The 66,422-nt window shown below is 50.4% G+C and overlaps 25 protein-coding genes across 25 annotated transcripts in view; 11 read left to right on the top strand and 14 right to left on the bottom strand.

Annotated features, from left to right (window-relative positions):
• Z518_00025 (uncharacterized protein) overlaps positions 1-2,486 on the bottom strand; it is a gene marked incomplete at both ends in the record, with an annotated part of 2,530 nt that extends 44 nt beyond the window's left edge. The window contains 6 exons of the mRNA XM_013420629.1: positions 1-118; positions 269-575; positions 627-754; positions 805-975; positions 1,029-2,369; positions 2,463-2,486. The exon at positions 1-118 is cut by the window's left edge and continues 44 nt beyond it. Coding sequence (XP_013276083.1) covers positions 1-118; positions 269-575; positions 627-754; positions 805-975; positions 1,029-2,369; positions 2,463-2,486 — 2,089 coding nt within the window. The remainder of the gene's footprint in view (positions 119-268; positions 576-626; positions 755-804; positions 976-1,028; positions 2,370-2,462) is intronic.
• A 1,030-nt stretch (positions 2,487-3,516) lies between these two features.
• On the top strand, positions 3,517-5,262 carry Z518_00024 (uncharacterized protein; the record flags this gene model as incomplete). Its single annotated transcript, XM_013420628.1, has 1 exon — positions 3,517-5,262. The coding sequence occupies one exon, from the start codon at positions 3,517-3,519 to the stop codon at positions 5,260-5,262; it is 1,746 nt and encodes a 581-aa protein (XP_013276082.1).
• Positions 5,263-5,487: 225 nt separating this feature from the next.
• Positions 5,488-7,248, top strand: Z518_00023 (uncharacterized protein; the record flags this gene model as incomplete). Its single annotated transcript, XM_013420627.1, has 1 exon — positions 5,488-7,248. The coding sequence occupies one exon, from the start codon at positions 5,488-5,490 to the stop codon at positions 7,246-7,248; it is 1,761 nt and encodes a 586-aa protein (XP_013276081.1).
• A 1,122-nt stretch (positions 7,249-8,370) lies between these two features.
• Positions 8,371-9,331, bottom strand: Z518_00022 (uncharacterized protein; the record flags this gene model as incomplete). The annotated part of the gene is made up of 3 exons (XM_013420626.1): positions 8,371-8,676; positions 8,730-9,007; positions 9,070-9,331. 3 exons carry the CDS (start codon positions 9,329-9,331, stop codon positions 8,371-8,373), a joined length of 846 nt encoding a protein of 281 aa, XP_013276080.1.
• Positions 9,332-11,794: 2,463 nt separating this feature from the next.
• Positions 11,795-13,387, bottom strand: Z518_00021 (uncharacterized protein; the record flags this gene model as incomplete). Its single annotated transcript, XM_013420625.1, has 1 exon — positions 11,795-13,387. One exon carries the CDS (start codon positions 13,385-13,387, stop codon positions 11,795-11,797), a length of 1,593 nt encoding a protein of 530 aa, XP_013276079.1.
• Positions 13,388-14,376: 989 nt separating this feature from the next.
• On the top strand, positions 14,377-16,487 carry Z518_00020 (uncharacterized protein; the record flags this gene model as incomplete). Its single annotated transcript, XM_013420624.1, has 3 exons — positions 14,377-14,662; positions 14,729-15,192; positions 15,249-16,487. The coding sequence occupies 3 exons, from the start codon at positions 14,377-14,379 to the stop codon at positions 16,485-16,487; spliced, it is 1,989 nt and encodes a 662-aa protein (XP_013276078.1).
• A 2,453-nt stretch (positions 16,488-18,940) lies between these two features.
• Positions 18,941-20,962, bottom strand: Z518_00019 (hsp72-like protein; the record flags this gene model as incomplete). Its single annotated transcript, XM_013420623.1, has 1 exon — positions 18,941-20,962. One exon carries the CDS (start codon positions 20,960-20,962, stop codon positions 18,941-18,943), a length of 2,022 nt encoding a protein of 673 aa, XP_013276077.1.
• A 1,821-nt stretch (positions 20,963-22,783) lies between these two features.
• Z518_00018 (uncharacterized protein) lies at positions 22,784-23,806 on the bottom strand (the record flags this gene model as incomplete). Its single annotated transcript, XM_013420622.1, has 2 exons — positions 22,784-23,040; positions 23,104-23,806. The coding sequence occupies 2 exons, from the start codon at positions 23,804-23,806 to the stop codon at positions 22,784-22,786; spliced, it is 960 nt and encodes a 319-aa protein (XP_013276076.1).
• A 267-nt stretch (positions 23,807-24,073) lies between these two features.
• Z518_00017 (uncharacterized protein) lies at positions 24,074-24,584 on the top strand (the record flags this gene model as incomplete). The annotated part of the gene is made up of 3 exons (XM_013420621.1): positions 24,074-24,211; positions 24,273-24,294; positions 24,400-24,584. 3 exons carry the CDS (start codon positions 24,074-24,076, stop codon positions 24,582-24,584), a joined length of 345 nt encoding a protein of 114 aa, XP_013276075.1.
• A 1,717-nt stretch (positions 24,585-26,301) lies between these two features.
• Z518_00016 (uncharacterized protein) lies at positions 26,302-29,004 on the bottom strand (the record flags this gene model as incomplete). The annotated part of the gene is made up of 1 exon (XM_013420620.1): positions 26,302-29,004. One exon carries the CDS (start codon positions 29,002-29,004, stop codon positions 26,302-26,304), a length of 2,703 nt encoding a protein of 900 aa, XP_013276074.1.
• A 2,016-nt stretch (positions 29,005-31,020) lies between these two features.
• Z518_00015 (uncharacterized protein) lies at positions 31,021-32,520 on the bottom strand (the record flags this gene model as incomplete). Its single annotated transcript, XM_013420619.1, has 2 exons — positions 31,021-32,203; positions 32,312-32,520. 2 exons carry the CDS (start codon positions 32,518-32,520, stop codon positions 31,021-31,023), a joined length of 1,392 nt encoding a protein of 463 aa, XP_013276073.1.
• A 503-nt stretch (positions 32,521-33,023) lies between these two features.
• Positions 33,024-35,772, top strand: Z518_00014 (uncharacterized protein; the record flags this gene model as incomplete). The annotated part of the gene is made up of 3 exons (XM_013420618.1): positions 33,024-33,237; positions 33,288-34,192; positions 34,249-35,772. 3 exons carry the CDS (start codon positions 33,024-33,026, stop codon positions 35,770-35,772), a joined length of 2,643 nt encoding a protein of 880 aa, XP_013276072.1.
• A 518-nt stretch (positions 35,773-36,290) lies between these two features.
• On the top strand, positions 36,291-37,234 carry Z518_00013 (GTP-binding protein ypt1; the record flags this gene model as incomplete). The annotated part of the gene is made up of 5 exons (XM_013420617.1): positions 36,291-36,304; positions 36,384-36,582; positions 36,656-36,703; positions 36,753-36,980; positions 37,040-37,234. 5 exons carry the CDS (start codon positions 36,291-36,293, stop codon positions 37,232-37,234), a joined length of 684 nt encoding a protein of 227 aa, XP_013276071.1.
• A 1,011-nt stretch (positions 37,235-38,245) lies between these two features.
• Z518_00012 (uncharacterized protein) lies at positions 38,246-40,009 on the top strand (the record flags this gene model as incomplete). Its single annotated transcript, XM_013420616.1, has 3 exons — positions 38,246-38,495; positions 38,607-38,749; positions 39,098-40,009. 3 exons carry the CDS (start codon positions 38,246-38,248, stop codon positions 40,007-40,009), a joined length of 1,305 nt encoding a protein of 434 aa, XP_013276070.1.
• A 763-nt stretch (positions 40,010-40,772) lies between these two features.
• On the bottom strand, positions 40,773-42,738 carry Z518_00011 (ATP synthase subunit beta, mitochondrial; the record flags this gene model as incomplete). Its single annotated transcript, XM_013420615.1, has 7 exons — positions 40,773-41,464; positions 41,518-41,755; positions 41,813-42,129; positions 42,182-42,224; positions 42,279-42,364; positions 42,483-42,652; positions 42,728-42,738. 7 exons carry the CDS (start codon positions 42,736-42,738, stop codon positions 40,773-40,775), a joined length of 1,557 nt encoding a protein of 518 aa, XP_013276069.1.
• A 471-nt stretch (positions 42,739-43,209) lies between these two features.
• On the bottom strand, positions 43,210-44,074 carry Z518_00010 (cytochrome c oxidase polypeptide 5, mitochondrial; the record flags this gene model as incomplete). Its single annotated transcript, XM_013420614.1, has 3 exons — positions 43,210-43,323; positions 43,424-43,617; positions 43,753-44,074. The coding sequence occupies 3 exons, from the start codon at positions 44,072-44,074 to the stop codon at positions 43,210-43,212; spliced, it is 630 nt and encodes a 209-aa protein (XP_013276068.1).
• Positions 44,075-44,939: 865 nt separating this feature from the next.
• On the bottom strand, positions 44,940-45,638 carry Z518_00009 (uncharacterized protein; the record flags this gene model as incomplete). Its single annotated transcript, XM_013420613.1, has 5 exons — positions 44,940-45,083; positions 45,130-45,181; positions 45,242-45,490; positions 45,573-45,583; positions 45,636-45,638. The coding sequence occupies 5 exons, from the start codon at positions 45,636-45,638 to the stop codon at positions 44,940-44,942; spliced, it is 459 nt and encodes a 152-aa protein (XP_013276067.1).
• Positions 45,639-48,453: 2,815 nt separating this feature from the next.
• On the top strand, positions 48,454-48,999 carry Z518_00008 (uncharacterized protein; the record flags this gene model as incomplete). Its single annotated transcript, XM_013420612.1, has 2 exons — positions 48,454-48,590; positions 48,711-48,999. 2 exons carry the CDS (start codon positions 48,454-48,456, stop codon positions 48,997-48,999), a joined length of 426 nt encoding a protein of 141 aa, XP_013276066.1.
• A 2,322-nt stretch (positions 49,000-51,321) lies between these two features.
• Z518_00007 (uncharacterized protein) lies at positions 51,322-53,050 on the top strand (the record flags this gene model as incomplete). The annotated part of the gene is made up of 2 exons (XM_013420611.1): positions 51,322-51,399; positions 51,452-53,050. The coding sequence occupies 2 exons, from the start codon at positions 51,322-51,324 to the stop codon at positions 53,048-53,050; spliced, it is 1,677 nt and encodes a 558-aa protein (XP_013276065.1).
• A 271-nt stretch (positions 53,051-53,321) lies between these two features.
• On the bottom strand, positions 53,322-53,975 carry Z518_00006 (uncharacterized protein; the record flags this gene model as incomplete). The annotated part of the gene is made up of 2 exons (XM_013420610.1): positions 53,322-53,759; positions 53,871-53,975. 2 exons carry the CDS (start codon positions 53,973-53,975, stop codon positions 53,322-53,324), a joined length of 543 nt encoding a protein of 180 aa, XP_013276064.1.
• Positions 53,976-55,151: 1,176 nt separating this feature from the next.
• Z518_00005 (uncharacterized protein) lies at positions 55,152-55,717 on the bottom strand (the record flags this gene model as incomplete). The annotated part of the gene is made up of 2 exons (XM_013420609.1): positions 55,152-55,494; positions 55,578-55,717. The coding sequence occupies 2 exons, from the start codon at positions 55,715-55,717 to the stop codon at positions 55,152-55,154; spliced, it is 483 nt and encodes a 160-aa protein (XP_013276063.1).
• An 884-nt stretch (positions 55,718-56,601) lies between these two features.
• Z518_00004 (uncharacterized protein) lies at positions 56,602-57,046 on the top strand (the record flags this gene model as incomplete). The annotated part of the gene is made up of 2 exons (XM_013420608.1): positions 56,602-56,679; positions 56,735-57,046. The coding sequence occupies 2 exons, from the start codon at positions 56,602-56,604 to the stop codon at positions 57,044-57,046; spliced, it is 390 nt and encodes a 129-aa protein (XP_013276062.1).
• A 1,385-nt stretch (positions 57,047-58,431) lies between these two features.
• Positions 58,432-59,277, bottom strand: Z518_00003 (uncharacterized protein; the record flags this gene model as incomplete). Its single annotated transcript, XM_013420607.1, has 3 exons — positions 58,432-59,063; positions 59,120-59,189; positions 59,236-59,277. The coding sequence occupies 3 exons, from the start codon at positions 59,275-59,277 to the stop codon at positions 58,432-58,434; spliced, it is 744 nt and encodes a 247-aa protein (XP_013276061.1).
• A 2,398-nt stretch (positions 59,278-61,675) lies between these two features.
• Positions 61,676-63,031, bottom strand: Z518_00002 (uncharacterized protein; the record flags this gene model as incomplete). Its single annotated transcript, XM_013420606.1, has 1 exon — positions 61,676-63,031. The coding sequence occupies one exon, from the start codon at positions 63,029-63,031 to the stop codon at positions 61,676-61,678; it is 1,356 nt and encodes a 451-aa protein (XP_013276060.1).
• A 228-nt stretch (positions 63,032-63,259) lies between these two features.
• Positions 63,260-66,407, top strand: Z518_00001 (uncharacterized protein; the record flags this gene model as incomplete). Its single annotated transcript, XM_013420605.1, has 1 exon — positions 63,260-66,407. A coding segment is annotated over one exon (3,147 nt), but the record flags the coding sequence as incomplete, so codon positions are not given.
• Between the last annotated feature and the right edge of the window lie 15 nt (positions 66,408-66,422).

Genomic DNA, 66,422 nt, shown 5'->3' with positions numbered 1-66,422 from the left:
CCGCTCGATGGAGATCCACTGATCCGCCAGAATGGGCGCGATGTCTTCTCGACTTGCCGTCAGAGCCACTGTTGGACCGGCGAGATCTCGTGTGTCCATGAGAGTCCGCTCGTCGCCTCTGGAGAAATCGAAAGCTATGTTAGAAACAGCACTCAAGGTCACTATAGTAATACGACAACATCTTAGCCAATGAAAAGATGAACACGACGAGGAAAGCATTTTTTGCTAGCAATGCTTTCCATACACGAGTGAGAGAGAGATGACTTACCGATGACGGTTTGGTCGACGATGACGATTCGTCATGTAATTTGAGTGCATCAAGCCTCTCTTGATTGTCTTGTGCAGTAACTGACTCAGGAACTTCTTTAATGGGCGGTGCGCTCGGCGGTTTTGCAAGTCCGGCTTTCATTCTGTTCGCCTGCTCGGTAAGTTTCTCCCATTTGGCTTCGCGTGCTTTCTCTCGCTGTCCCGCCGTGTTTTGCAATTCGTTGTAATCATGGGAACATTCGTCAAACAATTGAGGATTGATTTCCATGAATAGCTTCATTGCGTTGTAGACCATGCCATGGATTGTTCTAGACCAGATCAGCAAGATGATGAAAAGTTAAAAAAAAAAAGATACACACCGGTTCCAATGTCCCTTTGAATTTTCGTAGAGCGGAGCAAACATGATCGGCAAGATTGTCTCGACGTTGTCACTGACGAGATTGCAAAAATATTCGTTGTTCCAGAAATAAAGTGCTCGTTCCGCCACCTAATAGCCTGTTAGCCGAGTCCGGTACGGATCATTCACACCCGGCGTACCTGAAAGTGGGGGCTGGCAACCGACTTGGCCAGCTGATTGAAGAGTGGCTCCTGAACTTTCGCGAACTCTTGAGGATCCATGACTTCAAAAATATCCTCCACCTCATTCAAGAACATGACTTCTTTCGTGCTGTTGACTTTGGGCCAATACCGAAGCAACCCGAGGACGACCTGCGCACTGATCAGCAATCACGCACTGGTTAGCAGGTCGTAAGTCTTCCTACCTCTTCGGTCAACGCCGCGTCCTTTTCCAGGAACTGGACGATGCAGTACGCTAGCTGAGGATGGTACATGCTCAAACTCTTGACTTTGTGGAGGGGAATGAGGACTCGGGTCAGGAAGAGTTTATGTTCCTCTTTTAGCGGGAGAGCAAAGCCGTTGATGATGGATCCTAAAATCTCGAGAAGTTCCGCGATGCCATTGAACCTCTCCGTCTCGTAGGTGAATTGGAAGAAGACGTTGTTGATGGATCTCCGAATGTATGACCGGAGATTCAAAAATTTGCCGTAGATCCGGTGCAGTGTCGTCTTGAGGAAATCTCTCTCTCTCGGATCTTCCGAGTCGAAAAGCTCGAGTAGTTGAAGGACGAAGTGATGATCAATGTACGCTTTGGCGATGTTGGTGTTGAAGTCTTGGCTTTCGATGAAGCGCAAGAAGAACTCGTAGACGACTTGGATATGAGGCCAGGCCACTTCAAGCACCGGCTCGTCCTCTTCCGGGTCAAAGGCCTCCCCTTGGGGGTTGACGGGGGGAGGAACCGGTCGAAACAAATTCTTGCTGAACATCTCCACGACTTTGGGGTACATCGGTTCCGTTATGACGGATCTATTATTCGCGACATAGTCCAAGAGTTCGTGTAAGGCGAGTCTCTTGATTTCTTTGGACTTCATATCCGCTGTCTGATCGTTGAAATCGAAGATGATGTTGCACTGATCAATTTTCTGCATGAAAAGCTCCTGCCTTCGATTAGGGGGGACTTCGTGGAAACCTGGTAACTTTTCGAGATCACGGGCTCTTTGATCCGACACGTCGAACCGAGATGAATGCTGTCTCTTCGGAGTTCGTACACCCTCAGGCACATCTTTGGGGGTAGACTGAAGCCGATCGAAAAGGAGTGATTTTTGGCCAGCTTTTGGAGGCGCAAGGTCCCCAGGCATCGTCTCCGTCGCGCCCGGTCCGGGAATGTGAGGAGCGCTTGGGCTTATTATGACACTGGGGGGGATATGGCCGCCCTGTCTGCCGGGGGTCCCAGGCCCGCCTGGTCCATGTGCAGAGCCTTGCGACATGAAGTGTTGGCCTGTAGCTCCCGGGCCGGGGCCATGGACACCATGATGTAGTGTGTTGCCATGGGTGCCCGCTCCACCATCGTTGTTTGTGCTCTTCCCCCGTATATCATTTACATTCGTGGATGAGGAACTCGGTGTGGCGGCATTGGAACTGTTGGGAGATCTGGAGTCACCCCCGAGGATTGCGGAGGAGGCAGAGAGGGGGGACGCGGTGCCGGGAGCCGGGTCTTTCTTTTTGGAAGACTTGTTGGAATCCTTTGCCCTCGACAGTTGCTCGTGCTAGAATCACAAGTGAGTTCGTGCCCGGCACCGGGGAGGGGAAGCAGCTTTTTGGTCTACGCCACCAAGGGCAAAGCGTCACACGAAACTTACCACTCTTTGCCTGAAGCCTTTCATCTTGCCGAGCTCCCCAGGAATCTCTCATTCAACGATTAGAACGTTTGTCGCAATCAATGCGCGCCTTGTGACCTCGTGTACCGCTGGTGTGCAACTATTTCATACGGGTCGGGCCCACAGAATCGACGGTCAGGAAGGGAAGGGTTTGATCTTCGGGATGGGATATGCAGTATGGAAATGCGTCGTGGCGTGTTTCCGTCACTCCCTCATTGTTGAGGGTCGGAGATGGGATAAGAGGTTTGAATGACAACAAGGCAGGCTGTCGACTGGTGGTTTAGCTAGGGTCGCGCAAGCTGCGGTGGGATGTGGATTTTCGAGTGCGGTGTCTGAAAGTCGGGGGTGCGGTGGAAAGGCACGATCACCAACAGCCTTCGGTTGAAAGGTGGATATAGCCTGGTGAATTCAGTGTGAATGGTGTAATGAACAGTCCATCCATTGAACAAACAATATCCAATCTGTGAGTGATTGAGTGACTGACTGCGTTGGATGGTGGATGGAATTGGTGCGCAGCGGGGGCTAACAAACTAGTATCAGGCGTCTGCGTCGCGAATAAGTGTGAGAGGTTCAGCCACAGACGGCAAGGATTCGGTGCCATTTAATCACGTGACTAGAATTTTCCCTTGAGGCGGGCAATCTGGTGTATGATTCCGTAGTTTTGGATGGTGGTTCCTACGTATTCTAGCCTCATTTCAATGGTACTACCTTTACTTCGTTGACGAATTCATAATTACTCTTGAAAATCCCAGGTTGCCGAAAGCCGGCCCAAGGTACGAGCGCCTGCGCCGATGCAATCGCCAAGACCAATATTAATCATGCCCTTGTCTACCAATCTTTTCCAAGTTTCGAACTAGAGGATCCTCTGATCATGTTCACGATCTCATCATCCGCCTCCAGAATCCAGGGTACACAAGTCGATCCCGAGTTTCCTCCCTTTCTCATCAGCCAAGGACCGCAGAAATATTCTTCCCGGCCACTTAATCCATATCCAAAAGGCAAAGGACCTACCCTCTTACCAGTTAACTTGTTCAACATGTCTGAATCCTCGAAAGGAACCCCTGCCGCACCCTGGTATCCTGTTCCAGCCGTGCCCGTTCTCTCTGTCGAGCACCCATGCATAGTCCAAAATCCGGGAAGAGCTCTCCGGATGATCGGCGGCTCCAGAGAAGTAGCCCAGGGTCTGGAGATGAATAGTGATAAACCGTTAGGACTGAGGTTCCGACCTGAGAATCCGGCAAGCAAGCCTGTGGTATCTTATAACATGAAAACTAACAATCTTCTCCTGAAATTCACCGTGCCAAAGAGAACTGGAAGGAAACGAAAGCGTGGTTCTGATGATCCATTTATTGAGCACTCTACGGATGCGGCTCCGAGAAAAGATGTCAGCCACCTTCTTCAAACGCTGAGAGACCATCCAGAAAATTGTCGCGTCGAGCCCTTGGGTGCCATCCACTCGACACACACATGGCGAACGATGCCTGATTTTGCGTATTCGACCCGAGGATCTTTCTTTCTCAATGAGTTGCAGGCCAAGATCTTTCCACAGCGATACCCGCTAATCAAACAGTGGGACTTTCCGCGCACTTATGGCCTGACAGATACGGAGACTGTTCCGCCTCCAGTACTCTCAACTCAAGGCCTCCCGGTCAATTATACGTACCGTCAGAACCCGGCCGTCAAGGCAGTGGTAGATCCTTTGACGGGAAAACAGACTTTGCGCAACACTCAGGCTCCCACGAAACTCTTCACATATCAAGTTCAGTACGGTGATAAGGAATGGCCGGTCAAACCAAATCCAAAATGTCTCCCGTTGTCCCAGCTCCCAGAGAGTCACCAGAAGATGTACCAACTCATGCGTGATCTTTTCGAAGAGCGGCCAATTTGGACTCGTCGAGCTCTGATGAACCAGTTTCCTGATGATGCCCCATTCTATCTGGCGCGGCCTCTTATCGCATATCTTGCATTTTCCATTCGCTCAGGCCCGTGGAGGGATACTCTGTGCCGATACGGAGTAGATCCCCGAACCGATCGCTCGTATCGCAAGTACCAGAGTGTTCTGATTCAATTACTACCGCGGGACCGAGACAGGACGGGTGCGCGACAGGAGTTCGCACGAAGATGGGCTCGCAGTAACGACAGGAGATCTCACATTTTCACTGGTAGGCAGAGGATGCCCTACGACGGACAGAGTTGGCAGCTCTGTGACTTGCAAGATCCCCTTCTCAAATCCCTGGTGGACACGCCAGACATTTACATCCGCAATGAGTGTGAAACAAGGTATTTCGGTTGGTACAGCAACGGGACAATGGCCAAGATTCGCGTGGCTCTCAAAGCAAAGGCAGATGCACTCACCAGCGGTGAAGCAATGGACGAAGCGGCATTGGAGAGGTTTTTGAAGTTACCTGACCAATGGGATGGATTAGGAATGAAAACATCCAACGAGCAACTCAGTGGTCCTGCAGCGGGATACATGCCAAAGGATGCTGGAAAAAAGGAGCTCGAATGGGCGAGCGCCTATCGAAGTTTGTGCCGGACGATGACGGGCACGTTGCCACAAGCTGGCGGGAGTGGCAAAGGGAGACTAAGCAAGACAAAACAGCGCACGAGGCCCAGCTTCATTGACAATGAGGACAGTCTGAATTTGGAAGAGCTTGATATAGCCGCAGGGTATGGTGAACCGGAGGAAGGTGATGACCCCCTGGATGAGCAAGAAGACGAAGATGATGAAAATGACGTCGAGCCATTCAACGGCATGGATTATCCAGCCAGCAATGTATAGCGGAGACCATGAAAACTAATCCAACAAGGTGAATGCTCATGCAACAATCAATTGGGCAGAACAAGCCTTGAACTCCTAGGAGATGTCCCGATTCTCCAGTCTCTTAGTCAGCCGTTCTTGGTATTAAATTTCGTGGCAATTTCTCTACCACCGACCACGCGGTGCAAAGAGGATTGTCTCGACCGATCAATCCATCCATCCATCCATACTTAACAGACTGCGAGTATGACCGTCATAGATTCGTCGGCCTCTTTCAAATCAATTCTGCCATCCACGCCCAAGGCCGGAATCCAGAGCTGCCGCAGCCAGAGCTACAAACGGATCCGATGGAGGAGCTACGACCCCAGCAAGAAATTGCAGAATTTCACTCCGGATCCATTCGTGCAGTGGCACCCTCCCAACTCTTCGCATGACAATTCAGATGAAGATGTCAAGAAGTTACGCAAACGCCAAACAATGGATGTTGACAGGGAGCCCAGATCGCTGGTGCCTTCACCCATCCAGTCTCTTCCTTCCAACGGAACCCGGGTCGATCCATTTCTCACTCTCCCCATCAAGGCCACCGAGTGCGTCCAAGACGCAATGGATTATTTTGTCACAATATGCAAAGGCTTCAACACGGAAAAATCTATTGTTCCGGGCCCCGTCAACCCTCACCTGTCGCTCTTACTCCCATTCGCGCTGAAACACGCGATTCTTTTCGAGTCCATGATTGCGGTGTGTCGAGCCTCTGTCCTGCTTTCATTGGGACGGTCTATTTTTGAGGATTCCGCCTGCGTCCAGCATCGGGGAAATGCCATCGCCGGACTGAATGCCACACTGCAGTCAAAAGAGTGCACCGACGATGCCGCTCTGCTGACCGTCACGATGCTCATGACCCTCGAATATCTAACCGGAAACCAACACGGCGTACTTATGCACTGCCAAGGCTTGGAAAAGATGCTTCAGCTCCGAGGACCACTCTCTGAGGACGAGGATCGGGAAACTGAATCGGACTGGATGAAATTTGTAAAGCTTGGTTTGACCGCATATAAGGCCCTGGGTTCCTTCGTGACGGGGCAACCACCCGATATTCCTCCTGACTCGCTCGGATATCTCAGTGAGACCTTTCAGGAGCTTACACTTGATCAGCCGCTTTCCTATCCTGAAATGCCATTTCCACCAGAACTATGCCTTGTTCTTTCTAGGCTCCCTTCTGGCCTTTCAGAACTGTGCCTCGCCTCTCGGATCTCCGTCCAAATGATCAACGTACTGTCATCAATTTCCGGTGCCACCACCATTTTGACCTCACTCAGTCTTCAGGATGGCATGTTCACGCCTCCGTCTCCGGACTCACCTAATTATGGGGAGGATCGTCGACAATCAATGATCCAAACGCTCTTATCGTCATTGCGGCGCATGTCCCTAACGTCCACAGTTCCCATCGAATATCACTTAACCTCTGGTTTACTTTCGTATCTATTTCAGCTACGAAGCCTTTCACCACTCAATCTTTTCTATGATCCTATACTTCGTAAATTTATCACCACCTTGCCCTTCCACACAAAGCCTTCAGCTCTTCAGGAGCAACACTGTCTGATTTGGGCCAGTCTTTCTGTGGCTGGCGCATTGGCACTACGCGTAGTGCCGATGCCTGATTCACACACGGTCATGGATCGGGTCTTGGATCTCTACCCAGTCGCACGGAAATGGCCTCAGCTCGAGAAGATCTTGCGCTCTTATTTCTGGACCGACGAAATGGGTGCACATTGGAAGTGTGTATGGGGAAAAGCCATGAGCCGGAGACAATTTATCCTCCGGCAAAGTCAAGGCAGTGTCGAGAGCCATGCCATGCTCGAGCTCGAGCAACCAGATTCCCATCCTGACCAGGTGCGTGAGCGGATACGTGTGCATATCAAAGGAGCTCCAAGGTCAATGATCGAAATGGCTCAAGGAATAGGGGTCTGCCCATTTCGTCCGCGGCCTCCTGCCGTCACTCCTGGATGATTGATCCAACAGCTTTATCCATTTCGCCGAGCCCTTTCGGCGTGCTAAATGCGACTGATTGTCACCATTCTTGAACGTTCAATAGAGGCTTCTGCGCACCAAAATCAGCCTGATCTCCCCTCTTCACACCGTCGGTTTTTTGTCATCCTCGTCCACCAGTGGACCCAATTAACGCTAGCGGCCTCCTCGTGGACGACAAGAGCCCTGCTCCTGGTCTGATTCTGGCGTAGCTCTGCTGCATGCTCTCGCGACTCAAATCCGAATGGCATGAGCGCCTTTTATATCCCTTGAATCGTGCACCTCCACCTTTGCATTATCCCTTATCCTGCCCGCAAAAAAGTTGTTGCTGTCTTTTCAACAGCTACGAAATCGTCGACGACTTGCGGTGAGAGCCGAAGATCCGAAGTCATGTTTTAGCCGAGAGGTGAAGATTTGGACTTGATAAGAATGAGTGCGAGAATAAGAGGGGGGTGTTTCAGATGTTTTTTCATGCGACTGCAAGTCACGCACGCGATGTGTCCAGCCGTTCCTACTTGTCGCTGTGGCAAGCGAACTTCGAACCGGATCTCTATTGCTCCAACCAAAGAAAAGGTACCGGACATCCAACGCCTTGGTTGAGGGTTGCAAGCAGAATGCCTGTGTCAGCCTCTATGTCGAGCCGCAGACGACAAAGTGGTCATGATATCAGCAGAGATGACAGCCAGCAAGCCAATGAGAGAAGACTGCAGTTTACGCCTCTTGGACCAGTTGAGCAGATCATCGTAATCGGTAGTGGGTTGAACCATGGCCCTGTCGCCGCCTTCTTCGTGCTTGACACGCAAAGTCCCGTCCAAATCGACCAGGTGCCTAGGCCAACCGAATAGCTTTCTCTGCTCCGTGGGTTGCCATTCGTTCTGTCACGGTATCCCGTCGTCACCTTCGCTGGTGTCCTGGTTGGTTCGGTGCTGTCTTGGTTCATGTCGTCCACACCACCAACATGATTGACGTCATGTTCGGGTGCATCTTCGCCGGGTGAGAGAGTTAGGGAAAGAGAACGAGATATTAAAGGTTACAGAGCACCCTTCGAAGAGCTAGATGTCAAAACCGTGTCTTCAACCCCCTTAGTCAGGGTCTCTTTCCCGCTCACTGGGTCAAGGCACTCCCGACGTAAACAACCTGCACCGCGACAAACGCCGCCGAAGCTGCAATAACTTGCGACCGTTCTGCCTTGGTGGTAGTCACTAGGAGTGCTGTAAAGCAAATAGAGAAGATTACAATCACAAGCAACCTCATGTTCGCGCTCCGGAGAAAATGCAAAACCACCACGGGGATCAACATTAGGATGGCAGCAGAGAAACTGGCAAGATTGTCGCCAATTTTTTCAAAGGATTCGACATTGCTGTACATCGTACATGCGGTTGAGCCTTCTTCAGGCAAGAACGGTCGCTTCTGACGTGGTTTTTAGAAGCAAAGGAGGAAATGATGGACGCCCACCAACTTACACTGATCATTGATCCTGGCAACCTCCGGAGCAGCCGATTTCCGTGTCGGGAGACAAGCTTTTCCAGTATGCTTTTCCTCGAGTTTCTGGCGTCCAAAGCCGAATGATCGTTATGTGGCCGACCACCTATCTCAGGAGGGTACCAAACGTCTGCACCTGGCCCTCTGAGTTGGCTATTGCCGCCCCTTGTGTGCTTCAACCATTTCAGAAGATCGGCAAGATTGTCCCATCCAGGGTTTGGTTGATTGTTGATGATGATCTGATTGACAACGGCCTGATCTGAAAGACGAACAGGTAAATTATTTCCTGTGGACGAATTTCTTTGAGAGCCTGATACTTACTGTACTCGCCCAGTTTTTGTCTAAGCTGCGTGGAGATGACATTCCTGGGCTCATCTGTGCTGTCGGCCCCCTTCACCGCTTTCGTCAAAGCCTCATCGAGCTCCGAGATCTCTGCTTGCAATAGCAGCAGGTTGTATATGTTCAAGGAGCGGAAACGCGGAAGTATTGCCATTGCAGGGTCCCATGCCATATATTCCGCAAGCCGCATATACCCTCGCTTACAGTAAGGCTGCTGTGAAGAGGTATTCGAGGAAGCAGTCATTCTGAACTGTACTCGGTCGTAGGGACTAGTTACTTCATTCAAGACCAGCTTGGAACAAGAGTATAGACTTGAGAGTTCTGGTGCAGGCTCCATCATGTACAAGATAAGAACTTCGGATGGAGTTTCGTTTCATCACGCGCCCGGGAGAGTGCCGGGCGCACAGAAAAAAAAAAAGAAACCATTTCCAAACTCGACTTTCGCATTTCATACGGCTATTCGGGCATCCAATGGATACCCAAAGCGCCAGCCCTACCACATGCAGGCGGCAAATTTGACCTTGAGCAGCCTGAGCCGGAAATATAACAAAGGTAGACTTCTAAATTCTTCGACCACAATCTGATCATAGCTTCCCCTCTGAGCCTCACACCATCCTGATGCTCTACATCATCTGGGCTGGCACTTAGCAATATAGCGTATCGGAATCCCAAGACGGCCGAATTAAGATGTCTGTTGGTTTCTCAGTCCTGTCACGTTTGTTTACCATGTCCCTTTACCCAAGAAGGGTGATGCCCACTGATTTTTCTCAACAGGTAAGGAGGTCCTTAGTTCCGAGGCCAACTTTCTGAAACAACTGGAAGAAAATGCCACCCGCCGAGGACATGCACGCGATTATTATACTAAGAACCGGTCCAATAGTAGGTAGGCCTGTGTGGATGAAAGCTCCCTAATAACACGACCTCACGGCAGTGCATGGGCAGAGCGGCGGACCGGATGGTAAATCCATATTTGGCACTATTCGAAACATCATCAAGCGTTTCTTCTAAAGGTCTTTGAGTAATGATGTGGAAGAAATCGGTAAGTGTTTCTTGAAGATTATCAACGGTTGGAAAGCTCAAAATGGTTGCCCGACTAAATCAGTCTCAGATGCAACGGGCCGTTTCGAACAAAAAGGGGAAGATCATATTCTGTTCCACGATAACGGGCTGAAATCGAATAGAAAGCAAGCTCACCCAGTGGATTGTTTCGTCAACAGGAGGACTGCTATGGTTTATTGTCACAACTTTCTATCGCAGAATCAATTATCACTCCGGCGACCAAAAGTGTCTAGTGTCTGTGCAGCGGTCTCGTGGCACAGAGTAACACCGTCAGGCATGAAGTACTCCTGTGCAGGTCGAGATATAGTCGGAGACCTCTTGTTTGTTCTCGTCGCCCCCCTCCAAGGCTGTTGAACAGTATCCAGTGATCTCGCCCAGGCGAACAAGGCGCGCGTTCGAGTGCCGTGGCCGTTGAAATATTCCGGCCCTTTCCCCCTATCAACGTCTGTAGCCTTGAGAATGTCGGATCCAGCTCTGTCCAAGTCGTCAGGGTTAAACACTTATGTCGCAAGAGAAGGATCGTGGCGGCCAGGACCTCGACTGAGTCCGCTTTCTTTTCATCCCCAGGCCCACGTCCTAGTGCCACGAGGGTCTCCGCGTAGAATCTGGTCGTACAAGCTGCAAGGAGACATCTCGATGATCGCGGCCAAATAATCCTGTCAGCGGAAGAAGACACGATAGACGTCTTCGGAATATGAGCCTGTTCGCACGGGCTGATCGAGTAGGTGGTAGACCTTGAGATTCTGATTCAGATCTTTCGCTGGAGGAGGGTGTGGCTATTCGCCGTTTGCTCTCTTTGGAGCTGTTGTTCCCTTGGACTCTCGCAACAAACTAGACGGCATCCATCACACTCGGGACCCGAGACATGGCCGCGCATGCAGAAAGGACGCGCCAGATCACAGCGAGTTGAGAGGGCATTTTGGGCCAGCGTCTACCGAGAGGTGCGGGTTCTCAATCATGACATCTGGTAGGAGTGGTCAGGAAGGCCCAATAGGGGAGAGGTCGGAAGCTGCCGCTCAAGCTCACAGTTCTCCAGCCTTTCGCAATGAAATGTTCTACCACTAGCATCTTGCGGCATCCTCCGCCTGGGCTGATTGAACTGGCTCGTCTGTACTTTGGCCTAGGTAAAGCCTTTGGACTCTGACTGGCTGGCTCATATGTCAAGGAGATGAGAGGCCTAAAATCTGTTGAGTGAATGGATGTATCTGGCATTGTATGTAGTTGATATCGTAACTATTGTGAAGGCGGCAAGAGTCTCCGAAATGCTTATCATACCGAGTCATTCCTCATCTTGGGAAATGGGGCAGCATTCTTCATGGGAATCAGGCTGTTGAGGGAACCAAAAACAAATCCTCAAGTTCCCCAACCCTCCAACGATCCAGATTGTAGACTCAGTGCCCCCTTCAACGTTTGTATGGTCTCCTCTCGTCGCAAATTCACTCCCTCGCAGTTCTTCTCTAGACCAGCTAAGCAAAATCATAAAAGTAAACGTATGGTGAGCATGGGCCATGCAATCTTGCTGGGCAGCTGACGTCTCTTTGTAACTCTATTCGTCGACACAAGCCACCGTGATTCCATTCTTAAACCAAACCAGCATATCTAAATTCGTAATTTCGGATGAGTTGTCGCAATTTGGGGTGTCATATCATCATTGGTTTGCGACCATTCTCTGAACTGCATCTCGAAGTCCTTGCTTAAAGGTTCGATAGTGAAACTCCTGCAACACCAGAGGAAGATTCGACAATAGATGCCAGCCGCGGGAGAAAACCTTGTTGCCATAGAGTATCAAAACCACGGCAGCCATCATCCAAACCAAGTAGACCAGCATGATGGCTAGGTGCAGTCGAAACCTGACCACCATCGGTGAGATAATGCCTGCCTTAAATCCGTAATATCTGGCAACAAGCCAATTGCGAATGGGTCGCCTTTTCTTCTTTGCTTGGACATTTTGAAGGTGCTTTTCTAATCCCTCGGCTATCTGCCATGCAACACGTCTGTTAATCTTCTCCCAGGTCGTCTCGCACGTAAATTTTCGGGCGGCAGCAGCCATGTCGGAACGGAGAACAGCATTGACGGACAAACGTTTGACCAAGCTGGCAAAGAGATCAAGATCGTGGGGAGGTACCAGGTATCCCGTCTGCTGGTCTTGCACAATATCCGATGGACCTCCTTGATCACGGGCAATGACAGGAAGACCACTGGCCATGGCTTCCAGGACCACCAGACCAAATGTTTCCGTGATGGAACAGTGCAGGAACACGTCACCCGAGGCGTAGGCGCGGGCAAGATTCACACCCGTCAAAAAGCCCGTGAAGACGACGTTGTCTTTGACCGGATCGAAAAGCTGACGCACCTCATCTTCCACCGCCGGATTGAGATTGCCCCCCACCACGAGGAGCTTAAAAGGAAAGGCCTCTTCAAGCAACTTGATGGCCACTTGGGCCAGGAATTCGAAGCCTTTCTCAGGTGCCAGTCGACATACGCACACCAAAATGATCTCTCCATTGGGGGCAAGCTCCTCGCGGTATGCGTGATCACGGCGGGAGGGATCAAATAGAGTAGTGTCCACCCCCCGACCGAGTTGGACCATGCGGCTTGATGGGGCACCCGCTTTTTCCAGATAGCGCCGAATTCCGGAAGAAGGATAAAAGATCGTATGGACCGTGCGATGGCTAAACAGAAACCCCTGCACGACCGCCAAGAGCCAGACAGAAAAACGAGCAACCGGACCCGGAAAGAGAATCTCACTGTACGCAGAGAGATCGGTCTGAAAATTCAGGAGGACGACCGGAGGCTCTTGGAGTTGGCGGATCTGCAAAAGCATTTGAAAGCCGGTGGAAGCTGGACTGGCCAGATAGACGACGTCGGGACTGAACGTGCGCTTGTACACATCATCGAGTTGGAAAGGATAGACCACGGTCAGATCAGGGTTGTAGGGCAGAGGATAGCCAGGCAGACGCAGTTCAGAGAGGCCGTTGCCGCTCGGTCGGAGTCTGCTCTCTTTGGAATGAGGAGCAACCACGGCGAGTTGGACGCCATTGCGACGGAGGTATTCTATGAGGCTGAGCGTGGTGCGACTGACCCCGTTGACCGGCCCTAGGGATTCGGTGGCGAGGAGAACGCGCCGACCCTTAAGGATAGAAGGGAACTCGTCTTGGTTTGGCTGCGCCGGCTCGATGGGCTTGGGGTCAGACGGTGCCGGCGGTGGTGCTGGCTGCCGTGGTATGGTTTCGACCGCCATGGTAGGGTAGGGTGAAGGCGACTGGATGAATAGATTTTCCGAACTCCGAGCTGCGAGTCGTCTTATCTTATCTCCATATCACGTGTGCTCAAAGGCGCGCCGCGAGGACACAGAGAGGGCGGTCGAGGGTTTGCGGAGGGAGGGGGAGCCGCACCGGTACCTACCCGGAGGAATAGCCAGTAGCAGTAATCGAGGTATCTCTGCTGGTATGTAAATGGACGAGGGGGCAAATTCAACCACCTATTTCTCGTCCCTCGAAATCAGGGTGTCCGGCCTGATTAATATACCTAGGTAGCGATGTATTACTGCCTAGATAGCCACCGTCCATTCTCACCGAATTTGGACGGTTTTTCTTTCTCCCTTTCTCTTCCAACCTTTCCAGCCACTCGTGACTCGTTCCTCAATTGTCCGATGGTCTTAATCTGTTGACCCGTTTGACCTTATTGACCCCTTGACCGCATTTGCCTGGCACTCTGAAGCTCGCAAGCGTCGCTGGCTAACTTAAAAGGCCGACTGGTGGCAACTTTGGCGACGACAAATCCAACGCGTTATATGTGCTGACGGCCACCACGTGGGTGGATGCGTTCCTGTTGGTGATATGTTTGCCATCTTCGCCCTCCTCCCTTGGGATTCCTTTTCAATCTTTTCGTCCTCCTTCTCGTCCAGCCCATCCTCGTCCTCAGCCACTCACAGAGCCGCCTTGACTGCGCGTGCTCTGATGCTCTGAATGCACATGATGTTCAACGCTCAATCCCTCCCTCTAAAACACACCATGTGAGCAAGCACGTTGAAATTTGCCCGTTTCCAGCCAATTCTCCCCTTTCGCCCTCTGCCCTGCTGAGCCTACCTCTTGACTCGCGCCTTGACGCCCCTCGTGCGCCTCACACCCTTCTTATCTACTGGACTGACCTTCCTTGTTGAAACTATGCCCTGTTTTCATACTTTGCGAATTTCTTTCATTCCTTCCTTTTCCCCTCGTCCCCGCCGTCATGGATTTCGTGCCTTCACTCGTTGGCACTTCTGATGGTAGCTCGTGTAACGATTCCACTGGACTCCTAACCCCGGACAGTAGTCCTCTCTTTCTTCCTGCGCATCCTAAAGACACGGTTGCGACTCGGTTGTCCTCCATCTTGGATGACCCCAAGCCGCGAGCTGGCCGACTCCAAGTCCCCGAATCACGCGTTGATACCCCATCCGTCACCTCTGAAAGCGCTTTCGGTGTGTCCGAGTCCATCCGTGTCAAGAAAATCTGCGTGATTGGTGCCGGCTATGTAGGTATGTGTAATCTGCATCCTAGACGGGACGATGGAGGAGGTTGGAACTGATCTGGGGGGATTGCAGGTGGCCCTACTGCGGCGGTGATAGCCTTGCACAATCCCGAGATCGACATCGAAGTCCTAGACCGAGACCAACGTCGGATTGAGAGGTGGAACTCGGCTCACCTCCCCATTCATGAGCCCGGTCTGAACAGTATTGTTCGGTTGACAAGAGACGGAGCGGTCAACACGAGACGGAGGGATCAAACGCCAGCCTCACCCGTCGCCCAGGGAGAAGATGCGGTCTCCAGACGTGATCCGAACCTGTTCTTCACCTCCGACACTCCAGCCAGCATCTCCAAGGCAGACATGATTTTCCTGGCGGTCAATACCCCCACCAAGACCTCGGGAGTGGGTGCGGGTCGAGCAACCAATATGACCGCTCTGGATGGTGCCGTCAAGGACGTTGCTCTATTTGCCAAACCCGGCACGATCATTGTGGAGAAGAGTACGGTGCCTTGTGGAACAGCACAGCGCATCCGAAAAACAGTATGGCTACCAGTCCAAGTGGTTTGGGATTGACGGGGTCTGACCTTTGTATACAGCTCGATGTCCTGCGACCCGGTGTACCCTTCGAGGTTCTTTCAAATCCGGAGTTCTTGTCCGAAGGCTCGGCCATCAAGAACCTCATGGAGCCAGATCGGGTGATTATTGGCTCTTCGGGAACGCCTTCAGGTCGTCTTGCGGCCGATGCTCTTACCAGCCTCTATGCTTCGTGGATCGCTCCTTCCCAAATCCTCCAAATCAATGCTTGGTCATCAGAACTCTCCAAACTCGTGGCAAATGCCATGTTGGCTCAGAGGATCAGCAGCATCAATTCTATCAGTGCCATCTGTGAGTCGACCGGTGCTAGTGTCGAGGAGGTTGCCAAATCAGTGGGCCTGGACGCTCGGATAGGTCCCCAGTTCTTGAAAGCCGGTCTTGGATTTGGCGGTTCTTGCTTCAGAAAAGATATCGCGAGTTTGACATATCTCGCAGAGTCTCTGGGGCTAGATGAAGTAGCCCATTACTGGGGTCAGGTTAATTCCATCAACGAGATGCAACGCCGTCGATTTGCCGGAAAAGTTCTGAAACGGTTCAATGAAAATTTGGTCGCCCGGAAAATTGCATTGCTCGGATTTGCATTCAAAAAGAATACCAGTGACGCTCGAGAATCTCCGGCGGTGGATGTCATCAGATCATTGCTCGATGAACAGCCCTCCGAAATCGCCATTTTTGACCCGTACTGTGTGGAGGAAGACATCCGACGCGAGATTCATTCTCTCCGCTCGTCAACAGCGGGTTCTGTTGGCGATACCAGCTTGGTAAAAATCTACGCCGATCCCTATCAAGCTTGCTCTGAAGCCAATGCCGTCCTGGTCATCACCGACTGTGACCAATTCCGAAATTCCGCTCCAAGACAACGAAATGGAAGCTCCAACGATCAGATCACCTCGATGGCCAAGCTGAGACATGCTGGCGAAGCCGGATCAGATTCTCAACCCGACGACTCCACAAAGCTCCACAAATCAGAAGATGAAGATTTCCTTGTCAGATTCTCCTCCTACGAACTGTCTGCTGCACCTGCCTGTGTGACGGACTGTCCCGACTGCAAATCGAATTCTCAAGGACCGATTTCCATCGAACCCGTGGAATGGGCGCGTATCGTCTACAGCATGAAGGAACCAAAATGGATCTTTGACGGAAGAGGCATTATCAATGTGACGGAAATGGAAAAACTTGGAAGCGTTCGAGTCGATACCGTGGGAAGATGGCGTCCGGAAGACGGTCAAAGTTGCTGGTAAACGGCGGATTGATTCAAGATTAGACCTGTCGAATTTGGATCTAACTTACACCGGCGCGCATGACCATTGCCTCACATCAACATTGCGCCGTATGACCGGGCGTTGAGCATTTGTCCACGGCTGGGCTTTGACATTTCCCCTTCAACGGCTTAACGGCGATGGTGACATGAGATCCGATTCCCTCAAACGTTTGATACCAGGAGGACCCGTGTCTTCTCTTACAGATTGCCTAGATACTCGTACCCTAGACTCCGTACGACGACACATTAGACAGCCTGGCCTCAGCCTCACAGTTAGAGTTGCAGTTGCAATTGGCAGCAATAGCGATAGCTATATAACAATCCACGATTCACCAGTCACGAGAACTCGTTTAATGTATTTGCGCATCTTGAATCTGGGAACTTGTTTCATTTGAGTGAACGTTCAGCCTTGTCAGGGCAAACATTTGTATCCGATTGGCTGCATTGTAGTATTTACCTTTCAGCCTGATTCTTTTCGTTTTTCGAAAGTTGTCCTGAAGCCATTTGCACTCATTAAGAATTTTATCGAGGGTGCGAAATCCGGCGAAATAGATTGCTATGTGGATACTCCTATGCCAACCAACAGACTTTCGTCCTAGGTTAGGTCCCGGCGAGCATTTCTGATGTATCTCCTGACCATTTCCCCCACAGAGGTATCCTAACGGAGCGAATGGGGTCGGAATCCACGCACCGATAACTTCCCAGTCATCAATAATACAACCATTCATTGAGAAGGCTTGGACTGTTCCTGTTGAAGGCCCTCATGAGCTCTAGCCAATATCAGCCCGTGAAAGAGCGTCTTGTGCCAGTACGTCCTGGGTTGACCTACATCCACTTTTGTGAGGCCGATACAAGGCCCAACCGCAGGTTTGGTGGATATCTTGTTCGGAACCACCACCAGGCCAAACCCTACCGGTTGACGATTAATAATGTCGGACCAATGCCCAGTGCTTTGGTAAGAGCGTGCTGTTAGCCAGTACCTCGAAGCTCCAACTTGATGTTATAGGGCGAACCCATGATGGCCGGAGGAGAAAGCTCACTTGATTGGTGGCCCACCATGTGAGAGAGCGGATTCTGGAGTCGTTGAAAAGCGAGGCAATTGCAGGTGATGGCACGGAGTGATTAAAATTGGTTTCTATCTTATAGCATCGTCAAGGAGCTCTCCCAAGGCGGCACTTGGGTAGTTTCGTGGGGGGCCATACCCAGGACCATCCACCCATACAGCGTTAAGATGGTCTTTGACATCTGTTGCCATCCGTGGCGATCTGGAAATATTTGAAATTCTCGCCGCGAAAAGCTGAGGATGCTGATCGTCTTACCATCGTTGAGTTTGGGCCGGGAAACCGAGCAGGAATGCAGCCATTATACATGCTGAAGGTACGTGCTCAAACTGTGTAAATCCAGTGTACAGGAAACCTGCAAAGCCACTAATGGCCAAATATCTCAGCTTTTCAAGCTCTCGTCCAGCTTGCATGGGAGCTTGGATAAATATTTCAATATCATGCGGCGTGTAACTCGCCTCTTCGAACGAATTCTGCACGACGAGCTGAACAAAGGGTTCCAAGTCAGCATGAATCAGCGATATCAAGCCACGGCCTCAAATGCGTTAAAACAAATTCCCGAACTCGTGAGGCGTATATCAATTCCTGTCGTGTGCATAGTTTATTGAACCAGAAAGGAAAGCCACCAGAGTGAAAGGCAGGATGTTGAAGACAATAGAATTTGAAGGAGTCCGGAGCACTAACGATAGAAAGGAACAAAGAGCACCAGATGATTTTACCAATGTTGACAAGCACGTCGAGTAAAGACTTTTTGCTGAAAGACGAACAGTCACTGCCTACCTTCGCCAGGGTTCCGGAAATCCTCTGTCTTATTCATCTTTTCTTCCAACTTCCCCTCCCCCCCCCCCCCCCCCCCAAAAAAGAATAAACTTTGAAGCCGCTCGCCCTTGACGGATACACAGCAAAGCGTCGTCAACCGGTTCAATCGAGGCGGTAGATCGACCACATGTGCTTCCGCGTTGTATGTAAAATCGAATATCTAGGTCCACTTGCAAGGCTCTAGGCCTGGGCACAGGATAGACGGGACTTGGCCTGGGAATTGTTACAAGGATCCATATGCGCGTCACGTCACGAAGAAAGTTGGGCGAAAACAGGTAAATGTTCGAGACGACAGCAAAGTATACTAGAAGAAAATTCGAACAAGGTTGATTGAACCATACATGTCATTCGAAAGTTATTCTAAGGCTTTTCACCTTTCTTCCCTGCTTGTACTTTGCGCAGAGAACCAATCACCATTCCATAACGCATTATCGGACTTTCTCAAAAACTGATGCCGAAGAATCTATGCCATGCAATAGGTATCATTTCCCATTCCCTAGATAACGCCCAACGCCGGTATGATTGACATAGGATCAAATGCTTTTGAAGACATTTAGTCAACCTCTTCGACAGTTGGGCCATCATCACCACCAGAGTGGCCTCCAGCACCTGGGAATCCACCGGGACCGCCAGGCATACCACCACCGGGCATACCGCCGGGCATGCCGCCAGCACCACCATCAGCACCATAGAACTTCATCATGATGGGGTTGGCAACTCCCTCCAGTTCCTTCTGTTGAGATTCGTACTCCTCCTTGGTGGCGGCTTGGTTCTCATCAAGCCAAGAGATGATCTTGTCGATCTCGGCCTTGAGTTTCTCCTTGTCCGAGGCATCAAGCTTCTCATCAACCTTGGAGTCAGAGAGAGTGTTCTTGAGAGAATATGCGTATGATTCGAGGCCGTTCTTGGAACCGATACGAGCAGCTTCGGCCTCATCTTCGGCCTTGTACTTCTCGGCCTCAGCCAACATGCGCTCGATCTCTTCCTTGGACAGACGGCCCTTGTCGTTGGTGATGACGATCTTGTTAGACTTGCCCGTACCCTTCTCAACGGCGGAGACGTTCATGATACCGTTGGCATCAACATCGAAGGTGACCTCAATCTGGGGAACACCACGGGGAGCAGGTGGAATACCGGAAAGTTCGAATTTGCCGAGCAAGTTGTTGTCCTTGGTACGAGCACGCTCACCCTCGTAGACTTGGATGAGCACACCTGGCTGGTTGTCGGAGAAGGTGGAGAAAGTCTCGGACTTCTTGGTCGGGACGGTAGTGTTGCGCTTGATGAGAGGAGTCATGACACCGCCGGCAGTCTCGATACCGAGAGACAATGGCGCAACATCGAGAAGCAAGATTTCGTTGGTAGACTTGGAACTGGTGTCACCGGAGAGGATAGCTGCCTGGACAGCAGCACCGTAGGCAACGGCCTCATCGGGGTTGATCGACTTGTTGGGTTCCTTGCCATTGAAGAAATCGGAAACGAGTTTCTGGATGCGAGGGATCCGCGTGGAGCCTCCGACCAGGACGATTTCGTGGACGGAGGACTTGTCGATCTTGGCATCGCGAAGGACACGTTCAACCGGCTCCATGGTAGAGCGGAAGAGGTCCTGGCAGAGTTCTTCGAAACGGGCACGAGTGATGGAGGTGTAGAAATCAATGCCCTCATAGAGCGAGTCGATCTCAATGGAAGTCTGAGCGGAAGAAGAAAGAGTGCGCTTGGCCCGCTCGCAAGCAGTTCGGAGACGTCGGAGAGCACGAGCATTGGAGGAGAGATCCTTCTTGTGCTTGCGCTTGAATTCGTTGACGAAGTGGTTGACGAGGCGGTTGTCAAAGTCCTCACCACCCAGGTGAGTATCACCAGCAGTGGACTTGACTTCGAAGATACCCTCTTCAATGGTCAAGAGCGACACATCGAAAGTACCACCACCAAGATCGAAGATCAAGACGTTGCGCTCACCCTCAGCCTTCTTGTCAAGACCGTAGGCAATGGCAGCCGCGGTGGGTTCGTTGATGATACGGAGGACATTGAGACCGGCAATGAGACCGGCATCCTTGGTGGCTTGACGCTGAGAGTCGTTGAAGTATGCAGGGACAGTGATGACAGCGTTGTTGACCGTACCTCCAAGATACGATTCAGCGGTTTCTCTCATCTTGGTCAACACCATGGATGAGATTTCTTCGGGAGTGAATTGTTTTATCTCGCCCTTGAACTCCACTTCAACGACGGGCTTGCCACCCTTGTCGACAACCTTGAATGGGAAGTGTTTCATATCAGCCTGAACTTCAGGATCATTGAACTTCCGGCCGATCAAGCGCTTGGCGTCAAAGACGGTGTTCTGGGGGTTCATGGCAACTTGGTTCTTCGCGGAGTCACCAATGAGACGCTCGGTGTCGGTAAAGGCGACGAAGGAGGGAGTGGTTCGGTTGCCCTGGTCGTTGGCAATGATCTCGATGCGGTCATCTCGGAAGATGCCGACGCATGAGTAGGTTGTACCTAGATCGATACCTATTGAGGGTCCGTTAGCTCGTCGTCGTTGACCCTCCGGTGGCAGGGTTGACTTACCGATCGCTGGAGCCATGATGAGAGGTTGTGAAGGGAAACACGGAGTATTATAAAAGAAAAACCCAAGTCAAAGTCCGACAAAGACTTTTCGATCGAGAAAAATGGTATTGATAAATATCTGATTTGTGTCTGGGAGAAAGGAGTGAGAGTTCGAGTGGGATATTTATCAGGCAATGACACAGGCTCGCCGTGAACGAAAAGTTGTAGGCTTGGCGACGTGCGGAATGTCAACGAAGCCCATCGAAGGTTCAAGTACACAGCTAGAAGCTCCCAGCCCCCACTTGCTATATCCAGCTTGTGCTGGCCTGTTCCAAGCACGTCTACATGCTACAAGTGGTTGCGGAGAATAGTAACTAGGATGGCCCATGCGGCTGCGCAAGTGATTAATGGTAGTTGTGAGCGCGGTTTGACCTGATCCTGAGCCGGAGCTATAGGTATAGCTAGAGGCTGCTAACAGCTAGTTGAACGCTGTCGCCCAAAAATTTAGGAGGGGCATAATTTACGTCATCCAACCCTAACCATCAACCCGTTGCCGTCATGGTTGCTAGGCGTTGCCATGCCATCAGTGGTGGACGAGGCTGAATTAGGCTGAGCAACTCCCAGCGTTGCCTGATATGTTGCCTGATATCTACCAAACACTGCTGGAAAGATGTATCTATTGTGAGCCTCTAGGTCTAAATAATTCCTATCTAACACACGCACACACAGACAAGCCCAAAAAAAAAAAAATTTCCCTCAAAATAGTGACAGCATTCAGTCACGGCAACGACATGCAAGCAATTTCTCCGCACTCTCACGGGCCGCATCCATTCCTCCTGAACATTATCCGTCCATACCTCCTGACCCAAGAAGCTAAAGCCCATACTGCGCCACTCGTTCGACTTTCCCGGGCATTAATCTCACTGGATTCGGCTCGATGTTTCCTCTCTTCGATAGCCACGCGTAGAACGCCACGGTAAAGGCATGCATCTTCGCATCTGATGGTAGGCGCATACCTTGGTATTCTATTGTCTCGCCGAGGCCGGACCATACGGCACCGTGGCCGGGTTCTGTTCTGAGAAAGGAGTGTCCCAGGTGCCGCTCGCGCGGGAGCGGATGACGGCCAGTCGGAAGAGCGGTAATAGTAGCGTATAGTTGTATGAGGGCCCCCCAGAGCAGTGGGAAGTGTTTAGGCAAAGCGGAGCCGACAGGGTGGGATGACGCAGAGAATGTTGGGCGACATAGAAAGGGCTACGGAAATGGTAGCGCTATTGATGGAGATTTCTGCCGATGCGAGATCCTCCGACTGGCTCTGTCCTGACTTTGGATAAAGGAGGCAAGAAGATTCCGCCGGAGGAACAGAGCTTGGGCAGCAGGTAATGCGCACAAGCTCACGGTGGAAGGAGGGGTCTCTGACGCGCCAAACTAGATCCCATGATAGTGTATGGAGGGACAGAAGCCCCAGGCGACTCAAGGGTGCCGGCAAAGTCAGAGCCCAGCGCAACACCGGGTTGAGGCGATCATCCTACAAAAACATGCTCTCTTGGAGGCTACATCTGGAAAATGATGGTCAACGTGGAAGAGGTTGTCTGAGTGAATATAAACGAAGTCCCATGTCATCTGGAAGACTTGAGAGTCTAGATCTGAACGGGTAAGAATTCATCGAGGTCTCTGTGCGCCCTCTTGTCCTCTCACTGCATTCTACTTGCCCATTCATCCGGTTTGAGTTGAGGAAAGATAAAGACGGTTTGAAGGGCGAGACATTGTGGGATGGATTATGCAACCAAAAAATCTGAACGTACTGTGGGCAGGGTACCACATACTTATTCTACATATCCAACACCTAGACGCCCAGCTTTCAGGATATGGCATCCACCGTCACTGGCCGCAGCCTCACGGCTTCATGAGGACCTGCCCTTATACCCTCACCTGTGATGGCTGACGCAGTCCGGAACACTGTACGAGAACTCGACGATGAAGATCGCCTTGACCTTGATGCATTGTTGAGGTTGATTTCACGACTACGGCTGTAACGGCTCCCTTCTCTTGAGTCGCGCTCTCGCTTAGAACCTGGACGCCTTTCTCTCCGTCGCCGAAGCCATGGCCGGAAATTGACTGTTTGGATAAACAATTAGCAAACGATCTCTCACAAAAATCATGAGACATCTCGCCACTTACAGTATCCGCCGCAGGCAAACACGCCCAACCAGAGAGCCAGTTCTGATCCGTAGATGACCATCCCCAAGACATCCAACTCGGGTTCGAAAAATATCGAAATCAACGAAGTCAGATCGCCCATGGCGTCAATGGCCACGAATATGAACGAGATGCCCCGGACGGTTCTCTCTTTGTAAATATCCCAGTAATGCCTCAACACTCCGGCGGAAAGAAAACATGCGGACAAAATCGCCATAAAGGTGATGGGCCATTCCACATGATCATCTCTGGCTCTCCTCAATGCAAAAACCAACCCGCATTCAATGCCACCCATGATAGCTGCCACGGGAATTACAATAGCCAGGGATTTGGTCAGCGGCCATTTGTTGCTGTAGTATTTGCATTGGATCCAGGTGAGTAGGCTCAAGCAGGTCAAGATCTGCGGCTGGATTCGTAACGCAATGTTGAAATTTTCCACAATGTTGTATACCCCTAATGGGATACCGGCGCAGGCCCATAGTAGCATCATGGTAGGCTGCAAGCCCGTTGTGTCATGCCGACGGTAATTGATGATGATTTGTGGAATCAGCTGAAGGAGGAAAGTTTTCTCATGAGCTCGATGCTTTAGATCTGTACGAAACATCTCACCTGAACAGACCAGCAAATTGCTCCTGTCACCCCAAGGATATTTGCCGCGACCGGGACATCCATCGTTCCAGACCATGCTCGACTTTGTGGCACCTCGACACGGGCTTCACGATGTTGCACTGGTATCGCAGAGGACGAACTCTGAGATCGGATCTCATCACGTGATAAATGAATCTCCTTATTTGGTTAGCGTTTTAACGGTCTTGGCACAGTCGCGACGCGATTTCAGATTTCAAGCCTCTTGACCGGCTGCTCCTGCCAACGACAACCACAACGGATCGCCAACTTGAAGGTCACCTCATTCAGGACGTCGCGGTTCCCCCTGCTTCTTCTGCCTACAAAAATGTCAGCGAACGGAGAAGCGATGTCTCAAAACAGCACCGAGATGGCCGACACAGGAAAAGGCAAGGGCAAGGCTGTTGAGCAGCCAGACATGATAGAGGAAGATGACGAATCTGAAGATGAGAGTGTCGCTGAGGAGGTACATTCAGAACCCAAATATTTGTTTGTAATGGGCCATACTGATGTCTAATTTGCCACAGCCACTCGAGCCAGAGGAAGAAGGTACATTTTCCCACTCTCACCCGTCATCGACCCGACTCGCACACGCTAAACCACGCATGCGCTCTTCCTAGCCCCGCCAATTCTTACCAATCTAACTCTCATTAGACGACGAAGATATGGAAGAAATCGACCCCAACAACATCGTCCAAGGTCGCACCCGCCGCAAGCAGATCGACTGGGCCGAGGCAGAGCAGAAATCAAAAGATGCGGGTGATGACTTGGATGACGATGATGACGATGACGACGAGGATTTCGAGGCCGAGGATGATGACGAGGAGATGAAGGGTTGAGATGATGCGATCCCACAGTCGCATGGACCCAAGGTCATGTCTACACAATTGGCGTTGGAATGGGGTGGGATCGTCTTTATTTTGGAGGGTTTCTGAAACTGGATACATGGTTCTCGACATCGACTACCCTTTTCCCTCATCCTGATACCATCGACTCGTCAACTCAATATCAATGTCACATTCTACCGCAACACGACCGAAATCCGTCGGCGCAAACACAGAAATGGTGTTCCGGGGCCAAATTCCAGCATTTCAGGCGAACAAGACTCGGATGTCACGCCAGCGAACAAAAAAAACCGGCCTACATGGCAGCGTAGTTGGGATTGCAAGCGAGCCTTGTCTACTTGTTCCTTCGACGGTTATTTCATAAAGACAGGAACGCAAAGCTTCTGCTTTCGAATCCATGTTTCTTCCCTGTTCCTCTCTTTCCTCATCTTTTCCTAACCCATCTTACCTCGATATCATGCTCTTCTATGTTTGGTGCCTCCCGAAGCATATACATGCCAATTCTCAAATCATACTCAGTGTCTTGCGAAAATTCAACGAATTAAAATGAATTTCAGGCCGGGGATGGGTTTGTATTAGATCAAATCAAATCAAATCACGCCAAGCTGTCCTCGGTAGGCCCCCAGTAGGTAGGTCAGGCCACATCAGGCCATGTATGGCAAACTTGTGGATCTAACCCACAATTACTATACGGACCAGAAACCTGAGCCAATCAGGTTTCACATCCCCTTTTCGAGTGTAGTGGGGACAGCTGGAATACCGTAAATCAATTCGCCTTGGACTCCTACAAGGTCCTGCTCTGAAAGAGCCAGTCTGAACGCGTTGTAGTTCCGTTCCTTTACTCAGAAGGGGAGCCTCATCGCTCTCCTGGCTTTACTGCGCGCACTTCTGACTTGGACCATCCATCTGATTTGATCAAAGAATCAGGATCTAGTAGCGCTCTTCATTCTTTTTATTTTTCGCTCTGCTCTATTGAAACTTCACCTTGATGTGCCCGTCGATTATCTGAAGATCGAATCCCCCTTTTCTATATTGTCGTTATGGATTGTATATAAAAATGAACAAAATGTAGCGACAGAGAAGGAAGAAAACAGAGGAACTCGAAAAGGCACTCTACAGCATGTAAGAATATCTCCTGAACCACGACCTGCCTTGGAGTGGACCGTGACTGTCAGGTTGATTTCTCTTGGTATACTCTTTCAATGTGAGAGACGACCTGCCGGATACCCAAGTAAAGTGGACTGAGTAATTTGATTTTCTCATTCTCGGACATGTAGATGCTATTGGTAGTAGATGCGGGACGATGGTGTGTCTGTTGTCACAGTAAAATTGCAAACGAGGCTGTGATATTGACACGGAGATGAATGCTTCGGTGTAATTTATCAGGGGAGGTGTAAGGCAGATGCTTTCAGTACACTTCAAATTTGGAGCAGGAACTGCCGTTTCACCAACGTGCTTCATCAGGGCGAACGAGACATGATAAGTACATAGCAATTGGTATTTGTGTTCTCAGTTTGGCACTTCTTGCTATGCGACCAGAGTCCAAGCGATCTTTGGAAAATTCTCAACGCTTCTCTGATCTTTCCCCTTACTTTGGTCTCTTTCGCTCTGCTATCTCCTTCGTTCTCTCCGTGTCAACTTCTTGAAGCTTCAGCCCCCATCCCAGCAAACAATGATTCGCCTGCTTCCTTTCATGTGGTAGCTGTCGCAGTCACCGTGGGCTAGACATGGGCATGGCCGAAGTCGTGGCAAGATCCCTGGTCTTGATAGCCTTATTCTGCCTTGCAATGCACGCGCGACAACTCCAATTCGAAGCATCAAATTCCCCCGTAGATTCCGCAGCTGCTTCCGTGTTGTCATGAATCGGTCGGGCCGGACTACCACTGCCACTACTTCTTCCCATCACCCATCTTAGGTCCATGCATGGATCATGTCCCATCTCAACAATTGTGGGCTTGCTGGTATTTTTATCCCGCCCTTGACACTTGGTTCCTCGATGGCTCTGAGCGCATTGGCGATGATACATGGTCCTGGGTGTCTTACACTCCGGATCCTTACACCAAATCACATCCTTGATCATATGTTTGATGGGCTGCGAGCAGATTCCACAAACGAACGCGCCGGCCTTGAGTGAGTTTGGAGGTGGTGCCGTCGTTTTGGGAGTTCTAGGCTGAGGAGTCTTACTCTTCGACCGGATTCCATTTAATTCGTTCGGATATGGACTGCGCGTCTGACTTCTCGTCCGTACACCCTCTTTCCTAGGCGCGAGCGCGCCGTTGATCTCGGCTGGCTTTGGCGTCGGACTCGCAGCTGGAGCATTTTGAAATATCAACTCATTGACATCGCACACCACATTGTCGTCAATGACACCACGTTCCTTGAGTTGTTCTAGGAATTCGAAGAACACTAAAAGCAACTGATCGTCGCCATCCTTCAACCAGCTTCGATTCTTTCGTACGAATCGAATCAAGCTGTTTGAAAGATATCGGGAATGTTCCAGCTGCTCCTCCATGCGATGTCGATCCCAGCGCTTTCGAAGCTCCCGTTCGTAATCATTCCAACCTTCTCGTGTCCCTATAAGATCGAGCCGCTCCATGTGCAATTGAATTTGCCATTCGTTGTCAATCTCGTCATCTGTCTCGCTACGTGACTCTTCGCTGGGAGAGACTGGACGGTGGCTAATGGACGTATATACAGGCTCGGCTTCTGCATATTTGGTTTCCAATGTAATCGCTCGGAATTTCTTGCGTTGCGGTTTCCGAAAATCGGGTACATCTTTGGCCGGGAGAAACCCTGAGACCGGTCTCTTTACACCGGTATTCGGTACGGGTTCGTTGAGGGGGCTCTTCTTGTAAGATGACACGCCTAGCCAGCTGTGGTCGCCCTCGACATAAGCGGGAAGATCGAATGGTTTTTCTGGAGCTTGCCACTCGAAAGACTTGGTATCTTCTTCCTTTCTGACTGGCGCGGCCAGGTCCACTTTGATTTGAATGTGTGTCAATTCGTTGCTCGACGGGTCTCGTCGAGGTTTTTGTACAGAAAACCTGTATTTGGAGTGCATTGTTGAGAGGTGGAACTGTAAATTGTTTAACCTGGAAGACTTCCATATTGCACACAACGGGCATCGATATCCCTTAACAGTCGCGACCCGGAAATCTTGATCAGCTTGTGTTGAAATCGTAGAACAGAAGTTGTAGCAGACTTCTGGTGGTCTTGGCTGAACCAATTTCGAGAGATTCGATTCTTTGTGCATTCCATTGGGGAGGTTGATGCCATTTGGCTTCTCGGCCCAAAAAGAGTCCAATTCCAGGCCGGTTTTCTCCGTCTTGACGGGCTTTGAGCCAGAACTTCCTTTCCGCCACGTTGATATCACTTGAAGGCCGTATTTGGTTCTGTACGTTCGCCCTTCGTAAAGGAAGAAGATACTGAGTGGGACATCCGATTCCGGAGCTTGTGGCAAGTGCGTGTATCTTGCGACAACAGCTCCCTGCAACTCTTCTGAACCAGTCTTTCTGATATCACGCGCAAAATGGTCACCGTCACTTTTACCCAAGATTGGCATCGGCGGCCAGGGGCTGTCGGCTTTGCAAGGAATGATTTTGATTTCGAGGAAGTATTTGTCGATGATCCCCAAAATTGACCCTTGTTTGGTATCGATGGAAACCTTGAGTTCGGCTGCTCTGACAAGAAAAGGCTTGTCTAGTTCTACGTCGACAAAGTAGCCATCGGACACGGTCTCTGTGGCAGTTACCCGACAGTACGCGGATTTTGTGGTCAATGGTATGGCAGCGCAGCCATCACGGTTGTCCCATATGGTCAAATGACACTGGCACCGGACAGAATCGCGTTTGCGACGTTTGGCAGGTCTTTCGCTTTCGTCGAGAAAGTTGGTTTTGAAGTTGAGCTTTTTTCGGATATTGCTAAGATCTAAGGTGAGCTCGGCGTCGGGTTGTTCGTAGGCTTTGTCTAAGAGGCTTCGAATGCTTCGACGCGTATTTCTCTCATTTTCCCCCGCGTTTTGCAGAGAAAGCTGTGATTTCGACCCCATAGCGATATTTGTCGGTGGTTGACGATCTTGGCTCCAAAGAGCCTCAGGGTTGGGAGAAGTCTCCGACCCGTTTGATGCGACGACAGGGGCCACAATGTTGATGCTAGATTCCTCCGACGGTATTCCTCCTGGAGAATCGTCTGATTCTCGGGACTTCGAGGGCGATTTTTTGCTCAAGATGCTGGGCGTGAAGTTGCGCTCACGGCGTTTTTGATGATAGGCCAAAACACGCGTAATGTTCCTCTGGAGAAAGGGCTTTTGGCGAGAACGGCTTTGTTCAAGAGCGAAAGTGAAGTCTCCTATCAGATACCGGGAAAATCTCCTGCCTGCACGTGAACTGGTGAAGTTGTAGTCGAAATTCAGCATCTTGGGCAGATGAACCCGACGCGCTGTTCGCAACGGTCTTCAAACCCCATGGTCCGTTTCCCACCTAAAACCGCTGATGGGCCGCAAGGAGATGATTTCTAGGTCGCGATAGGAGGTCAGGCACCCAACAATAACAGAATCCTGTAAGTTGAGAAGATGGTATCCTGGAGTATGTTGTTTTGTGTCAGAGTGTTGATGAATTTACGCGTTGAGGACCTTGGAAATTGGTGTTTGGGGTTGCGAAGTGCTGTAGAATTGTAAAGCGCCGGGGACGTAGACGAATCGGAGGGTCGAGGGAGCTGATTACATTCTGGAGAGGGAGATCCGGGAGACTGGACCCAAGACATGGGTGGATGGATGGTGGGAATTGGACCAGGGGGGTGAGCGAAGATGAAAGCCAGGCTGGCAGCGCGCCAAGCTCCACTCCCATTGGCAAATTGACTGCGTCCCTTCCACCGTTCCATTCAAGTTTGTTCTTTCTGTTTCTCTCCTTCTCTCTGATCCTGTTGTCCTATTACGGATTGGCAATCAAACCCCCAAGAAACGGTAATATTTCTGTTTGAAAGGAAGAGACCCTTCCGAAAATCAGAATGGGCTACCAACCCTCCAGGTATTCGCGGCTGCTTGCACACAATCAGCAGGAACAAAGAAAGACATTTTGATATGAGTTTCGCTTGGACTTACATACATCGGTCTCCAAATGGGAACAGAATCCGTCCGAATCGGACGAAATCCAAGCTAGCGCAATTTCGGGGGTTTCAATATGCTTTTGCTTCGTGGCCTTGTTCCAGTTAGGGTGAACCATTTTGCAGGCATTCTGTGACGTTGAGGTGATGGGGCCAAAGCCTCTTTGCCAAAGCAAGCAGGATCAAATTGTGAAGATGTCTCTCATCCTAGGGGCGGTGGAGACGTCTCTACGGCAGACTGTCCAGCAGAATTTGCCCAATTGAGAACACTTTTCAGGGAGCTCGAGGGGTGGGAAGGCACGCCGGGCCAGGAGGCGAGTCTGACAATCGACATCGTCATTGAGTGTGCAGCGTTATTCAGAGCTGGCCTATCATCCTCGTCATACAGCCTGATAGATTTTCTAACTGCAAAATTCGCAAAGGGGGACAGCTTAAAGCGAGCCATAGCCACCGGCGATCTTCCACACATCAAAGTGAGAGGTGCACTATGAAAGCAGATATGAAATTTTTTGAAGTTGGCAATTTCCTGAACGAGATTTCTCAGGGCTGCGCTCAAGAAAGCAAACAAACCCTTTTCCAGCTTGGAGCTGAGCGCATCTGCTGTTACTAATGTTGAAAACAGAAAGACAAGAACTCACCACGATTCCCAGTAGTTTGGGTCAAGGAAATTGATTATGAGAGGCATTAGTATATCAAACAGGATTGGGAAACTTGAAGATTTTTGTATCCGTGTAATGTACGCGGACATCGTAGCCGCGATCTCAGACATATCAGATCACGTTGACCGTATTCTCCTGGGAGAAGACATAGGCAATTACTTCATCTCCATTATCGATACTCCCAGAGCAATTGACCCGATGGATGTAACGATTCACGACTGGAGCCAGTAGTTGTCCACTCAATAATAATAATTCTATTTAACGTCTATGTCCACTCAATAATATGAAACGTACACCCTTCATAGTTACTACGAGGGTCCAAAGCAGAACAAACAGCATGGATAATGTGGATTGACTTTCACGAGAAATGGACGTCACAAATATTGAGGAGCAATTTTTTCATGATAATGATATCTGGAGCCTCTAGGTACGCGCATACAGACACAGTGGTCAAAAAGCAAATCTCTTGGGCGAAAGTTTCGTAGAGGGGGTATCATTTCATTTCTTCTGCGTTCATTACGTTCATCTCTCTTGGAAGCAAGCAAGGCGTCACTCCTGAAACAGCTATGAGGGAGAATTCGGGTCCGACTGCTCTGGGTCCATCCATCTACACGGGTTGGAACCTGAATCCATCCACAGGTTATCCGTCGACATTCATTTGATCTCCATTCTCAAACACCCGCTCCATTCTGGGACCGTTCAACCCTGAGCTCCCCATCTGTATTGACGTCGCGTATAACTTCGGTCTCACCCATCAAACTCGTCTGCATCCGCGAGCTTTGGCATCCGGGACAATTATGTACAACCTCGTGGGCAAATAGGTCACAGTCAATGCAAAAATGGTGATGGCAGACAGGACATTCGTATCTGCTGCTCGTTGTAGTTCTAATGACGTTTCCAGTCGCCTTGGAAGAACCAGTGGCCACTTGCTCTCTTGGTGGCGCGACGGGGAAAGGTTTCAAGCACGCAAAACACGTGGTACTGCGGCTCGCCTGCGACCAGGGAACTTCGAGCCAATTGACTAGCGGAAATAGATGGTGATAGCTTCGCGCGAGATGAGTCGAAAGGATCAGAGTGAGCCCACACACGGGACATTCGCTCGGGAGGCTGCACACCTTCGCACTGCATCGCGAACACAGATATCCGTCGCGCGAGGGTTTCGTGTGGCATGCGCAGAGTGATGGGCGGTCTTCAACGGTTCGCGAAGGGAAGCCCATCATCAGAAGGGAACTGGCAGACTTCGTCGAGTCGTTGGTGACCGGAGGTGTGGTGACTGACATGAACAATTCCCGGAAATGTTGTTCGTGAAGCACGACACCGTAGCCTGATAGATCGCCGTTGTTGGTTTTCGAGACCAGCTCGGCGCAAACGGCGACCTGCGCCGCGAGCCCAATGACCGTGGCCCGAATCTTGTCCGCTACCAGGCTGTCAATGGTCCGGTGTATGTCACCCGGGTCGGAGGTGTGAAGAGCCCCAAAGATCAAAAGGATCTCACGTGTGCCGTGGCTCGGTGCGTGGAAGAGAGCCGCACGAGCCATCTCCAAGGCATTTTCAATAGACGGGTTCCCTTTTGGTTCTTCTTTGCGAATTCGCTGGATCGCGGATAGGTGGACGTTGGGATTACCAGACATGTCACTTACGCGGATGGCGATCCCGTCACGCATGCCCACGATACCCAGCTGAGAGATGGGGTTCTGCTCAAAGAATTCTCGTATGAACGACTCTGTGTAGCGCAAGGTCAGGAGGTAGCGAGTCGGTCGGAGGTCCTTCTCCATCATGGACAGTGACATGTCCAGAATGAGGATGAGATGGCGGATGATTCCACGCTGGAGGGGAGTTGTGTCTTTGAGAAGTCTGCATTTTGGATCCGTGTCAGAATAGGAATGCAAGACGTTTTTTTTCCTTTTTAGGAGGCATCTTTTCAATTGGAATTTCTTGTGACATCTCTTGGATCCAACATACCTTTTCCTCTTCCCTGCCTCCAGCAGCCCTTCCACCGCTCTCGTGATAGTCCCGTCAGCGCTTTCAGTAAGTAAATCCCATGTCCTGGTCACCTCAAAATTTTGGGCAGATTCGCGGGCATTTGCCCTACGAGCCTGGGAGCGGCCAGAGGCTCGGGGGAGGTCATCGTCAGATCCGTCGGCGACATATTCGTCCCCTGATGCCGGCATCACCTGGGAAGAACACGTGCGGACACGAAGGAAAGGTAGAGAAGCGAAGTGGTGTTGTCTCGTGCAGAATGCTTGGATGGATGTCGTCTGGAGGCTACAATTTGGGGCGCAGTTGGAGATGCACCGATGAAGCTCTCACCATGTCCCGTGTCTAACCGCTGGGTGATCGCAGAGTGGGACAGTCATGCCCCCGCCAATTTTCATGAGCACGAAACTGCGATCGAGAGGCTATCTCCGTCTTTTGTCTTGTATTGAGCAGGTTGTTCTCTGCCGAGGGGTCCAAGTACGCACAAACGATCAGTTAGATGCTGGAGTTCCGATTGTCTGCTTCAATCTTCAGCTACTCTTCTACAATAAAGGCTGGACCTGCTTTCTCTCACACCAGGCGAACCTTGGGCACGTTTTCCTTGTGTACCCACGTCGTCGCCAGATCGATTCAATTGAGGAACATCAAACCCAGAGTCACTCAACCCCGTCTTTGTTCGACAGAAGCTAGACGAAACATGGCGCCTCCCACCGACCGAGATATCCTGCCCGACACCATTAAACCTCTCAATTATGGCTTGTCTCTTTTCAACCTCGAGTTCGGAGGATGTTGGAGCTATGACGGGCTGGTCAAGATTGAGTCGAAGGTCAAAGACGAAACCAATGAGCTCGTGATCAATGCGAAAGAGCTGGACATCAAAGGTGCAGAAGTTCTGAGCAAAGATGGCGCATGTGGGTTGTTCTCGAGCATCTTGGTGTCTTCTCTGCTAAGACACACACAGCTCCTGTTACTTCAATGGCCGATGTTTCTTACGACAAGACCAACGAGCGAGCCACGATCAAGTTTTCGAATACGATCCCCTCGGGAGATGTCGTGATTGCTATCACATACCAAGGTATTATGAATAATGCTATGGCGGGCTTTTATCGGTCGAAGTATAAGCCGGCCATTACTCCCGATGCGAACACACCGACAGACGGCGAGTACCACTACATGTTCAGCACACAGTTTGAGGCCTGTGAAGCGAGAAGAGCGTTCCCTTGTTTCGACGAGCCAAACCTGAAAGCATCATTTGAGTTCGAGGTGGAGATTCCTGAAAGTCTTGTTGCTCTGAGCAACATGCCAGTAAAAGGTGTGACCCCAGGGAATAAAGACGGGCTCAAGAAAGTGGCATTTGAGAAGACTCCGGCCATGAGTACTTATCTCGCTGCTTGGGCCATTGGTGACTTCGAGTACGTTGAAGGGTTTACCGATCGCAAGTACAATGGCAAAAACATACCCGTCAGGGTTTACACTACTCGCGGTCTGAAAGATCAGGGCCTCTTTGCTTTGGAACATGCCCACCAAACCCTAGATTACTTCTCCGACGTCTTTGGAATTGAGTATCCTCTGCCCAAGTCTGATCTATTGGCTGTCCACGAGTTTGCCATGGGCGCCATGGAGAATTGGGGATTGGTTACTTATCGAACGACGGCGGTGCTTTTCGACGAAGAAAAATCGGATGCTCGATTCAAGAACCGAGTTGCCTACGTGGTGGCTCATGAGTTGGCACATCAGTGGTTCGGTAATCTGGTCACTATGGACTGGTGGAACGAGCTCTGGTTGAATGAAGGATTTGCCACCTGGGTTGGCTGGCTTGCCGTCGACCATCTGCACCCCGAATGGAAAGTGTGGAGTCAGTTTGTGGTGCGTAGAAGGTCGAGAGGTATTCTTCCATTGATCCTTTGTTGACGTGCATCCAGGCTGAAGCTGTGCAATCAGCTCTCGAGCTCGACTCGCTGCGCGCGTCTCATCCCATTGAAGTTCCGGTCCGCAATGCTTTGGAGGTCGACCAGATTTTCGATCATATTTCTTACCTGAAGGGAAGCTCGGTTATTAGAATGTTGAGCAATCACCTCGGTCAGGACATATTCTTGAAGGGCGTTGGTGACTATCTCAAGATTCATGCGTATGGCAACGCGCGAACGAATGATCTCTGGGCTGCTCTCAGTGCGGCATCAGGTCAGGATGTTCAGGCATTTATGGAGCCCTGGATTCGCAAAATCGGTTTCCCGGTGGTGACTGTTGCTGAGGAACCTGGCCAAATATCCGTCCGCCAATCAAGATTTTTGACCACAGGAGACGTCAAGCCAGAAGAAGACGAAACGATCTGGTGGGTCCCTGTCGGGCTCAAAACCGGAACGCCCACAAAAGTGGTGCATAGTGCTTTGACCATGAAAGAAGATACGGTGCGAGGTGTGGATACTGGATTCTACAAAATCAACGCAGATCAAAGTGGCTTCTATCGCACAAGTTACCCACCTCCGCGTCTGATGAAACTTGGTGAAGCGCAGCAGCGACTTTCGATAGAAGACAAGATCGGTCTGATGGGTGACGCGACAGCCCTGGCAGTGGCAGGGAACGGTACTACAGCTGCTCTTTTATCCCTCCTCGAAGGCTTTAAAGGCGAAGAAAGCTATGTGGTGTGGTCGCAAATTGCAAGTTCGTTGACCAAGGTCCGGGCTGTCTTCGCTACCGACAAGGAGATCTCGGCAGCATTGAAGAAATTTACGCTGAAATTGGTCTCACCCGCGGCGGAGGCGATTGGTTGGGAGTTCCCAAAGGACGAAGAGTATCTGACCGGTCAGTCCAGAAAGCTCCTCCTTGGTCTAGCAGCTGGAGCCGGTCATGAAGGAATCATTGCCGAAGGGAAGAAGAAGTTTGCCGCTTGGAAGTCTGGCGATGCCAGGGCCATCCACCAGAATCTGCGTGGAGTTATTTTCAACCTGGCTGTGGCAAATGGTGGTCAGGAAGAATATGATACCGTGAAGGCCGAGTTCAAAAGGACAACCTCTGTTGATGGCAAGGAAATTTGCATCTCCGCTCTGGGTCGATCCAAAAACCCAGATCACGCTTGGGACTTGCTGGTGTTTGTGACATCCGAAGATGTTCCTCCTCAGGATGCACACGGTGGTATCGTGGCGGTATCAGCAAATAATGAAACTCGAGGCGTAGCCTGGGAGTTTACAAAGACGAAGTGGGAGCGTGTTTCGAAGAGACTTGCCGTGACCAATGTGGTTATTGACAGATGGATCAAGATGGGTTTGCCCAAATTTTCAGACACAGCGATCAGAGATGATATCACCGAATTCTTCAAAGACAAAGACACCGGAGCATTCAGTCGAAGCCTGGTGATCGTTTCTGATACCATTACCGGCAATGCCAACTACAAGCAGCGTGACGAGGCACAGTTGCTGGAATGGCTGAAGACTCACGGATATGCCTGAGAGGAGGGAAAAACATTGGGGATGGTCACGAATCATCTGCCGTTGAGTTGCAGCCTGTTCGAAATTCAATATAGCGGTCACGGGTCAATGTAGAGTCATGCGTGACGCCACCGTTAAGAAAATAGGCATACATAAAAGGATATCCATCAATCATGAGACCGAAGACAAAAAGCCATCGTTGAGCGTGAGGGAGTGTTTCGACACGTGACTCGAACTTCATCACGTGACCACAATCAATTCGGCCGCCATCATCAACCAACCAGAACCCGCAGCCGTCCAAATGCAAGTCCAGGCCTTGCCGCCTACATTCCCTGTCTCAACTTGACCTGCTAACTACACCCTTGGCCGCAAAACATCATCCCCATTTCCTTCGATCCTTTAAATTTGACGTGACCCAAACTTCCACCTCGCTTCACCCTCCGGTCTCTTTAGTTCGCTAAAGCCTGACGATTTCGACCCAACCGAATATCACCCTCTGCTGTGTCCATTCTGACATCCCCCTATCCCCAACCGCCACCATGAATCCAGAGTGGTAAGACATCACGATCACCGACAAAAGCCGGGCTGATCGTCCGCAAATTGTGAATGTAGAATTCTAATTGTGCACAGAGTCCTTGCCTTCTACCTGCTGCATCTCCTTCGCGGCATCCGGTTGCCCAGATCGAAAACGTTGACGCATACTCCAGATACGATTACCTCTTCAAACTCCTGCTTATTGGGGACTCCGGCGTTGGAAAGTCTTGCCTGCTGTTGCGGTTTGCCGATGATACATACACTGAGTCCTATATCTCTACCATCGGTGTCGATTTCGTACGTGTGTTGCGGTCCTAGGCGGCGCCTCCGGGCTCTGGGCATTAAATGGAGGAGGCTGACGTGGTTCCAGAAAATCCGAACAATTGAACTTGATGGAAAGACTGTCAAACTACAAATTGTACATGTAATGGATCAACGTCGTCAGAACGATATCTAACGTTTCCTAGTGGGATACGGCCGGCCAGGAACGATTCCGAACCATCACCTCCTCCTACTACCGAGGTGCACACGGTATCTGTGTGGTTTATGATGTGACGGATATGGATTCATTCAACAACGTCAAACAATGGTTGCAAGAAATTGATCGCTACGCCACGGAAGGAGTTAACAAGCTGCTCGTTGGCAACAAGAGCGATATGTCAGACAAAAAGGTGGTCGAATACACCATGGCCAAGGTCAGTCATGATGATTTGCAGGGACCATCCACAGTGTGTCAGTGCTCACTAGGCAACAGGAATTCGCTGACAGCCTCGGAATCCCATTCCTCGAGACCTCCGCAAAGAACGCCTCCAACGTCGAACAAGCATTTTTGACCATGGCTCGTCAAATCAAGGAACGAATGGGCACCACCACCGTCAACAACAAGCCTACCGTTCAAGTTGGCCAAGGCCAGGGTGTGCAATCCGGATCTGCTGGCGGTTGTTGCTAGCTTGATCGCGATCGGCATTCACCATCACATGCACACAGGATGGACGATACAAATATCATGTTGAGGTAGGGATAGTTTGGCCGTGCAGAACCAAGGCATCCAAGGAAATCCTTCGTCGCGGCAAAGCTTTTGTCTCAAATGAGTTCGAAGGCGTTGAGGCGCATCGGTGAAATCAATACATGTCTAGATTTCTGCTTCCAATAGCCATCCAATTCCCAAAACGAGATCTTTTGTTGTTTGGATTCTTGAAGGGTTTCTGCTTCGGCAGGCTAATGATGGAACGTTGCGGGCTTGTTCGTGGAGGCAGACCGACTCGGGCCAGGAAAAAGAACGGCATTCATACGAACTGGCACATATCTCAGCATGAAAGCCTTCCATTGAGACTGAGCTCCTTCAAATTCACACACGATTGAACCATATCGATTGCTCTCTCTTGGTGCCATGAATCTTGATTTTCCTCGCTATCTTGGCCCTCTCTGTCCACGCTCGTGCTCCAGAAACCCACGTTCTCTCGGATGAAGTTTGCTGACGTTGGCCCAGATTATTAACAACGCAAGTCTTCCTGGTTGCTCGAGGTAACATTAGCCCTTGTCGGGATTCCCCAGGCGTGTAACTACTAGCAGTCCCAGAACGACACCGTATTCTAACCTCAACCACGCACTCCCCTTATGGACCCGAAGCAGGGGAAATAGTTGGATATGATGTCTAGACACAAGAATAAGAGCGAGAGACACGGTATTCGAGTCGAGGAGGTCGAAAATCCCTGTAAATAGGGACAATCACGCTCCTGCAAGGCTGGAGAGAAGGAGGCTGAGTTTTGACATCAAGAACTTTGTGATATGTCTAGTGATAGCATCACTTCGAGGACACTCTGAAGTCCTGCTGGCAAGTCTATATCGATCGAGACAGTGCCAGTCACTTCTCACTTGTCTTCCCCCCTCGACGTCAATTTCAAAACGTCAAGTCTGATCATCACACGGCCTCCGCTAAACCACAACCGCAACCGCGACAATGTCGGCGGCTATAGCCACCGCGCCGGTGTTTTCCTACTCCAGCATCTCCATCACGCCCTGTGTATCCTCTCCTACTAACACTACACGAACTAGGCAGAAACATGGACCAGCGGAGGGTGACCTCAATCCCAGCTTTGGGAGCGCGGGTACCACCACCACCACCACTACTTCTATTACAACAATGACGATGACACCTAGCGCCACAGCATCAACTGGATCCGATCCTACACAGACCACAAATCTATCTGGTAAGAAAGCGAATAGGAAAGATGCCGGTTGTCTTTCTGGAGATAAACTTTTGTCACCCGCACCTCCCCTTTCCTTCTCTAGATGGCCGTGGCCTTCTGACCTACAAACAGTGACTATCTTCACTTCGTCCAGCGCGACAAAAGAATCTCTCACCTCTACGACATCCGAGATTTCAAGCACTACCAGCGTATCACCTTCGAGTTTGCCAGAAAGCTTTGCGATACAATTGCAGGCTAGCGCTTCACCCGCCAATGTAAGCAACAGTCCGTCTATACCCAACAGCAAAATCCTGTATCCTTTGCCCACTCTTTGATCGTACTGTCAATTATACCGGCCGCGTGCTATCGACGCATATACACAGAAAGTCTTTGGAAATTCGATCAGCCTGAAAGACAACCGCTTTGAAGATCGCAATGGAGGACATATCGATGGGGATGTCCTCCGACACTCCTACAGGCTCCAATACCGGTGTCTCTTCGTCCCTGAGTGCTTCCAAGCCTCCTGAGAGGACGCAAATTTTTGTCTCTGTATTTGGTTCCGATTAAGGCGACAATGGCTCATCGCGTTGATCTTTTGATATCTCAGCCCTGACTTCTTTCAGAGTACAGGTTTTAGTACCAGCCCATCTCAGCAGATTGCCCCGATAACAATATCCTTATCCTCGACCGTCACACCTCCAATCCTGCCAACCTCGGTGAGCACGACTTTGAAAACCTCATCAATGCCCGTGACTCCTCAAGCCCTCACTCCAAGTGTGAGCAGCGTCCCAAGAACCACCTTCTTTCCGATCTCCACCTCTACAATGGAACCTACACCACCAGCATCCTTATTCTCAAACAATTCGACTATTTCCCCGTTCATCCCGGATCCTGAGAAGCATGGCGCAGGCACAAGACGTATTTTGATGATCGCAGTACCCACGGGCATCGGAACAGCAGCTTTGATAGTCTGCCTTTGGTGGCTTTGGAGCCGCTTCTGTCCTGCTTCATACAACAAATTCTTCGATCTTTTCCCCTCGTTTGGCTTTCTGACAACCAAACCCAAGAAAAAAGCCGCACAGCCTGGTCTATTGACAGGCGTCAGAGACGGCGCCCCCGGCGATACCTATGCTCGTCACCTGCGACAATACGAAGAGGAAGCGGTTCGTGTTCGTGAAAAGTACAGCTTCGACACTCCATCTACACCCCGAACAGGAAATAGCATCAGTGCTACTCGAGCAGGAAGTCCCTGGTGGAAGCCCAAAATAGTGATTCCCTCTAGCCACGACATCTCTCCGGGTACAGGCAACAATCCACGCAGGTACGGCCCGTTTCGACGAAACTTCAATGAGAAAACAGGCAGTCTGGAGAGTTGGGAGGAGAAGTGGTTCGCCTTGGGTAGTGATGTGGATGTCAGTGCACCGTCGAGACCGATGATGAAGACCAAAGATCAAACCATGAACAATGGAAAAGACATGGACCAGTCCCTTGGAACTGTTATAGGACCGGGTCAATCATGGCGAAAACTGATCTGAGTGGATGAGGACTGGAAGGAAAACACGGAGACCACATGTCAATCCATTCTTCGGTTGAATGAGTCAGGCCTAAAAAGGTCAGCAAAAAGGGAATGTGTCCAGTGAGCGCTATCTATGTCGCGAAAGTCGGGAAAGTTGGTGGAAGAAAACATTGAACGACGATGAGTGGATGGATTTTGAGAGATCCGAATGCTGGCAAAGAGGATCTGAATTGCTTTTGTGTCGCTTTTGATCGTCTCTCCAGATTACAATAGCTAGCGAGATAACTCGTGCTGACCTGCTTCTTCAGGGTTCAGAACACAATCAAGAGAATTGGTAGAGTACCATCCTTGCCAGGAGTTGCAAATGTTTGAATCGTCCTTCTCTTCTACGTGTCCATGACGGCGAAACTTCTCTCGCTGCATATCATTTGACCAAGCCTTGGTACTCTGACGCGGATTCAAGTTCGTTCAGTAATCTCGCCTGCTCCAAACTGTGACCGTAGCCATGATGCCATTGATGTCAAACCAAATGGAAAGGCAATCTAATGGCAAGCTGGGCAAATGTACTTTGACGTGACATACTGCTAACACTAGCGAAACCAAAGAGACTTTACGAAGGAAAGGTCAGAGTGGATGCATAGTAGGTATTGAGCAAAGGAATTTTTCTTAAAAGGGATTCAATGTACAGATCTGCCTCTCAACTCTTTCCTTCCCCAGAAAGGAAATCCTTATGCCGTCCATTGCTATGTTGTATCACTCTCTCTATCTCCTCAACTGACCATTTATGACTTTTCAAGTTCAGCCAAGATCTTCTCACCCTTCGCACGGGCACTTTCAAAATCGCCCACCATGTAGAAAGCACCTTCGGGTAGATCATCTCCTTCGCCGTTGATGATCTTCTGGAAAGAGCTGATAGTATCCTTGAGGTCCACAAGCTTCCCCTCGATACCAGTGAAAACCTGAGCGACGGTGAAAGGCTGGCTCAAGAATCTCTGAAGTTTTCGGGCACGTTCGACAGTCAGCTTATCGGCTTCGGATAATTCATCCATACCCAAAATGGCGATGATATCCTGGAGCGACTTGTATTCTTGCAACATCTGTTGAACTCGGGTGGCGGTGTCGTAGTGTTCTTGGCCAACAACTCGGGGATCCAACATTCGGGATTTTGAGTCAAGAGGGTCGACCGCAGGATAGATACCCAACTCAGAAATACCACGAGACAACACAGTGGTGGCATCTAAGTGAGCGAAGGTGGTGGCAGGGGCAGGATCAGTCAAATCATCGGCGGGCACATACACGGCCTGCACAGACGTGATAGATCCCTTTTGAGTAGTGGTGATACGTTCCTGCATCAGACCCATGTCGACGGCGAGAGTAGGCTGGTAACCGACGGCTGAGGGGATACGACCAAGCAGAGCAGACACTTCGGAACCGGCTTGAGTGAATCGGAAGATGTTGTCGATAAAAAGCAACACTAGCAAGCAGTCAGTGGACAAGGCACAATCTCAACGACGGGCATAAACTCACCATCTTGCCCTTCTTCATCGCGGAAGTACTCAGCAACAGTCAATCCAGTCAAAGCAACACGAGCACGGGCCCCAGGAGGTTCGTTCATTTGACCGAACACCAGGGCGACCTTGGACTCGCCATCAAGTTGAATGACGGAAGTCTCTTGCATTTCGTGGTACAAATCGTTACCCTCACGGGTCCGCTCGCCCACACCAGTAAACACAGAGTAACCACCATGGGCTTTGGCAATGTTGTTCTGAGACGGTCAGTAACCGGGCCCCCTTGACAGCAGTGTAATTTGGGTATCACCCACAATCAATTCCTGAATAAACACAGTCTTGCCGACACCAGCGCCACCGAAGAGACCAATCTTTCCACCGCGAGCATACGGAGCCAAAAGATCCACGACTTTAATGCCGGTCACGAGTACTTCAGCAGTCGTCGATTGGTCAGTGAATTCTGGGGCATCAGCGTGAATGGGAGCCATCTTGGTAGCTTTGATAGGGCCACGCTCATCAATGGGATCACCAGTGACGTTCATAATACGGCCCAAGGTGCCAGGGCCAACTGGAATCTTGATAGGGGCGCCAGTGTCGGTGGCTTTGTGGCCTCGGACAAGACCCTCGGTACCTGAGAGATGTCAGAGTGGGAGACAGACGGTGTCACAGGAAGTTTCCCATACCATCCATGGCAATGCATCTCACAACGTTCTCGCCCAAATGTTGCTAAGGCCGTCAGTATGAATTTTGACCTCCAGTATTGACTCGAGGTGTTCGTACCGCAACTTCCAAGACCAACTTGCTTCCATTGTTATCGGTCTCAAGCGCATTGAGAATAGGGGGTAATTGTTCGGTGTCGAATTTGACTAAGAAAGATCCATCAGCCTCCCTTTATGCCGTTTCTTCGATGACGGGTGTGATGGCAAGCTTCGCGGGAGTTCCAATGCTCAGCAAGGAGAATTTTTTTTTTTTTTTTTTCCATACCGTCAACGACAGCACCAATGACCTGATGGATCTTGCCATCTCTTGCAGAGTCCGTGGAGGCCCACCTCTGTGCAATAGCAGGAACAACTTGTCTTCGAAGAGGTTCAAAGGCGCGTCGGGTGTAGGAAGGTCGAGCAAAGGCAGACCTGCCCAAGCTACGAGCGACGCCGCTGTTCAATCAGGTCAGCAAAGATACGAAACAGCTCCACAAAGCCCTGATAGATCAAGTGAATGAGCTCACTAACCTCTTGAGCATGTTTGCAGATGACAAGAAGGTGAAGACTAAAGGTAGAGGGGAGAGCTGTGTGGTTTAGGAGCAGGAAAGTAGTAGAATTGAGGATGAGAGCTGCTTCCTTCCGAGCCAGAATAGGCTATTCCTAAAACGGTAAGACCCAAAAAGCTCAATGGATCTGTTTTACGGCACAAAGTGTCTGCCGGAACATCCTATTCTACCAATGCCCTTTCCAATGACCTTTTAACCAGGCCATTTGGCTTAATGGAGCATGCTGGAGCTCAAGAAAAATTTAGCACCATCGGGTTCAACCACTGTCTGTGCGGATCTATGTACAATATCACGAAGCCAGATGCCATAATGTCGAAGCAGGACTGAAATATTGATTTGGTATTCACAGAACTGGGAATCCTGCCTTTTCACGATAGTAGTCACAGTTACAAGGAAACTTCGGTGGTGCATCGCACCACCGAATGCTTTACTGTCGCCCAATGTCTATTCATCTGGCTCCAGCTTGATGCCTTGAGCCTTGGCTGACTTGCTCTGAACATGGCCTTTGCCAGTATATCCTTCACTGCTGACACCATAAATAGGATTGCTCTTCTCGGCCTGCACATGGAAATGTCAGCATGTTGTTGAAACGGTGAGAGGAGACCAAAGCGGTGGACATGGGTAGGACGGCCGGTTGCCACGGCAAAGATTGGCTCACCTTGAGATATTCATTGGTAGCTTCTTGCCATTCCTTGGTCATGGTTCGTGGTGGTGGTCTTGCGAAAGATTGGACGATCACGAATAAAACTCCTGACACAGCAAGACCAAGGGCTGTATAGAGGAACACCTTAGTCCATTCGCCCGGGGGGGTTTCTGCTCGGGGTCCGTGAGGTCCGAATGCAATCCACCATGCTGTAAGCACGTCAGTAAAGACAATCACGCCTCAGGATATGGTTAAGTTCTTCTTGTGTCATGGGTATTGAGCTTCAATAAGGATCGAATTGCCGCAAGCGATCTTCAATCCAATAAAAAAAAGAGTTTCCGTACCGGCTTTCTTTTCTTGCAAAGTCATTTCGTGCCAATCTACCTTCATACGGTCTCTCAATTGCATCCACAACTCGGCTTGTTCTTGTGGTGGCATTGCTTCCCATCGTTTTTCAATTCCGGCAAGTGTAGGGTTAGAGATGGCATGAGCGGTTCGGACGTGGGATTGGCTGGTCATAGGAGGCTGCGAGGTAGCAGAAAAAACAGGAGCCATAGATCGCGCCGAAGTCTGGAAGCATCGATTTGAGGAGGAAGCAATTCGCATGCACGCTTTGGAGCTGCTCGTTGAAGCACGAGCAGCACGGGGTAGAGAGCGGAGAAGCATTGTGTTGGATGGGCGTGAAAGTTGACTCAACACATACGAGAGAAGAGAATTAAATAACCTGCCGAAGCCTGCAGCTCCGGGGCCACTATCGCAATGTGTCGACGGTGGGTTGAGCTCGAGGGCGAAAGGATGATTGTTTGAAGTTTGTTAGTTACACCCAAAGTTCAACGACCTGAGGTAGCTCGGTCCGGTCTTGGCACCACGGCAAAATCAAAGCATGCCAGGAGCGCTTCCGTACATCCCTTTCTCCAGGCTGTCACACCACTAAATTGCCCTGAAGTTGTATTAGCTGCGTACTGCTGACACTAAGCACTCAATGCATCATGTCTACCACCGATGGAAACCCTCTCTTTTCCCTTGATGCTGGAAAGCATACATATGTCTCACACTCGGTCTTGCTACGCTCGTGGGAGAGTGGTCCAGTGACCGTTACTGCAGAACACGAAAAGGAGACAATGGGCATCATCGGTCATGGATCAGTAATGAGCACCCACGGAGCCACTGATATTACCGGCCTGGGCTAGCGTGCTTGCACAGAAGGCTATCTTCATGTGGGTGGAATGGCGACCATCCATGCAGAAAAGAATTCGAGGTTGATTCAACCGCAGCCGGTATGGCTCTGTGAATAGGAAAATGCTTTGATTTCTGCTCGAGACCCAATCTATCTCGGATCGTTCAACGTGGCAGGGTCTATCTTCATCACAGCATCCGATGTCCGGTTTCTCCAACGGCGCATCTTCAACACACTGGCACACCATACTCGGCTCGTCAGAGAAAACGCCCCTTTGCTGGGATATCGCCAAATGCATCGCTGCTGCCTGTTGCTGGCGTGGGAGTTGTGGTCCAAGACATTGAATTGGCCATCTTAGATTGTGCCTTTGCCTTTACTGGCTTCCTTGAGCAAATCGGCCCATTCCAACTCGCCTGGATCATTTGCTTGCCAGTTCATGGCAATTCCGTTGAGAGCATTCTTCAAGGTCTCACGAGAGCTAGCGTAGACCATGCGAGACTTGCAGGATGAGCTATGATCGTGCAAAAAGGGGGCTTGGACATACCTTGACGCCAGTGTTGTCTTGGTTGATGTAGGTAATGAACGCAATCTTGGATCTGACAGCTGAATTTAGCACGCACGGCCTCCCTCACAAGCAAGTATCTTCATGCACGCACCTCTTTCCCTCACCACCCTCGAGCTCGAATTCTACGTCGTAGATGGCATATGAGGGTCTGTCCTTGCCACTCGACTCCTTTTTGGAGATGAGCTTTTCTCTGAAAGTATCATAATCAGGTTCTTTGCCCATCTCATCCACCACGATTTCCTTCTGGTCATCGGAGATTTTGTAGATGATGTACTTCGGGCCCCCACGGCCAAGTTTCAGCTCATTGAACGCAGAGACGCAGTCCGGGTTGACAGAAAGTCTGGAAGATTGGAGGGATTAGAGAAGAACGGAGGCGCAAGGGAGAGGAATGATCGACTGATCAAAGAGGCTGCGAGACATACCCGGAAACAGGCTATCAGGTAGTCAGCCGAGATAGAACGGGCAGGATGGGTCAAGATACATACCATGGCTGCGACGTGAAGATCTTGACGATTGTGCGACTTCAAGTTGAGGCTGACGTTCCTGTCAGTTTCGGAGAAGATGAGATAGCGTGCTTAAGAGGAATGTGGGATGAAAGAAGACACAAGTGATTTGGGGATTTGGAGGGAATAACAAACTAAGCATCGACAACTTCAAGTCTTTGCTGTACCAAATGTTACGTACCTATTTTGTGGATTATGGCGCAGGAGAAAGCCCTGTTTGTATTGCAAGGTAGGCAGCGGGATAATGGTTCGAGATGGTGGGAGGATGATGGGCGCAGGGTGTAGTAGGGCCCGCGAGAGGGTCCAGCCGATAGTGGGGTCCGAGTCAACATCGTGTAGGAGGGAGATGCGCCAGCAACACCGCTCGCGTTTCTTATACCCTAGTTCAGTCTTTTGATCGATGACGCCCAAGTTTCGGCTCTGGGACTGTTGACCAGCCAGCTACAATCGAACTCAATATCCTAGCTTCCCTATTCCTGCTTCCTCTTTAGTGAACAAGTCCTTTCCTCGCTCGAACATGTTCACAGCAACATCCTTCCCTACTCGAAAATGCTGCCTCCCGTCAAAATTAGTTTTATGTCAGGGACAAAGCCGTGAAGACTCCACGAATCTGTCACGTCAATGAGAATCGCTAGGGCTATTGTCTACAAGGTTCTTTGCTCATGAAGATTGGACATATGAACGTGCAATTCAAATCACTAAGGCACGCGACACCCAGGCCGAGCACGTTTGCCCCCTCGCTTCTCAGGTCAACGCGTGCGGGAAATGGGGTGAATCTCGACCCCTTGCGAAGGCCATCTCTGGAAAATACTCCAACAGACAACGAAGATCTTGCTGGGATGTACAGGACCATACCCATGGCAGCTGCGGACGACCGCACAAGAGAACCAGATACATCATTTTTCAAAATGAAATCGATTGAAATCCATCCTTGCCACGAGTCGGCTGTTTGCTTCTATTCAAAAACTAGCCATATCACCTTGCCAAAGTTCCATGGGGCGGCGTTTCTTTCATCAGCTCAGTTGAAGATATGCAAACCCAGCAGGTGATGAAGGCACATCTGAATTGAACTGTCCGGGCCCTTCCCTCGATTCAGCAAATTTTCTAACGCAAACCGCCGAATCCCGTCTATGCAGCCACTTTCACGATCCCGGCTGTGGACAATCTAATGTGAGCCAGAGGTACGTGGAGACGCGTCCGCTTCCGGCTATTACAGCTGACATTTTGACAATTTTCGGAGGATTGTAGAAAGCACTCATCTCTTGCACAGTCTTTACATCATATCATCTCCGCAAAGCATATAGCTAGCCGCGGTCAATGAAGAGGAGTTCATTGATTTGCACGACGGAAACTACAAAATTGCGGAAAGCGTTCGAGAACTTCAAGAAGAACACACGTTGCTCAGCTCCTATATCACAATCAGCAATCATCAGTTCGAGGCTCTCAGCAAAGAATCTGAGAGTGTCATTCCCGTGACTCATAGTATCACCAAATCCCTTCTGAAGTCAGTAAACAGCTCAAAAGAGGATTCAATCGAATTCAGACACGGAGGTTGTTTCCTGGACGGTGAACACCCCAAGCAGCACGCAGGGTTGGGAAATTACCTGGAATGGTGCCATTGGAGCGAAGACCTGGAGTCTCAGAGGAAACAGACAAGGGGAAAGAATATTCTGATTCTGACTTAGTCTATAATTTTGCAGGGCATGAGGAAAGTGTCCTCGATCCTGAGAAAGCTTCTCAGCTATCGTAGGATGGACTCGCCATGCAGATGAATGGAAAGGCGTCTAGTACAACCACAATTGGTGCCGTGGCCTCAGAGTACAAGCATGAAAGTAGGAGACCGGAGGATTTTTGAGACCCAAATGGAGATTGGAGCTTGCTGAGGAGCTCTTGCTCTTCAGCATCATCGAATTCCCAGACAACGTATCTCGTGCGAGGTTTGAGGTAGCCGCTACAAAACCGGGAAACGGACCGACATAGAGTACTTGTCGGTGAGTGCTATCTCATTGCGCTGCTGTGGCATGTCGTTTCTCTTCTTTCATTGTTTGTGTTGTCTGCGCTGCTGAAGATTCTTTCTCCTTTGTCTCGTTGTGTCAATGTCGGTCTGATCCAGCTGGGTAAGATAATGTTAGTCTCCATTTCCTGGCAAATCAGGATATCAACCTTGGTAAAGGCGTTGTCGCAAGCACGCAGTGAAAGCAGGACTCCAGAACTGACCAATGTTGGTGAGAATCTCCTTGGTCGTCTCCCCGTATACATTACCTTTCTGCAGCCAACTATCAGATATTTCTACCCTATGCCCACGCTTACATCTATCTCTCTCACGCACCACTCTCTCTTCACTCTTCCGCTACGACGATCCCTCCCACCAATTCATCATTTTGAAAACTCTCCATAGGAAGCGAAAATATCATCGCAAAGATGAGTCCCTGGAATGAAACAACCGAACGAAAGCTCCTCCTCTGCTTGATCGATGCCAATGTCAAGCCAAACTGGAAATTCATTACGACGATGATGGGAACAGAATTCACCTCACAAGCCTGCCGGTCTGTCTATCATACGCCCTGCACGCCTTACCTTCTTCCTTTGATATCATACATGTCTTCCATCCTTGCCAGAGCTGCACCCGATTTCACCGTCATTTCATTCACTTCTGCTTTCTTCTCATTCCATCTACGTCAAATCTCTTTCCCTCGTTCAAACATCTTCGTTTTCAAACATCCTCGTCCCTTCAGAAGCGTTCCTCGTCACTCAACTCAACCATATTCTCTTCTTTATCAACCACTGCCCCCTGCTCATCATGCCGTTCAAATGGGATGTTGCGTCCGAGCGAGACTTGCTCCTCTGCGTCATCGGTGAAATGACACCTCCCGCAACTTCGATATGGCCTGCCGTTGCTGAGAAACTAGGTGGAGGACTCAACGGCAGCGCTTGCAGGTATCATCGCAGACAATACCTTCTCTTCGAACAGTCTCTTAGATTATATTGACTTCATTTTTATTCACTATTGTGTGCTCATTTTGTGGACCGGCCAAGATACTGATATCTGTGTTACAGCCAGAAGTTCTACAAACTCAAGAGGGAATCCGAGAAGCTCCTCGAAACCGATGGATCTCCTGGCACCGCTCCTGCAACCCCAAGCACGAAGCCGGTAGGAAAGGCTGGTGGAACCAAACGCAAGAAGAACACCGATGTGAACGATGACGAGACTCCAGCCTCAAGCAAGGTGAAGAAGGCAAAGAAGTTAGCGACCGAACCGAATAACGACATCAAGGGAGAACCGAAGACTCCAGAAGGCGTCGATATCAAGGTCGAGCAGGACGACGCAGGAGAGAAGGATGAGTAGCGTCATTCCGGCTACGGTATGTCTAAGTCTTTTGGATCAGATCTAAAATGATATTGACTTGGTGTTATCAGAATACCACGGCCTGACCGGAAGGGAGACTGGAAGACCACTGAAGATCGATCAACTTGATCTCACCTGGACGGAAATAGGTAGTCTTGGAGTGGGCACGAAGGTCTTTGCTCCTTTTTTGAGGGGGGGGGGCAGCACAACAAGTTGACATGGCACTGAGGAGATGAAATCAATTGCCTTCTGACGGAGTAGCCTAGCTACATCCTGTCCTCATGAATCACCTCACACAAGCAAAAGAAATTTGCATTGCTCGATCATACAACCCCATGAGCTTTTACAGAGCTGGACACAGAATGCCAAAGTGGCCATTACATTCAATTCCCTCGTTCCTTCTCCACGAGCCCGGCATGTCTCTAGCGATCTCAGTCCTATCTTTGCCTTTTTCGTTTCGGGAGGAAGGGGTGGAGCCTATATGGGCGGAGAAGCTCTACGCCTCCGCCTGGTCAGACTACACATCTCCTCTGCCAATGTCATGGGGCGCCTTCTGACATTAAGACAGACATCCCAAACCCGCAAATGACACCTTTCGAATCGCCTGCGAGGAGCACATTGCTCTCACGCCTCCTCCAATCGCGATTAGTCAATGTTACATGGACTGCATGGCTGTCATTTAGATCATTGCCCAGGTTCCCACGCCTTCATATCTTTTCGATTCCACCATAAAGCGCTCTAACAACCAAACACTCACAATGCAAAGCAGATTTTTGTGTTCATGACTAGGAGTACATTGATGGAGACCCGCTGGATGTCTTTCTCAAGCCCAGGTCAATATTGCTTAAGGCCCTCCCCATCCACTTCTCTCACAAGCTCAAACAAGGCCTAGTTGCTCTTATACTCTACTTTACTCTGTAACGCTACGCCCTTCAAGTATGTGGAACCTTTGCAACGAGCTAAGAATAGCCATGAATGGATGCTGGAACACATCAATATCAGTCACGACCCATTATCCCGACGGTATATGGTACCAATCTAATATTTCATATCGCAATGTTGTCCTGCCAGTGCAGAATTACAGGACGGTGATGACGATCCTATCTCAATCATCTGACAACATTTCTGTGTATTGGGAGTGTGGATGGCTACATAGATTCTTGGATATCGTGATAACACCATCCAGACAGCTCCTTGAGAGTTCCATGTGTCAGCTTGCTGATAATAGTAACCTTCTCTGACGTCATGTGCTCAGTATTTTCAATTCTTTCTGGGAACATCGTCCTTCCATCCGCTAAACAAGTCTCACTCTGAGGCTCTTGCCTTTGAGGCAGTGCCTTGAAATCTTCGTGGGATGGTAGGGAGAGACCGGTTTGTGCTGTCTTGGACAGCCTAGCAGCGGCTCTTCTTCGCGTCGAAGAGAAATGCAAACCAATGCCATGCAGACCAAACCCGAGGCTCTTGCAAGACAAAGGCAGTTAACCCGGACCGATGGAACGACAATCAAGTGAGATTAACTCCTCGTACAGCGAGATCAACAAGTTGGGGGTTGGGAGGGGGGAAGTCATCTGCCTCATGGACAAGGGATATTCTATCAGCGGACAAACAAGGACCTAGGAGCCCAACCCTCTGTCAAAATTCTGTCCAGGGCATATCGATGTGCCCTTTCTGTGCCAGCCAATATTCTGGGCTTCCAATCACTGTTGCCTTGCTAATCGCCGGCTGCTAGATGTCTTTTGAAATGGCGGATGATCCACTTTTGTAATGACAAAAAAGTGAAAACTGCCTCCGCCAAGAAAGGCCGCTGCAGCTGCAGCCTCGTCTCTGAGTCTGTCACGAACATGACCCACCAACTTCCATTCCTCCTCCACTCCTCGTGCACCCCTGTGTCCTCGCCCTAATGTCTCGATGCAGACTCCAATGGACCTTCAAACTTGGCGTCTCAGCTCTTGCACGTTGTATGCGATGACTGGCCCGACGTGCCGCAGCGAACTTCCCGGCATTCCCTCGGATGCAGGTTATTCCCAATGATTGACCAGGAGATGCTCGCAACAAAATCGAGGCAGGTAGAGACGATTGATATCTAATGCGCACCTGATCCGGTCCAACTTCTTTTTCCCTAGGGCGTGTCATACTCTCTACCCACCCAGATTCCGACCCCATTTCTAGAGACTTCTCGGATCGACCAAGTCTGCTACCATTCCGCTCCTGAAATTACCGCCAACTGGAATCCTCGGGCCAAGTTCATTTCACTATTTGTCGGCTCACCCAGCTCAAAGGCATCCAGGTGCTCCCTCTATCTCAATCATTTGAACATTCGGCATGGCTATCAATTGGAAGCTACGTGAGACCGTCTTCCAGCTACTGGCAGCTGTCTACGCTGAGCTAGGTGAAGAAGCTGTAGGTACTCTCAGCGTTCAAATCGAGGCCATGGTACTTACACAAGGGCTAGTTCAAGGGCCGTTACATGTCAATTGCGAGATACTTCGGTCCAGATGCCACCTATGATTCCATTAAATCCTTCTTCGCCAAAGAAGTTTCGAAAGGGGCCGCGCAACTCAAAGCTCAAAATCCTGAACATCACGGTTCAGGCAAAGGGATCCCACACAGAGAACCTGCGGGGCCTTCGCGTCCCCCGCTCCTCTATTTTAACGACGAGGATATCAGCATCGTGACTGAGCGCGAAGCTAAGACCCATCCCGCTCATTCTTTACGGGCACCAGCGAAGCGTCCTCGGGTGATTGCAGCGTCGCAAATGTCTTCCGCAGATGAGGACGTTATATATTGCGCAACTATTTCCAACAAACAGCCCGCTGTAACCCATGATACTGGCAGTAGTTTGGCTCAGTCGACAGAAACTCAGGACCCAACCAATTCCACCGCAGTTCCAGATCCCCCACCAAACCCAGGACCGAGCTCATACGTTACCGCGCCGAGCCAAAATTCTCACGAGGTTTCTGAGAAGGGAAACAACAGGAGTAAACGACCCTACTCAACCATCGATGAATCAATGAATACATGCAATGCTCAGTCACTACAACAGGGCTCCGATGGAACACCAAAACCGGAATCATTTGGCTACGTCACAAACCAAGGTCAATACCGCTGTGCACTGTGTTTGAGCCAACTTCCCAACCAAGAAGACCTTGAGCGGCACGAATCTATGAGCAAAGAACACCTTCACAACCTCAGGAACGCAATCAAGGTATCTAAGGGCCGCGCCAAACTTGCCCAAGTCACTACAGTTCCCAGAGTTGGCCAACATCATTCCACATCTGTGCCGTCTCAACCGCTAAGACTAGGAAGCGTGGAAAATCGAGATCAAGTGTTCTTGAATGGTGAGACTTCCGAATTCAAAGCGCAAAGAGACAGCATCAATCATAGTCAACTACCGAATTACGATCATAATCGACAAAAGTCGCCAATGGATACAATCGACGTCCGAGGGGGCACCCCTAACAGCTCCCCCGTGCCTGTAGAAAGAGGGCTCGAAAGTACTGCGCCAGTTCCTCATTCAGAGATGAGCGAGAGTTTTCACAAAGGCAAAGACCGCGCCTTGTCCCTCCCGTCGGAGCCGTCACATAATTACCCTCGGCCGTGTCCAGAGTTGTCAACCGTCATACAATCACGCCCGACGACGGCGCAGACAGAGATAGGCACCCTCACCTCTCCAGACGTGAAGCAACCAAGTTCGAAGACCAACTGCGAGCCAAAATTCTCCCCAGCCGAACTTGCCGAGATCATGCGCTCCACCGAGATGATGATCCAGTTGATGGGCTGCATGCAGCGAGAGGCTGCTTCTCTGGCGAACTCTGCCGGGAAGTGTGCGGATAGTAATCCCTTGCCTAGCCCGCAAGTTGATAGCGGCGGTAATGCGCCTGCACAGTCTCAAACCACCGCGTCTTCACCGCCGACATTAATTTCAGGAAATATTCCATCTTCCACTGCAAGACCTGGGCCTAGTGTCGATAGTCGGACGCTATGGAACCAAGTTAGGCGGAAAAAGGGTAAGGATACGGGAGAAGAAGTGATATTCATTGCATTGGATTGATTCATTGATTCATTCGGCTTTGCCACCATCCATGTCAGTCCCATTGGATACAAGCAAATCAAAGCTTTGGTTGGTTAGTTTGTTTCATAGCTATATATTCGTTTTCAGCAATATCCTATTCTCAGTATCTCAATACTAATGTCTTTGCCTTCGTTCCAAAAAGACTTTGGTTTTCCAACTTCTTGTCCAATTCCAGCTCGGAAATCTAGGTAATGAGTATTCAAACTGAGGACTTTGGCCTTTTGTTTGCAGAAATACACTCTGTACCAGCTCAAAACTCCGCCTTCAACTTTTTGGCCGGCATACCATCACCTTTATCCTCCTCCTTGAGCGCATCGACAAAGCGTCGCTTCTGAGGCATCTGCTTGTGAACCATGCCAGTACCGACATCCATACTACTGGCTGTAGAGTCTGTTGGAGACGGGAGACCAATTCCAAGGTTCAGACCGTGACCAAGATCGAGACCGTCATCATTATCCTCCAATTTCACGTTGCCCTCATTTGGCTCGGCCTTGGTTGGTTTGGCCTCGGTTTCTCTCTTGGGTTTCACCTTGGCTTTGCCATCGTCATTGCTACGGAGAGTAGTCTTAGAATCACCTTGTGTCGTTGTGATGATGTTCAATCGGTTGCGCTTCTTGATGTCTCCAAGGCGTTTGACGATGGTGTTTGGTTTTGCTCCAGTCTTAGCTGCGTAGGCGCCAATATGAATCTATGTATCGGCAGACTATTAGTAGAGTGGTAATGGGAGCGTGAGGCGACAAACATGGGAAGAATTGGGATGAAGAGAAGGAGAAGCGAGGCGAGGGATGAGTAAGCATACTAAGATTGGCAAAGGAGATTCACGAAGAAGGTCGAAGAGGTATATTGCGTCTTTGATGACGTTCTTTGACTCTGTTTCAGGCTCTTTGGTTAGTTTTAGAGCCATTGTTTCGTGCGTGAGGGGTGATGTTTGGTTGAGATGGAAGAGGTAACACGGATGGGATTTGTAATGGTTTGGGAAAGTGTCATAGTATCAGAAAGTAACAAAGGGGCTTGTGTGGAAAAGAGAATAAATGGTTATAGCCGCATGACCAGAGTTAGAGCATGTGCCCGAAGACCTGCGGAGAATACGGGAGGTTGGGAAGCTCTTGGAATAGAAAAGGAGTGTGAAAGAGAGTGACTCATCAATCTGCAGAACTTTGGATGGCTTAGATGGCTATTCAAACTTTCTCGTCCAGCATTAATGTCTTCGCAGGGGCAGCCCGGTTTGCCATCATGCTCGAGGCCAAAAAAATACCGCTCCAAGTTCACACAGGTGGCCAACAGCCCCTAGCCCCGATCGCCCTGAAGTTTTGCCGTTCTAGCATGGGAGGATAAATCAGCCCAACGCCAAGGGAGATGTCGTGTAACCGGGGATGAGGTTAGCTTCATAGAATGACCGCAGGCTGAAAATGGTATCTGATGAAAGAAGAACAGTGCAGGTGGCGAAGAGGGGGGTGTGCAGTAGTCCTTCCCTGTTACAGGAATTCCCGCTCCGCCCTCCTCGGGCGCGGATGGACGGCATCTCCCTTTGCGGCGGCCATCATGGCGAGCCAAATGGCTAGCAGAGAGATATCAAAGTGACAGACACACAATTCCGACCACTCAGGAGCAGATATCTACGACCTATTCATAGGTAATCGTAGCGGTAAGGGTGGTTCAGAAGAAGGAAGGGGGGGTTTGAGAGCGATGTCAAGTTCTCGCGGGCGACTTTCCGCCAAGACGGGCGCTAATTGTACGCTAAAAAGGCTAAAACGACAGACAAAATGGACGGCAAGGCTACCTGCACAGAGCCAGCCACACATGTTTATACATGGTTTGAAAATTCAGAGGCTGGGAGAATTGAATCCATGCCGCGTGAATGGTCTCGAATTGGTGTACATGCTTCAGCGGGATCCACCTTCCCGCAGTCCGTCGTTGCAGATTGATGACCAGGCGTCCTCAAATTTCTCCCAATAATCCTGCCGGCTTCAAGAGCTTTTCTCGCCGGTTTCGATCTACTGGCGTACCAACTTCCCACCCCCTCTCTACCCATTTCCCTTCCCTCACACCCAATTTACCTCTCCTAAGCTATGTCCACCCATCAGCCCGTGAAACTTGCATTCCCACTACTCTCTGCTTTGACTTGACCGTTTACCGCTATAAAGAAATCTCCAGGTATGGATTGTGGGCTGAAACTGGGAAAGGGATTGAAGGCGTTCATTGCCACACCCTCCACTTTCAGGTCGGTCGGGCTGTTGCTAGCATCTGAGAATGGCTCCCCATCCAGAGGTTCTCTCTTTGGTTTTCTAGCCCGTTTTGATGGAGGCATCTTTTTTTCCTCTTCGTCGTTGGAGGCTTTTCGCTTGGCTGGTGTTGAAGGTGTCGAGCCAGACTGGCCCTCAAAGAGCCTTGCCGACTCGTTCCTCAGCTTATAGTACTTCTGACTGTTCAGACGTCAGCAACATTCAGACATTTAGTGAACATCATTGATTCAATGGAGAAAACGACAAGGAATGGTGCTTCAGACCTCACGGCTGAGGCAGTCAAGCCCTCGCCCAAAAGAGCAGCAACAGTCGTCCAGGTATCCGTAGAAGGTCTGAGATTTGCTGAGGAGATGGCAAGAAGAAGCATGCGGCGTTCCCGCTCTGCAGTCCATTGGTATGGCATGATTGGAATATAGTTTACTTGTACACAAACAATGACAGTCAAGCTTGAAGCACTGATGAATGAAGGAGGTGTGGAGGAAGTATGATGGAGCAAACAAATCGAGGGAAACAGGTACAATTATACGCCGAGATCAGGTGGAAAGAAGGAGAAGAACGAACCGGCATGCTTCCGCCGAGAAATGTGGACCCATACTCTGGGCTATGAGCTGCCAGCGAGGGGTAGCTTTAGGATCGATGAGACACAAAAGCAATTTCCGCTCAGTCGAGGCGTTCCAGGGACTAGGCATGATAGCTGTTGTCCAATGAGCGGAGGCAGACTAGAGGATGTTCAAATGAGGAGAGTCAAGAGAAGACTCCGATATGGCCGATATCGAAGGAGGAGAACTTTTGGAGAAATAGATAATTTATAGACAGGGGAATGCCGGGCACCTGTATTTGGTTGGCGGCTAGGGTTCTCAAGCAAATCCGTAGTTCACAAGTAGACTTGACCGAGCTAGTTCCGGAGAATGGCCTTATCGAAGTATAATATACGAGGAACCGGCGGTGAGAACGAATCATGACAGATGGTGCATTTCGACGGCGTCGTCCAGGGGATTTGGTCACTTACGAAGACAGATGTAATGACGGTATCAGCGGGGTATTTTGTTGAAATGGTTTCATGGCCTGCAGAGAACCTGTCCACCGCTCCCCCCTCGGGGCCTGGGACCTCTGTCCGGATTTCTGGGCCAACATTTTGGAACTATAAAAGCCAACCAAGGTCTTGAGCGCCCCGGGGACTGGCTTCATACCTTGAAAATCCAATTTGCATCCTCACAGCAATTCCATATCTACCAGTCCACCTTCGGACACAAGAATCAGAAAGATCCGCGACGAACTTTTATCAACATGGCTCAAAGTCAGGTAAAGGAAACCGACATTTCAGTCCTCATTGCTGCAATCCAGAGCTCCGTTGGCCCCATCCAGGTATGTTGAATCCGCACATAAATGAATGTCAGGATCCAGCTAAGGAAATCATCAGGTGGACGCCGAAAAGGTTGCAAAGCAACTCGGTATGAGTTTGTCAAGCGTTCCGCCAAAGTTCACTGCGATTCGAAAGCGTTACAACATTGACATCAAGGTCGTGAATTCGGGGGCTCTCCAGCGGAATCGTCCTAATAGCCCGAAGAAGAGGCACTTAGTCCATGGTCCCAAGGGAGTCAGATGTGTCAATCCGCAGGCTCAACCAGTCGAGTCAGCTGTGGTGGCATTGCCAATGGACATTTGCCCAAAATCCGAGTTCGACCAGTCTCAACACGAGTCCATAAATATGGGAGTGTGCTGCAGGAACTGATAAGGATGATGCAGGCATTCATTCCGTGGATGAAGATGATGTGGGCTGATGGCACAATGTGGAAATGATATCGGCGATAAAGCAAAACAAATAGCTTGGGCTCTGTAGTCTTGGATCACCGATGTTTTTTTCCCCCTATTCCCATATCGCCCGCTTGTGGATTTCGGTCTTCTCATATTGTTATAAGATATCGCTAGTGGCCCTACTAGTGGTCACAAGTTTTGCATGGCATTGCCTGTTGATACCTCATCAAGGTATGACTAGGTAGAGCGTCCTCTGTAGTTGTCAGAAACCTCGACTGAGGATGCCCGCTTGAGTCTGGCTAGTAATAGTCGAGCTTCGACATCACAACGCTCAGAACAGAGGTCAATTCAGCGAATGTAACAACGGTGAGTATCTGAATGATCGGATGTCATTACCTTTCAGCCACATATTGATCTGTCAAAATGCTGGAGATGTCCTTGCAGAATGTAGGCAATAGCATTTGAAAGTTCGGTGGAGAAGCTTGATCAACATACCCGAAAGGGTAGGGTCGCCTCAACAGGAGGCGCATTTCTCGGCCGCAACTTTTTACGCAAAGAGTATGGTAAACATGTGTTGGTTCCCTTATCAAGGCCTGCCTCAATATTCCTCGAGGTCCCACAATCTCACGATTTTTGTTCATGTCTGGCAGAAAATTGCAGTACGGTACGCAAGTGGACTAAGGTTCGCAGTAGAGGGAGAGAGGGAGAATTTAGGGTAGCAAGCCCCGATGCAGCGCTGGCTACTTGTGTTCCTTCGATGCATGTTCTCTATACTGAAAATGTGAGAGCCAGAGACATCTTGGGACCCTCGATGGCGCGTTCCTTCTTAATGTGTTCAAGCCAAGGGGAGAATTGCATGTTTTCACGCGGGCCGGTATTCTTCGAAAGGGAGGCAGCTTCGACAACTCCATGAGGATACTTGCTTGTCTGTTGCGACTTTCTCTATCGATATAAAGAGGTGACTTCCTCCTCCAACAAGTAAAATAGAATAGGGCTCGGTCTGAGTCCATTTCTTTTGCTTCCAAAGCTCTATGTTGGGGTTCCAATGGCGCTGTAGATATCCCAGATCGATGCCAGCGTGCCAATTCCAACAAGGTCTGCATAGCTGGTGAGAAGGATATCCACCCAAAATTCAACCTAAATTGGTGTTATACGTAGGAGGTCATCGAATACAACCGTACTGAATTCATCGAAATCTTCCTGAAGCTCAAATTGCAAATTGCAATCTGCTATCCTAGTGATTTCCTCGGTGTCCATTGTAGAGTCCAACGTACGAATCCATTTGATGTCCTTCGAAACAACTTCCGACGGCATTTGTCATTTTATTGTCCATTACTCATCATCCACGACATGAATGGTGTATCAGGCCTTTCGTGCTCGCTTAGCCTCCTTCCCCTTTCGATCACGCTTCTCTTGTTCGTAGTCATAGTCTTCATCCGAGTCATCGTCGCTTATGTCGCGAGCGTCTGCATCTGCATCGTCGATGTCACTCAACCTTGGAGTCCGAGCTGACTTGAGAGCTGAAGAGACGCGAGTCTCGCGTTTTGGTAGATCCTTTCGTGGAAGTGGTGTAGGAGAGTCCATAGTTGAGTCAGAGTCATAGTCAGATGCGGCAGACGCAGATGACATCTCGCTCGCAGGATCAGCTCGTTTGCCACGCTTTCTTTTGATTCCCATACGTGCCGTGGTGCCTGGAGTGTCTTTGCTAACTTTGATTCGGCTAATGAGAGAGGTTCGAATGGATTTGTTAGTTCGTTTGTTTGCAACAGGTGGTTGGGTGTCGATAGAATCATCATCCTCATCTTTGACATGAACACTTCCTTCTCCTTCACTGACCATCTCTTGCTTGAACTTGTTGTCGTTCTCAGCCTTCAGCTTGAACTTCTTCTCGTGGAGTTGTCTCATCTTCTCGATATCTTGAGTACGTGCTTTGATAGCTCTGACTTTGTCCTGAATGGCTCTCTCTGTGGGCTTCTCGTTGGGGTTGGCAACTGCTAAATACGACGTCAGGATGTGATATAAGAGTTGGTTGGGGGCAGGGGAAGCATACGCCAGGTTCGGACGATCTCCTGAACATTGAATTTGAAGTTTCGATCACAAGCGATGGCTCGTTGTAGGAGCTATTGACCATTAGCTGGATCATCGAACATTGTGTCTATCAATTACAGTGATCTCCTCGGCCTGACCCCAATTGATCCTCACAGGCATTGCGACTCAGGAATGACAACACCGACGTTGGAGAGGGGTTGAATAGTAGACAACGAGAAGGTAATTCTTTGTAGAGAGGTGAGAATCGATGTTAGGCGAATGATGAAGGTGGACGAGAGAGCATGAAAGAGCCCGGGTTGGTGAGAAAGGACCCAGACTGGAAGCAAAGTGAGACAGAAAATTTAGAGCTCTGAGAAAGAGCAGAGACGATGGGATGCTTTGGAGGGCCTCATCACGGAAGGGAAGAGTACTGCGGCTGGGTAGAACATCGCAGTTTGCTGGAATGATCGCGGCCGTACCGGGCTTCACATACCTGTACGGACATCGTGCGGCCTTCTGCAGTGGCGCCATTCTCTGAAGTCCACACTAGCGCAATACTTTTTGGATATTTGAAGGGACAATGATTCAATTTCAGACTTGTTCTTTCAACTGCCAAGAATCTGCCCGCATCACGACTTTCGGATCACAAGTCGGGAGTGTCGCTTCTGATCATTCAGCCGGCATAATACGGACAGAGATCTACACTTGATGACTGTGACAGCAGCGTCGTGTGAATGGTTAAGAGTGTTGCCTATATATCTGTATGATACAGAGAGAGGAAGAAAATGACCGTGATAGGAAAATTGGAAAACGGGACATATTAGCAGGTCCGAAAAGGGGCAGAAGGTGGGGCCGAAGTAAAGCCGACAGCCTTGTGCGCACAGAAGTACGATGTGTGCAATGAGGAGGAAGAAGATAGCGACAAGGCCAAAGGAGTAATCTGCCAACGGATTGACTGGCCAGAGTAGGCAGGAGGACTGTCAATCCTGCTCAGACCGAGTGTGCGGAATCATCTTAACGACGGACGATGCGGCGGCACATCAACTTCGATCAGAGGTAAGTAGCTAACATAGGTCTGAACAACCTGAACACTGGAGGACGTATATTTTGCAAAGCCATTACATGGTTTACAAGACGACCCCGTCGAGGCTAAGTCGGAAAAGTGAGAGCGAGCCTAGGGACAATGTGATGAACGATGTCAAAGTGGTCAAGTCTATGGAGCGTGAGAAGAAGAAAGCCTTTCCAGAAGGATTTCAAGAAGAGAATTTAAAAGAGAAGCAGAGAAACCTGGCCAATTCCCACATAATCCTCTCAAGACGGCACACCAAGTTCAAGCGCGCGATCAACCTTGTTTGAGCTCGTCGCAACACTACACTGCAGCGGCATCGCCGCCTGACCAAAGGTAAGCTCGTTGGTTCCCGCACTAGTCTTCATGACGAGATCTATTGGAATTACCGACGATATTCCTCGCTGTGGTGACAATAAAATAGATCTCACTCTCGATGACGATCTCCTAACAAGAAAGATGAGGTTGGCAACGGAAACAAGCTGACTTCCTCATTCGACAGGCAAAATCCTCCATCATGACCTCAACTTCAAAGTGTACCAAGCTCCCAAAACGACGCAGGAGCGTCTCGACTTCTACAATCTTGTCAGAGTAACAACAGTCTAGACCCAGAAGCGTCCTGAATCCACGACCTCCTCGAGACGAGTGACAGTTGCCGAACCACGTGCTTCAACATACAGCCAGCGCTTGATCGCTATCCACGAATGCTTCCATCATGAGAATCCACAGGAACGCACACCTTCCCCACCACCACGTCCTCAATCAAGATCAAAACGTTACCACTTCAGCACCTCTGGAAATCGCGGTATGAAGCCCAGTGGAACTTTTCTTTCTCTCATAACCCCCTCTAATACTCTCCCCACACATCGCAGTCTCTCCCGCTGCCGGCACTGGCCCTCTGAGTCCTGACATTCACGTAGTCCATCTGGAGAGTCGTGGTACTTGTTCTGGGCACGATCTGGATGCGCACGACCAGGGATGAGGATGACAGGATCATTGTAGATACTAACTGGGAACTAGAGATTGTCGATGGTCCCGAACTGAGACGTTGGGAGAATGCGCGTACGCACACAACTTAGACAGCGAATGCAGCAAGGATGAGCAGGAGGTGGGACTTGTTGTCCTTTCGGTTCATTTCCTCGAAGAATTGAGGTCCAAGACTCCATACAAGACATGAGGGCACGGACGAAAAGGTGCTTAGAATTGGAAAAGTTTCATGTCGTTCATGTCGAGATTATTGTTCACGAGCTGTTGTATATACCGTGTTCAATATGCCCTCTAAGATTGATCTTCTTATGTTGTTAACTAGCGCTAGTTGACACACTATGTCAAGTCTTGGGCGTATCAGAACACCTTGATTCCACAAAATAAAGAATATGTATGCACGGGCCGATTGATAATAAATAGCAAAAGGGTATTGTCCGAAACTCTTCCAAGGGTGAGAAACTCTATTAAGCCGCGGGTGTTCAAAGAGGACATCTTCGGAAACCCATACAACAAAATCTTGTTCTTTCACAGATATGCACCACTTCGTCTCTTCCAGAACCTGTAGGCCCAAAATGCAATGCCAGCCGTGGCCGCCGCTCTATATGCCAAAAAGACCGCGATGGCCACATTGACTCGGTCGTAATAGCCCCAGAGCAATCTTCCGACTGCATACTGCGGGTCGGAACCCACGCCTAAGCCGCCGATGCCGACGCTGTCCTTGTTGAAGGCGGGCTGCTTTGCAAGATCAGTGGGCTCCGCTTCCGTAACGGTGGGTACAGGTTCAGAAGTTGCTACGGCCGTCGCCTGAGTTGCGGAGTCCACGGCCGTTTGGCTCGGCCAAGATCCCGAGGAGAATGTCTCGGCGGTGTTCTTCCGGAAGGAAAGTGTCATGAGGTAGACTATGAGACGGAGATCGGGGACCGTGAAGGTGGGATATTTCCACAATTTGACGGCGTTGTAAGGCGGGAGCTGGTCAAGAAGGTCGGCTAGGACCCCTAAAGTGAGGCCCCAAAGCAGGATGGGTTGTTGGTAGCTTAGGGATCGCGACGATGAGGGTACACCGAATGGTGCTTGCGCCCAACCAGACACGGGGGATAGATTGTCACCGCCCTCCGTAGGGATGAAGCCTGGGATGGAACTGGCGTAGACAGACTCGGTGGGGATCAGCCGGATTGCGCTGAACATCATCTTACCCATTGTCATGCGGATCATCTTGTGTATGAAAGGACCGACGCGTTTGGCCATTCGACTCGAGATGTCCACTGACTCCCTTGTACGCAGGGTGGACGAGAGGAGTGCGCGGAGCGAGACCCAATGGATTGAGGCGACCTCTGTAGGCTGTGGCTGGACCGGAGGGACTGTTTTGCCAGTCATGATAAAGACATAAGGACACAGAACCATCAGGACATCTCTGCCCCAGGAGGTGGTGACGAGTCGTTCGGGCAGATTGCCTGCGCGCAAACATTCGGCGCTGTCCAAATCTAAGCCTATTTCTTCTCTTGTCTCACGGACGGCAGCGGCTAGGTCATCTGCATCCTCGGGATCCCGCTTCCCACCCGGCAGAGCCGTGTGTCCGGACCATTTGTCTCCTGCGCGGCCTGCGCGTTTGATGAAGAGGAGTTCGGGGTCACCCTGTTGAACCCATTCCTGCGAAAAGAATTCGCTGATCGACGAGGGAGGAGAGGAAGGCCTTTTGATTTCTACCACAGAGCCATTGTCAGGCGGGACAGGGGTGTAGGCAGGTCGGACACGAATTATGGCGGCGACACTGGCTCGCTTCTTGCAGCCTTGCGGAGAGGGCACATGAGGGTACGGGTTCTCGCTCAGGCGGACCAGGACGTCTTCTAAGGCCTTGATGATTGGTCTCGAGTCCTCCGACATGATTATATGCGGAACAAGCTTTTCATAATTGAAAGCGTAAGCTTTCTTTTAAATCCCGACCCCCCCGCACGTGACCTGGCCATGCGCGGAAAAAAACCCACGTGATCCAAAAAAAAACAGTAACGTGACGTCGCGACCCCCCCGGTCCAGTTTCCGGGCGCGTGTCGAACGCGTGCCTGTACAAACCTCTTTCACCTCAACCTTACATCTAGACAGAACAGCGAACTAATGACTTCCAAATTCTGCTCGGCGTGCCTTCAAAAACTCCTCCTCTCTTCTTTTCTAGCAGATCCCTCTGATCCAAGTAGCAAGATTCGTGCCACCTGTATTCATTGCCGGAATCGAAGTGCTCGACTGCGTGAGAAGAAGAGGAAAGCTCTCTCGTCACTCGATCTTAACGTGCCTTCGAAAAGACCGGCGATTAGTCGTACGCTCGAGGCTCCTTCGATCCCTCTTCCTCATGGACGACCCGAAACCCGCTCGGATACCTCTACACGCTCTCTCCCTCCACTCGAATCACAGCCGCAACCTCCAGACGCTCTTTCGATCCCTCTCTCTCATGAACGATTCGAAATCCCCCCGGAAGCCGAATCACGACCGCAACCTCCGCTCCCACCACCGACGGACTTCCTTCCGGCAGACCAATGGAGGTTTATCCAGGAATTTTACAACGCCTTAGATGAGGTCAAAATGGAGTTCTGTCTTCGGTGTCGAGAACGGTGGTTTACGATGAATTTAAAGAACGAGATCTGCCACACCTGTTTCTTGAGAGATAAGAGTTCCCATTCTCCTTTTCTGATGTCGACGGATAACGAAATGGATCCAGGCGAGATTCCAGCCCGTTTACCGACCTTGACCCAAGTGGAAGAGATGATTATTGCCCGTTCTCATGTGCAGATGTTGGTACATCGATATCGAGGCCACCAGTATCACTACTCCGGGCACTGTGTGAGTTTCATGCAAAACAATGTGAAAACGGTGAATATGTTACCCAATTTACCCTCCGAGCTGGATATTGTCGTTGTTCGCCCGTCGAATCAAGTAATGGAGAATAACCCCAGATATCATTCCCAGTTTCGTGCTGATTTCCGGGTCCGGAAAAGCCATGTGGTAACTTGGCTTCGTTATTTAAAGGCCAACCACCCCGATTACCGATACATCACCATTTCCCTGGACCGACTCGAAAGACTGCCGGTTGATGATGATATTTCCTCATCGTTCCCCTCGATCGTCGACGAGTCAATCATCGCGGAGGAGGACCCTGTTCCAGACACGTCCACGGGCCCAAACCCGCCAGTCCCGGCCGATTTCCCCCCTACGAATTCGCAATCGATGGTCCCTAATCTCCATGATGATACGACAGAAGTCGACCGGCTTCTGGCCGAGATTTCTGGGCGTGCTTTGATGCCTCCTGGCGTGCCAGCGCCATCCATTCGATCGACCCCCCTCGATGAGGCAGCTGGGAGAGAGCGGATCTTTGCCATGGCCTTCCCCACTCTCTACCCTACGGGTCGAGCCGATTTTAACGCCGCCCGACAGCGAAAGGTTGATTTAAAAGATTACGCTCGACATCTGATGTGTTATCACGATGGGAGATTCGGTCGACATCCCCGCTGGCGGTTTTTGATCTTTAACCTCCTGATGCGTCGAAGGGCGAGCAATTCGGCCCGTTTTTATGTGTCGAAGGCGTCGGGGTTAAAGGATCTTACCCGTGAAGCGTTAACGGAGGCCTTGCTGACGGATGAGTCTCTCCTCCCTCAGATTGTTCGTCAAGGTTCGGCGTTGACTGGAACTCGCCCGTTCTGGAGAAATAAGGGGTCTGGGCTGCAGGCGCAAGCCCGATTTCTCTCGCCCGGAACGTCGCCGGTGTTTCTCACCTTCAGTGCCGCCGATATGCAATGGGAGGACTTGCATCGACACTTCCCCGGATTTTCGGCCGCGGCGACGGGGGATGATCGTCTTCGGCGCCAATTCATTTGGGAGATGGTTCAAAGCCACCCACACATCATCGCCTCTTACTTGGATATCCGCTTTCGGGTCTTCAAAGAGCGCGTTTTGCGGCCCTTCTTGGGCTATACGGACGAGTGGTCCCGATTTGAGTGGCAGGCTCGAGGTTCCGGCCACTTACACTGCCTCTTTTGGATCCCATCGGCACCGCCCCTCGATGTCGCAACGCCCGACGCCCGAGCCCGGTTTGCCCAGTACTGGGGTGTCCGTATCACGGCCTGGAATCCGGACCAGCTCCGGCTCCCTGATGCACGAAACCCGGCATCCCTGGCCCATTCGGATGTTGCTAATACGGCCGATCAATTTGCTGCATTCCTCAACCGACTTCAGGTGCACTCGGCGTGTAGAGCGCCTTACTGTTTACGGACGAAAAGAGGATCGGAAGTCCCGTCGTCCTGCCGGTTTTTCTTTCCACGGCCGCTTTTCCCCGCCCCGGTGGTGACGCAGGAGATTAACCACAAAGGGTGGTTATTTTCTCCAGCCCGAAACCAGGCGAATCTGAACCAGTGTTCACCGGTCGTCACCATGGGGTGGATGGCGAATACGGACATCCAACCGCCGACCAGTTTGCCCGCCGTCCTGTCTTATATAGGTAAGTACGTATCCAAGCCGGAAAAGTCATCCCTGTCGTATACCGAGCTCCAGTCGCAAATCCTCCCATACGTGAACGACCGCGCCCCCCTTTTGTCGTTCGTCTCGAAGATGCTCAATAGACTCATTGGAGAACGGGATTGGTCCGCACAGGAGGTCTCCCATCTCCTTCTCCAGATTCCGGTTCAGCATTCGTCGCGGGGAGTCGTCGGCCTCGATTGCCGGCCCGAAGAAGTACAAGAGGACCTGATTGTCTTGGAGTCGGGGGACATTTCGGCCAGGCGATCGGTCCTACGAAGGTATCGAGATCGTCTGACCGATACGAGAAACGGGAACGCCGCCCTTCGGGACCTCAGTCTTTTGAGCTGCCTCCAGTTCTGGGATTGGTTAAAGTGGAAGATCCGGCCGCGGGCGAGTTCACGGGTCATCAACTACTACCCCAGATATCCGAACGATCCGAAATCTCAGAGTTATTCCGACTACTGCCGCGTCAAACTGATGCTCCATCATCCATTTACGGACTGGCCCGATCTCCTCTCCGTCGAGAACGAGAACTACGGATCATATATCGACGCATTTCGGGCCTGTCGACGTTTACATACACACCCGCCAGACTTCTACGACGACCCGGAAGGAGAAGGCTCGGATTCGGACTCGAGTTCGGACGATGAGGATCCCCCGGAGGAGGCCGAAAATGAGCATCCCCTGGCTGACTTCGAGGTTTTGGCGCGCCGGCGGCCGGGAGCCGATTTGCCCACCCGTGGGGACTTGCTGGACGGTTTAGGGAGCCGGG

The sequence above is a fragment of the Rhinocladiella mackenziei genome (assembly GCF_000835555.1).
Source record: "Rhinocladiella mackenziei CBS 650.93 unplaced genomic scaffold supercont1.1, whole genome shotgun sequence".
Taxonomy (NCBI): Eukaryota; Fungi; Ascomycota; class Eurotiomycetes; order Chaetothyriales; family Herpotrichiellaceae; genus Rhinocladiella; species Rhinocladiella mackenziei.
Note: the sequence above shows the minus strand (reverse complement) of the source record. Positions and strands in the feature narration are given on the sequence as shown.